This window comes from Anarhichas minor, unplaced genomic scaffold, assembly GCF_050575085.1.
Source record: "Anarhichas minor isolate MPS153535 unplaced genomic scaffold, ASM5057508v1 ptg000007l, whole genome shotgun sequence".
In the NCBI taxonomy this organism is placed as follows: domain Eukaryota; kingdom Metazoa; phylum Chordata; class Actinopteri; order Perciformes; family Anarhichadidae; genus Anarhichas; species Anarhichas minor.
In genome coordinates, this window is record NW_027466453.1 from 5425154 (window position 1) to 5497242 (window position 72089).

The 72089-nt window shown below is 41.8% G+C and overlaps 3 protein-coding genes across 3 annotated transcripts; 2 read left to right on the plus strand and 1 right to left on the minus strand.

Moving 5' to 3' along the window:
- Positions 1–7191: 7191 nt before the first annotated feature.
- LOC142945255 (beta-1,3-galactosyltransferase 5-like) lies at positions 7192–9362 on the minus strand. Its single transcript, XM_076086674.1, has 2 exons — positions 9325–9362; positions 7192–8284 (listed from the first exon to the last, which is right to left on the minus strand). The coding sequence occupies exons 1-2, from the start codon at positions 9360–9362 to the stop codon at positions 7192–7194; spliced, it is 1131 nt and encodes a 376-aa protein (XP_075942789.1).
- A 17031-nt stretch (positions 9363–26393) lies between these two features.
- On the plus strand, positions 26394–27565 carry LOC142936231 (cyclin-dependent kinase 5 activator 1-like). Its single transcript, XM_076080050.1, has 2 exons — positions 26394–26909; positions 27074–27565. The coding sequence occupies exons 1-2, from the start codon at positions 26394–26396 to the stop codon at positions 27563–27565; spliced, it is 1008 nt and encodes a 335-aa protein (XP_075936165.1).
- A 27415-nt stretch (positions 27566–54980) lies between these two features.
- Positions 54981–70914, plus strand: LOC142945256 (vesicle-fusing ATPase). The gene is made up of 19 exons (XM_076086675.1): positions 54981–55063; positions 57428–57527; positions 57616–57655; positions 58330–58496; positions 58636–58743; positions 59624–59699; positions 60172–60327; positions 61040–61239; positions 61327–61492; positions 61857–61931; positions 62777–62964; positions 63630–63725; positions 63839–63995; positions 64562–64695; positions 64847–64993; positions 65742–65876; positions 66324–66437; positions 66835–66890; positions 69601–70914. Exons 1-19 carry the CDS (start codon positions 54981–54983, stop codon positions 69620–69622), a joined length of 2220 nt encoding a protein of 739 aa, XP_075942790.1. The 3' UTR covers positions 69623–70914.
- The last annotated feature ends 1175 nt before the right edge of the window (positions 70915–72089 follow it).

The following is a 72089-nucleotide window of genomic DNA, read 5'->3' on the forward strand; positions in this document are numbered from 1 at the left end:
AGCAAGTTATATGTTGGCTGTGATGGAGGAGGTGAGGATGGACTCAATGATGGCAGTGTAGAAGTGCACCATCACTGTTTTTGGCAGGTTGAACTTCTTCAACTGCCTCAGGAAGTACATCCTCTGCTGAACCTTCTTGGTGATGGAGCTGATGCTGGAGCTGTCCTGGGTTATGGTGGATGAGGAAGAGGAAGGACTCCACAGCGGTGACCAGGGAGTCATACAGGGTGAGATTCAAGCCATCTTGAAGCAATTTCAACGATACAAATGTATTAAATCAGCCACCTGTATTAATAGCCTGGTTGGAGCCTCTGAAGCAGGCGTACACATCTCTACACAGCTGAGTCAGAGGGGTTCCCCCTCAGCAGAGCAGTGATGAAGATGTTAGCCAACGTCTCTCCGTCACGGAGAATGACAACAATGTGACCATGTCCTTCTTCAAATTGCAGCCTGATTTCGAACTGGGAAACGTAATTACATCTCACAATGTTTATTTATTCATCAAGAGTAGAGAAATCGTTACATGGTAGTGTCAAAGGTGCATCCAGACACATTTGCCAGATTGTTCTTCTGTTTTCAATGCCAGACTCTCCAGCACGCTCTCACGGACTGATCTACTGTTGCCGACCCTGCCTGCCCCTGTTCTACCCGCCTTGCCTGACTCCCGCGAAACCCAGCAGCCTTCTGATCCTGACGCTGTTTAAACTCTGCAGAACACTTTCAGTGGTGTACATTTGGGCAATCAGGTTGTTCTATAAAAGCCACATATCAGTGGAACACACTGCCTGACGATGTGAGGCACTGCAGCTCTATCAGCTACTTTCAAACCAACTTAAAAAGTATGTTATAAGTTGCTTTGGTTGACTCTCAAATGTGCTATTTGTTGCATTATGTTTACTTCTTGTAAAGAAATAACTGATTTATTTGTACATTTGCACCATAGCTAACAGGAGAAACCTATGGACAACTCATCCAGGCAGCTGGTATCCACAGAGAGCCAGGAAGTATCATTTCCTCCACCACACCGCAAAAGAGCAAGAGGCAGCACTACTAGTATCCCCAGGATGCCATTTGTGTCTTCACCAAATAAGACTGAAGCACCCAGTCCAGCAACACTTGACAGAGCAGACAGATATGTTACGAATTACTACACTTTCCAGGAACAACAGTGCCCCCCCCCCCCCCCCCTTCAGGTGTTTGTGGACTTTGTAGGCCAATACCACCGAAGGGTAAGTTAACTGAGAAACTATCTTTTGTTAGAGTTTTATTTGCTTGTATATCATGTGAAATGTTTTAGTTGCATGCAATCTGTACAGTTTCTCTGTACAATCTGCAGCCGCTTCTACTTCCGAGGCCACAGCTCCTTCATCCTCAACGACTGCAGCATTGTCCTCTGAGCCAGATTCTGGGTCGTCTCCATCTTCTTCAGATCAAGATGCATGGCCAAGTGATCCAACATGGCAAAAGTAAGTAGACTATATCACACAGTTTTTCATAGTTTCTGTGACCGTTTTGCATTTAAAGTTCATAATAATGATCATTTGTTGGTCAAATATAAAATCCAGCTGAATTTCCTTGCTTTAGAGCTCGTCTGATATTTTTACAAAGGCCTGAATATGAGCTTTAAAATACAATATGACTTTAGTAAATCAAAAGTGATTCTATCTAGTTGCTAACTAATGACACAGAAAGTGTGGCACTTCTACAGATGCAAATTAACAGCATTCCTGATCTGGTAGTTGAAGGGAGGGGGGAGGGGATATTTAGCACCTTTCTACTGTGGCCTGTAACAGGTCTAACACTATTTTCTACATTTTACAAATAACCTTCTATTTCTGGCTAACATGATCTGATTGAGTAAACTAATACGGCATGTTACAGCTCATATGCAGGCCTTCTCAGAGATACTGAGATTGTCATGTTGAAGCCAGATCTACAGGTAGAGTTGGCTGGCATTTAGTTTCTGTCCATTTTAAAGTTAAATTCAGCTGTTTAAAGGTGAACAAGGACATGTTTGGTATGTTTGAAAAGGCCTGAATCTGAGCTGTAACATGCAGTATGAGTTCACTCAAGCAGATCATGTTTGCCAGAAATAGAAGGTTATTTGTAAAATATAGAGAAAATGAGGAATTCACTTCAGAACCTCCCTCCATAATGTCCCTCTCTGGATTGGTCGATTCAACCATACAGTGTAACAATAGGGCTGATTGACTGAAACTCTGCATATATACTGGCAGCAGAATCCACTACAGGTCACTGTGTTTTGCTGACTTACACCGTTTTGCTGTTGCAGAATTTTTGGATTTTCTCATTTTTTGAGAGACCTGATTGAATTTCAGAATGCCTAACCAATCTAAGACGAGATAAGATTTGTTTGTGTCATTGATGTTCCCTTTAGTAAATCTTTCTGCATTTTTACTGAAGAATTCCATTTATTCAATGTGGTTAATTTATATCTCTTTGTCATTATCTTGAAGATCTCTTGCTCACAACATGGTGCACTGCCTGAAGTGCAACAAGGCACAGGAGTGCATCTCTGTCCATCTCAGAAGGGTGTGTATGAAGAACAACACGCCAGAAGAAAGGGACACTGAGCTGAAAAAGATGAAGTCCTCCGCCCGAATGTGGATCCGCGATTCCAGAACATGGGACTACAAAGTCATGTGTGAGATTGTGCCACACAGGCCCTGCCGTTTAGCCATGTTGAAGGAGTTCCTTAAACGGGGCTTCTTGGTGAACAACCAGCCACATGAGTCTGATACCGACTTAAGTGATGCCACATCAAGCGGATGCTCTTACCCACCATGTAGCCGTATGTTCGAGTAGTTGACCGAGTTTTATGGTTAATCTCGGTCCAAAGACACGGAGGTGGATTTTACATACTGCTGCGCACCTTCACAGGTATATACGGGGTGTGACATGACGGAGAGAGAAACATTGCAGCGATTCGAGTACATTACATCAGCCACCTCGAGGAGGGTTGGGAGGCGGCAGTCCTACTTCACGTTGGTGTGTTAATAGCCTAGTTTGAGCCGCTGAAGTGCAGTTGGAGGGGTTAAATTTCCAACCAGGTTGTTACAACCCCAGAGAAACAGACTGAACAGAGGATCATTTCAGTACGGAGCATGTTACCGTTCCTGACTTGAAGTGTACGGTGGATTAATCGGACATGAAGCGTCTGCTTTGACACACTGTATCTGTGCTGTAGTGTTGCTGTCTACGTTTGGTGGTGAATCTTGGTCTGAAGACGCCGAGGTGGATTGTGTAATACGAATGGAGCTCTTCGGTCCGGGACAATTTCAGAGAGACACCATGTCTACTGAAACACAGAACACTTGAACCTCCATTCAGAGTTTGTTGGACTTTGATCGAAATGTGATTATTAACTGTTTTATAAAGTATTGTTTGGCTGATACAAATTCTTATGTCGATGTCAAGATCTCACAATGTCGTACCGACTTTCTTTCATCATGACTGCATTAAAAACATTAAAATGACATCATACCCACAATGATGCCTCCCACATGTTTGTGTATCGTGAAATATTAGTGATCGATTATTAATGAATGTCTTTATCAAGCAGAATAAAAACACTGGCAACGGTGTCTCTTTGTAGTCATGTTGTGTCTTTTTGTAGTCATGTTGTGTCTCTTTGTAGTCATGTTGTGTCTCCTTGTTGTCATGTTGTGTCTCTTTGTTGTCATTTTGTGTCTCTTTGTTGTCATTTTGTGTCTCTTTGTTGTCATGTTGTGTCTCTTTGTTGTCATTTTGTGTCTCTTTGTTGTCATGTTGTGTCTCCTTGTAGTCATGTTGTGTCTCTTTGTTGTCATGTTGTGTCTCTTTGTAGTCACTTTCCGTCTCGTTGTTACTTTGTGTCTCTTTGAGGTTCTTTTGGTGTGTTTGTGGTGGTTGTATTTTTTCTCTGTGGTCATTTTGATTCTTCCTTTGAGTGACATTTCCTAGCTGAAGGCCGGGGGGGGGGGCCTGTTCAGTAATCCATCTACTCGGTGAATGATGTCAGTGGTACTAGTGTATTGGATGAGACACAATGTGCACAGTAGAACCAGGTGTGTCCCACTAACCTCCGTCACTGATTAACCTCCAAACTGCAGCCCTGGACACGCCCAGCCGGGGAACGTTACTATGAAATGCAGCAATTCAACTGCAACAAGAATACAAAGCGTAGCCTACACTGTGATTCAAACATGGTGACGACACAAGGACAACACGAGACACAAGGACCTTGAATGCAACTTGATATGCTGTCCTTAAATGTCACAAACAACAGAGGTGAAACCACACTCCATCATGAACGTATAGATGTACGCCTGATGAAGAAGTAATGGTAAAACATATGAGCAGTGCTAAAGAAGGATTTTCCTAAATGCATAAACATACCTCACATATATGACATCAAAGAACTTAAGAATCCAATAAAGATTCAAAAAGTTGAATTTGTTTCTCCACTTCAAATACGTTTGTAAGCAGCTTGTCCCAACTTAACAAACTTAAGTACATACAAATAAACACATGAACGAAACATTGAACCAAATAATGTCACTATTTAATAAATGCTGTTTTAAAAAGTAAAGAATGAATGTATGCAGTGTTGGTATCAGACGTTTTGTTCTGGATGTGCAGTAAACATGAGTGAACACTTTTACACTTTTACACTTTGCACACTCAGATTGAGAGGTGCGTCCATAGATAAAACAACCATAGTTCACACGTAGCGGCTGATAAAAAGCTCATCCTGTCTTTAAACAAAGACAAGTAAGACTAGCAGTCATCTCCTGCCCTCTGGCCCACATTAAATACACTCACTTATCTAACTTAACAAAGCTTTGACGTGTCTGGGAGGAAACACATCGTGTGATCTTCTGTTTTATAACCAGTCCAGTTTGAGTCGTGCACTAGTGAAGCTAAAGTAAAAGTGAGTTCTCCTTGTTTCCTTTCATGACATTAAACCTTCACTGCCCCATTCAAGACAACAGAAGACGTCCTGAGCATGATCAACGTCCACGTTAAGTGTTCCATGAGAGGCCTTGTTGTTTTCCTTTCTGTCCGGTGTAGAAATATCTTTCAAGTGCTTGTTCTTCATCAGCGGATGGCCACTTTACAATAAACACTATCTCTACAAAGATCATGAACCTCTGGTTTCAGCGCTTATCTTAAGTGACATCTAGCTGCTCTCATCTTGCTGCCTCCCTTCATCAACCAGCTGAAATAACTTGCTTCTTTGTACACGTCGGCTCGTTCACTACAGCTGTATGAACCCAAAATAAACAGACTTTACTGTACGTTAATTGCAATAAACTGAAAAAAGGAGGCTGAAATAACTACATAATGATGCAGATTTGTAAAAAGTCAGAATTCATTCTTTATTGTTTGTACCATAGCCAGTCTGTGATGAGGTACAGCTCCTACAGCTTTTCTTCTTCTGTTTCTTTCTCGACTTATAACGACTGGAAGGCTACTCGAACCATATGATGATGCTTCAAATTTCCCGAACCACGTATTAATGGCGACACATCAACGGAGATTTATTTTGGATTTTGGATTGCGGCGTTGCGTCCGGCTCTGGAGAGGCCTAGAAGGAAGCATGTCCAGCTGGAGATTTATCCCAATAATTAACAATCCTGAATGTTGGGTCTTGGTTTCCGACAAAGGGATCATGAAGATTAAATGAAATTGGGATTATCAAATAATAATCTCATAAAAAACAGCCCCCCTTCTTTCTCCTGTGTGTCACAACCGAAATAGAATTCCGTAAGTTAGAGAAGTACTGGTCTATGAGATGTGAGCTGGAAAACATATTAGACAGAGACTGAGATATGGATCCAATGTGTGTTGCATGATCTTCTTTCTGTAACTGCTAGAAGGAACACACTGTCTCAGTGGATACATGTTGAGGGCCCTTCTGGTAAAGGAACAGTGTGTAACATTTAGGAGGATTTATTGGCAGATATTGAATAAAATACTCATAACTATGTTTGAATCAGTGTACAATCACCTGAAACTAAGAATCTTTATGTTTTATTTAGCTTAGAAAAAGATATTCATATCTACGTATGGGTCGTCTTACATGGAGTCGGCCATCTTGCACCGCCGTGTTTCTACGGCAGCCCAGAACGGACAAACTGAACACTGGCTCTAGAGAGACTTTCACATTTTACGTTATCAGAAGGTAGAGATGCGTTCAGGAACCCGGTATTAAACGGCCCCGGTGGAGTATTGATTAATTAGTACTTTAATGGTTTGATGTCATTTAATATCCCAATGCAGCAGTGAGCTTCTCCAACTACACACACACGCACACAGACACACAGACACAAACACACACATATACACACATGCATCATTACTGCTCTCTGTGGTTAGCACTAACGTGTATCCAGGGTAGGCAGCGTTCACGTTCTGCCTTTGCAACCCTGCAGCAGTACTACCGACATACAGACAAAACAAAAACACCAGTGTTGTGGCAATGTATCATGTCGTTCTTTTAGTTATAACTTGTATCACCTGAAGATATGCAGACGAGGCCAACCGGACTCAATTAAAACCTAATAATACATGTTATCATATCGAAGGTATTTTAGCATTTCTGGCTGGCTGTAGTGTCATCCTGATCTCACCACTTAACGCTCTTCCCACGAAAATACAATACCAAGGCTGGAACCTGGTCTTGGTGGATGCATCCGCAGACAGAGGAGGAGGAGGACATCTCCGAAGGGAGGACAGACGAGATAATGTGCATATATACTCTGTTAAACAATTCCTTGTTGTTAGACCTCCGAACCATCTGTGGGGAAAGAGCTCTATCCATTCAGCTGGATTATTATGAGTGGCTGTTTCTCATCTCGGTTATTTCTCACAGGGAGGTTAAAAAGATTATTTTCCACCACAACCAGCAGTGGTTCAAAAGCTCCTCAGGGCACCTTTAATTCCACTCGTGCACATTTCCACGGACACACATTCCCTTCATTATCATTTTTATTTTGTTTGCAACCCAACAAACGGAGTTTTAAATACACACAAGTTCCAAAAAAACAAGTCTTCTCTTGACCATTTCTATAGTGCAGTTGTTCTGAGTCCACGGTGACCTGAACCCTGAGGATGGCGTGAGAATCACAAACCAGTACAGTAGAACTCTGTGCTAACCTTCTCAGTGCATCTGTAGCAGTCATTGTCCTAACAAGGTGGTCCTGGCTTCTTCAAGTCTCTCCAGTATTCCACCAACTCCTGTGACGACCCGAGGATGTAGGTGATGATCTTGGAGTACTCACAGCGATCATATCTGTGGTTATAGGCCTTGAACTGGGAGGGATTTGGCGGAGACGTCAGTGCAAGTCCCAGCTTCTTCATGCACATTCCAATATAAGCGTCCTCTATGTTAAAGGGTTTGATTGATTTTGAGACCTCCACAAATTTCTCTGGCAGGTCGTTGGAGAAGACGTACCCCATGCCCAGAGTGTAGGTGGGGTATTGGGGTTCCGGGTACATCTCCTTCGGGACGTACCACTTGGAGTCCTTTGAACGGACGACTGGCCTGTTCCACATGAGCATCCCTGTCAGGTAGTCCACCTTGGGGATGCCCGGCTTCTGCAGCATGACCACCAAGTTGTCGACGTTCAGGAACATGTCCGAGTCGACCTTCATGGCGTATGCGGCCGACCGGCAGTGAGTGGCCAGCCAGTCCATGATCACCATGGTTTTGATGGTCAGATTGAGATACGTGTCCATGAAGTCGCTCTGGATCAAGTCACGGCGCTGGAGATTCTCCTGTCGGAGCTTCTCCTGCACATCAGCTCCTCCAGAGAGGCCCAGCATGAACAGAGTGAGCACCACCTGGCCCTGAACCACGCTGTCTTTGCCCCACGTCTGCCGGATTGCGTCCCGAGCCGCCACGTTTTTCGGTGCCACCGGAACCATCAGGACCAGGAAAGGAGTCTCGGTCTCGCATACCTCTTGGTTGTCCATGATGAAGTGGTAGTTGTGTGGGTAGGCCTGATGGAACCGAGCACCTGTAGGGGCCACGGTCGGCGGTACGGTAGGGCGTTCTGTGATTTCATACATTCCCGTTGGTTTGACTCTGTGTTTGGGATGGACACGATAAGGAGGAGGTAGATTAACCCGACTGGTTTGGTTGAGAAACCTGTGGTAGTACTGGAGGGGATGGCTGTCCCACTGCGACAGAGAGTTGCTGGACAGGACGTAACACGAGACCAGGAGCACCAGAACGAGCAGGAACAGGAACCAGGAGAGCAACAAAGGCTTCTTCAGACTAAAAAAGACAAGAAAGGTCAAAGTTTAAAACTGGTGGGAAACAGGAAGTAGAGTCTCATGGATGTACAGACAAACATCACTGTGATACTGAAGAAAACTTAAAAACATGACGATTCTTGTGACGAATCATCCGGAGGCTGTATTCACTGTATCTAGTAAGCCACATGTCGTCTGGTTTACTGCATCACGCAGGGGCGTTTCTAGGATACAAAGAAAGGGGGGGCTAAGCCCCAAGGGGAGTGGCACGTGTGCGTGCAAAGCACGCGGCAATTTTTTTCGGGGCCCATTTGGGGCCGCGGATATCCATTGTTTCAGACAGTTCATAGATTGGTTTAATCAGAAAGAGTGTGATTTGGCTCTATAGTTTTACTTGCATTCAGTATATGATAACACAAGAGACAGAATTTCAGGGTCATAGTGAAATTTGACAACACAAATATGAACTTTTCTCAAATAAAGAGAGAGAAATTATTTTCCTACTTGTAAAGGAAAGACGGATAAACTAGCTTTCATATCCGCGTCACTCCCAAATCCTAATTCTTAAAGGGACCGCACACAATGGATGGAGAATGGACCTGACAGCGTCAACTTTATATCGTTCAGTATGATGATAGGCTGTTGGATTGTAATTTGAAGGGGGAGAAAACATACAAACCAGAACGCACGCACATATGTAGCATGTTAGAGTTATAAATAGCTTGTCCATGTGATAAACAATAGTTTAATTTAATGACATCACCAAAAAAAATAATTATTTTTTAATGTTAATGCAATAATGCCAAATTATTTGGGGGGGCTGAAGAACATTTTAGGGGGGCTTCAGCTGGCATCACGTATGAACCCAAAATATACAGATTTTGATGTGATTTAACTGCAATAAACGGATACAAATGATGCCGTAATAATTGCATCCTGATGCAGATTTGTAAAAAATCTAAATTCATGTTTTGTTAGTTCTCTACTCAAGACGACGAGCAAATACTTGTTTATTGCCTAAAAGTCATTTTTGAGACGTGAGCGACTGCTCCTGAACGTGACTTTGGACACAACAGCTTCAGCTCATCCTTCAGAGCCATGTGGAGATCAACCGAGGAGCCGAGGTAACTTATTTTGTCTTTATGATTATTGAACTGTTAACATCTCAGATAAAAGTTCAGAACATTGTGTTTCTAAAGTTTTTATTTTGTGTGTTTTACAGTCACTCGTCATCAGAGATTGAGGAAACCAGCCAGACGCTGCAGTCAAGTCCTCTTTAAGGTGTTCTCTCTCCTTATTGTTTCATTCATGTGTGAGTTTATGCAGTTCAAATTAACTATAAATGTGTACAAGACTTGTTTACAAGCTAGACTGTGAAGCAGTTCTATTACACTGTTCTTGATACTATTTTAACTCAGCGTTTCACTCTTAATGCTATTTTAATTCAGTGTCTGAGGGAGTGACGCCAAGATCGAAAAGTGGCCGATGGTTTAACACTGTTCAGCGGTGTGTACCTATCCCTAGAGTGGTATGCTGCTGTTGTTCAGTGGGAGGTACCAATACCTGGACAGTAGCATACCACTCCAGGGATCGGTACCTACCACTGAACAACGGCAGCATACCACTCCAGGGATTGGTACCTGCCACTGAACAACAGCCAGCAGCATACCACTCCAGGGATCGGTACCACTGAACAGCAGCAGAATACCATCGGCCACTTTTGGATCTCGGCGCTACTAGTCTGAGGTTATCCTCATGAGCTCAGTTAAGCTGGTCATTCAAGATTTTATGGTTTTATTTGTTTTCTTCTTAACATGCAGTACATTGTGAGTTTTGTGATGTAATACAAATGTCCCTTTATTATTTGTCTTGAGACCTTGTAATAAACTGTCTCCGTGCGTAAAATACGCACCGGATGAAAGGTGTTTTTTTAATAATTCTCCCCGTTGTGATGAGCGGAACCCTGTTTTATTTTATTTTATTTTCTTCACTGTTGAAGCTGAACTACAGCTCGAGTCCCTCCTTTCTAATAACGACTCCGCTGATGAACAGAAGAGATCCGTAGAAACAACGTGAATTACAACGTTCTCCTGGAGCTCGTTACCACAGGTCTGCTGAAGGATTTTAAAGTTCTTACTTTTTCAGCTGGTTCCCACCTGAGCCCCACCCTCGGCTTGTCACGATACCAAAATTATGACTTCGATACGATACCTGCCATAAGTATCACGATACCCGATACTTACGATACGATACCAGAATTCGATACAATACCACAAATACGATACGATACTGGTATATTTATCTACAATAGTAATAAATAAAACATCTGTACGGTTCCCTTTTTTACCAGCTTGTTCCTGCCCAGCTTTTTGAACACTTAACAAATGGCATTAATATTAGTATTAGCCTACAGCAAGATATTAATGAAAACTACATGGTGCCATGATTGCTGCTGACTCTGCTGGCATCTGTCTGACTGTCTGTGGGAGTGGGTGGATAAACGATGCTTAATTTACTTGCATAGTGAGTTTGATATTTTCACTTCATATTTTATCTTAATTCATGGAATAATTATTTTTCCTTAACTAAAAATAAAAAGAATTAGCTCAAGATCCACCCTCAGTCTCCACCAGCATGTAGCCATTTTGCATCAATTGTTTCATTTAGTACACTTTTGTGAGCATTGTGACCTCATGATCATATAGGCTTGTCCTCAAACTAGGCTAAGGCTACTCGTGTTAGCTGTCTATGGGTGAGCTTGGGGGTGTTCATGTTTATAATCACATTTGCTGACCTGTCGTTCTTTGAACTCTTTAAAAAGTTCGGGGTGTCTGTCTGAAAGGTGCTTTGCCATGTTAGATGTATTGCCTCCCTTTGTCTGTGTGGCTTTGAAACACTTTTTGCAAACGGGTCTCTGTAGGTCAGTGGGCTTTCCTTCACTGTCTGCAATATAGCCAAAGTACTTCCAGATGATACTTCTGGCATCTTGTTTTTCAACAAGCCGAGGACGGTCGGCAAAAGCTCCTGCCATGTCTCCCCTGTGATCACTCGCTGTGAGTGCTCGCTGCCTGTTGCTGTGTGAGCGCTGGGCAGCCCCGCCCCCTTGCAGTCAATAGGCTCGTTCGAGTTGAACTGCGCCTCGCCTGGAAAGCAGACAAGAGCAGGCGGACGTAGAAAGGGGCGTTGACAAAAAACTGCGTTCAAGTCGGACCGTTTTCAGCCGCCTGCTTCTTCTTCTTCTTCTTCTTCTTTCTTTTGCTTTTTTTGGCGGTTGGCAAACAGCTGTCGGGTGCATTACCGCCTCCCACTAATCTGGAGTGTGGACTAAGGACTCTAATACGACAACCAAACGAAAATAAATACATATACATATACACATACATATACATATGTGTGTAAATAAATAAAGATATGCATATATATATATATATAGATATATATATATATACATATAGAAAAAATGTAGTAATAAAATAGAAAAAATAAATAATAATACGTTTCTTTCTCAAATTCTATTCATTAGTGTTGTTGACTCTAAATATTCCAGAAAAAGTTTCCAACATTTGTCACTAAAGCTTTCCTCTCCAATCTCTCTTAGACCTTTTTTCAAAACTTCTCTCGCTGACTCGTACCTCTGACAGGACAATAAAACATGGTCCACGGTTTCTTCTTCTCCACAAAATGTACACTTTCCATTATTATGCTTTCTAATAACATAGAGGGAACTGTTCAGACCAGTATGGCCATTCCTTAGTCTTGTCATAATCATCTCCTCTTTTCTAGTTCGTCCACTAGATCCTGCCCTCCCAACCAATGGTTTATTTTAAACAGATATCTTCCTTTACTCCCTTTACATTCGTTCTGACATCTTTTTGATTTGTCCCTTAATCACCACTTTAGCTTCTGACTTACTTATATTTACATTAACGTTATTTCTCCCACTCTTCAAAGCCCTTTTTGCTGCTTTATCCGCCTTCTCATTGCCATCGACTCCAACATGGACCCACACTAAATGAACCGCTATCCGCATTTGATGGATTCTTAAAAATGATTGTAGTATTTCATACAGTAAATCCTCTCTGCTTCTGGAGTGGCAAAATGTCAAACTCGTTAGCACTGCACATGAGTCTGATGTAATCAGCACTCTCTCTGGCCTGACGTCCTCTACCCACTGTAACGCAATAACTATATGGCCATCATCTCACATGCAAACACAGATAAATCATCACTGAGTCTCTTCCCACACTCCAAATGGAATTCTGGGATTACTGCTGCTGCTGCTGTTCTACCAGTTTTAGGGTCTTTAGATCCATAAATCTGTATTTAATTAATTAATACATTTTAGTTCTTGGATGTCATATTTATTTAAACATTTATATAAATAAATATATGTAAAGATAGCGTCATTTCTAAATCATACAACCGTAAATTTAAGAAATTTAAAAACTGAACCAACTGTCCAAACATCACAGCTACATAAACAGGCTACACACGGAGGAGAAGCAACACTGCAAGTTTCCATCAGTGACAATTGTGCTTTTCTTTTAATACGTTTTGTGATGCTTCACAATCATTAATCGATGGACACATTCCAGTGCTCTGACTGAAAAAATGTTGACATCAAGTAGGACGTAGGCTTTCTCAATAAATATCTTTATTTACAGATGCTAAATAAATAACCTTATATATTATTATTGTTATTGCACAAAATGAGACTAATAGCCAACAATCTAGTGTTAAGTATTACAATTAGACAGAAAATTAGGATTTCAATTTTTTTATACTATATTTATCCTGTTAATTAAGGATAAATTTGTCTCTGCATTTGACCCATCCCTATATATGGGGAGCAGTGGGGTGTCTTTGACATGCGACACGTCAAAGGCCATGGTTCGAACAACCAACCTTGTGGTCACCAGACAACCCTCTTAACCCAGTGAGCCACAGTCGCCCACCTTTTCCACTAAAGAAAATCTAAGAGCCAATCAGCTCTTTGATCCGAAGACAGCAAGAAGTTTCCCATCATGCCCTGGGGTCACGCAGTCAGTGGAGAGCAACTCCAGCGCCTGGCTCTAAAATCTGCGGCCACCCCGCTCTCGTGAGGTTATCGTTGCCCACGTGATCGTGACGTCAGCGCAAGTCCCATCATGCCCTGGGGACATGCAGTCGGTGGAGAGCAAATCTGCATCGCCTGGCTCTAAAATCTGCGGCCGCCTCGCTTATTTGAGATCATCGTTACGCACGTTTTCATGATGTCAGAGCAAGTCGGACGCAAATCTACCCAGCATGCATTGTGCGCCAATCGCCGATGATCGATTCTGTGCACGCCTGGCTCAAGTCGAACGAGCCTAATGCCTGCCTGCAGGCAGCATGACAGGGAGCGGAGCAGCGAGTGCGCTCTGATCGCGCGCTATTTTAACAAAGTATCGATACTGAAAATATGCAAAATCATATCGTTTTTAACGTATAGGTACCGCGGTACCTTTTTAGTATCGATACACCGTGCAACCCTAGACTGTGTGTGTGAGTGTGTGACTGTGTGTGTGTGAGTGACAGTTATCCAGTAATATTGTGTAATTTCAGATCAAAGGTCTTTAAAACTACAACCCTACTACACTTGACACTTTAATAACATTGTTGTTTTAAACTTAATACTCTTAATTAGTTTGTTTGTTTATCATATTTCATATCATAGTTTATATGAATAAAGCAAAGGACAGAGCTTTGTCACCAGCTCATGTTCACCTTCTGTGTGAAAGTACTCATGACTAGAACAAGAGTTGGTGTGAAGACCTTTAGTCTGGATCCACACATCCTGGTTCTGGTTCAGGAGGAACTGGATCCACACATCCTGGTTCTGGTTCAGGAGGAACTGGATCCAGCGTCCGTTCCTTTGTAAGATGCTCAGTGGCTCACGAAGCACTAAAAGTTTGACTTCCGAGTGTAAAACTCAGATATTCAAAATGTGAAGTTACAAACGTGACGACCAGAACCAGTCCAGTGGACAGCAGAGGAGCGCTGTTCAACAGAGTCATTGTGGAACTGAATAATAAAGCCATCTATGTATCTTTCATGTGATTAATGCTTCACACCAGCTCTGTGCTAACAGGTGGAGTTACATTACATCAACCCGACTATGGTCACAACTATCTTTAAAGAAACAGGAACATAATTAACACATCACAGTACAGGCACCTTAATTATCACTAGGTTTTAACCATGGATGGCAACCTCCGTGTCTGAAAAGTGAAGCCAATGCTGAAGTACGTAGCTCAACACTCTCGTGTCATTTCTAGTTGCAAAAGAAACAAGATGGCGTTGGCCAAACGCCAAACTGGAGGTTTCAGAACCATCTAGAAACGAATGGGTGACGTCACAGTGACTATGTCCATTTCTTACAGTCTCTTATTGTAACTCGGGGCCCCTCTGAGTGCTGAGGGAAGAAATAAACCTTCAAGAAATTAACAGTTGTGAGTTTAACACATATTTCAGACAAGCTGGCACAATTATAGTTCCATTGTGATGATGTAGATCAGCGGTTCCCAAACTTTTTAGGCCACGCACCCCCTTCTACATCCTGACCGGGTTCACGCACCCCCAATCCCCCACACCTTAAAAAAAAAGAAGCAACAGAGCCTATTTATAGCTGCATAGAAATCGGACCAATGAGAGAACAGTTTGCCCGCATGGCGTTTGTTTACAATATTCCACTGTTAAATGTTGCAGTGTGAACACAAACCGAACAAAGGGGCAACTGCAACATTGTATCATATTAATCCCTGAATCAGAACAAAGCAAACGAACTGAAGGTGTGAAAACGCCCTGAAACACTGCAACAAAGTTTCAATAAATTTCAGTTACACAAGGCCTCACTTTTAAAGAGCAATAAGGATGGCGAGGACACACGCACAGGCTCAGAGGCAGATTGCATCACATTTCATTTACAATTAACCATACATAGCATGAGACTGCAGTTGTTTTGTGCTGTTTTGTAACTCCTCCAATTTCGATATAAAAAATGTAAGGGGCTTTTGACTTGCACTGGCATGCTTGGTGTTCAGGTGGCGATGTAAATAAGAGGGCTTCAGACAGCTGTTAGCCAGAACCTCACTGCACACCACTCACTGTGGCTTTGGGCAATCTGCATTGCCAATCCAAGTGAAGCCCAGACCCAGATCATTTTCATCATATTTCCTGACAGTTTCCCCGATTTCAGCCAGTTTAGCATATTTGCATGAATGTTGCTGAATGAATGAAGTTAGCTGTTAGCTGACGTTAGCTGCACAAGCTAGGCTAGCTAGTGTGTACGTAAAAGACAGTCTGGCGGCAGGAGCAGAAGTGCATTTATTTATTAAATTGTACGTTTTTAATTTTAAATTAAAATCTTACAAAGGGAATTTTTTTAATTCATGTAACCGAGCGTCATGGGTTCGTGTATAAGGGCACTTATCATACAGTAATAACGAGTCGGGAGATTAGACATCTTGTATCAGCCCACGGCTACTCTCTTTATTATTGTTTTCTCCTTTGGCCAGAGGCGGGGGTTGCGCCTTCGCTACGGCAACCCTCAAGGGACATATCATCGTCAACACCAGAACGACAAACATGAGACAGTCTGTTACATTCATGTCCTACCAAAATGGGTCACACCCGGGATAGGCAAAATCGCAGAAGCGCTGGACCCTTCAGCGCTTCGTCCCTCTCCCGTTCCACACTTACATCGGGATAGGCAGAGTTGCAGAAGCAGAGAGAGACCAGACGTCAATTTATGTGTGTTGTACTGTTTTCTGCAGGTATATATTTTCCTTTGTTTAGTGTTGTAATTTTTGCAGGTTTCTGTTAGTCATTCCACCTCATGCACCTATTTATTTCTTCCACTTGATGTCACTGTTTGTACCGTTTTCTCCAGACAATGGAGTTTTACATTGCTGAGGGGAGCAGACGTGAAGAGACAGTTCCAGACGTCAATTTATCTGTGTGTTGTACTGTTTTTTGCAGCAAATAAATGCTGGAAAAGCATCCCCTGAGTTGTCTCCTTCAATGTCCATTCCAAGTCGGTTACACAAGTGTCCGAAACATTTTTTGTGGCTTGAGGTCTTGGTCCTGATGGACCGCAGCTTCCATCCAGGGAAGGGACTCAAACTATTTGTGTCCAGGGTGAAAGGGATCAGAAACAATCCTTCTTGCCCGCTTCAGGCTCCTGGAGGCGAACAAGTCATGGAGGGACGGTAGATTGCAGCCAATCACACTCTCAGCAGAGCAAGTTATATGTTGGCTGTGATGGAGGAGGTGAGGATGGACTCAATGATGGCAGTGTAGAAGTGCACCATCACTGTTTTTGGCAGGTTGAACTTCTTCAACTGCCTCAGGAAGTACATCCTCTGCTGAACCTTCTTGGTGATGGAGCTGATGTTCAGCTCCCACTTGAGGTCCTGGGTTATGGTGGATGAGGAAGAGGAAGGACTCCACAGCGGTGACCAGGGAGTCACACAGGGTGAGATTCAAGCCATCTTGAAGCAATTTCAACCATACAAATATATTAAATCAGCCACCTGTATTAATAGCCTGGTTGGAGCCTCTGAAGCAGGCGTACACATCTCTACACAGCTGAGTCAGAGGGGTTCCCCCTCAGCAGAGCAGTGATGAAGATGTTAGCCAACGTCTCTCTGTCACGGAGAATGACAACAACATGACCATGTCCTTCTTCAAATTGCAGCCTGATTTCGAACCGAGAAACGTAATTACAAAGACACCGCAGTGTGCTCTGCAGTAATGCAACAATATCTCTCATCACTTTATTTATTGATGAAAGTATGCTTACTCGCTGGATGAATCGTCGCGAGTTCCAAAGTATGTAATCTTTCAAATGTTTTCAGGATCCCGCTGTAGCTCCACCAAATATACAGATAATCTAACTGCTGCACTCAATTTATTGTGCAGATATTGTGCAGATTGTATGAATGTTATAAATATGATAATGAATATAAGGTATGAGTGAAAAGTTAATTACAATTCCTTCTCGGGATTGAGGAGGTTGTTTTATGGCATTTTGCTGGTAACACTCGTTGTCTTCTTGCTTCTTTACGGGATGTTTTGCTGCTACGCCCTCTGGCGTGAGAATACTGCAACGAACAGCACGTTGAACGTAAAGATCTTTGTGCGTGCTCGTAGCGCTATTATGCCACGCGCAAGTATAAACAAAGCTTAAGGAGTCTCAAAGCCTGAAGAAAGAAACTTCTCTGAAGTCTGGTGGTAGGGCAGCTGATGCTTCTGCATCTCTTGCCAGATGGCAGCAGGGTAAACAGGCTGTGGCTGGTTTGGGTATTGTCTTTTGATCACTTTTGGGCCCTTCGCAGGCACCTCTTGTCACCAATATCACTGATGCTCGGTAGATGGCTACCAATGAGCCCTCCTGTCCTGGGCCATGCACATCCCATGTCAGTTTGTAATGTTTCCAGTCAGGATGCTTTCTATTGCTCCTCTGTAAAAGTCAACAAGAACGTGGCACAGGAATTATGCCTTCTTAAGTTTCCTTAAGAAATACAGCCGTTTATGATTTTTTTTCTTCTTACCTAGATGGAGATGTATGATGATCATGGCAGGTTGTTTGTGATGCTGACTCCCAGGAACTTCAGCTCCATCTATGTAGACAGTGGTGTTGGGATCTGACTCTGGTCTCATGGCTGGCTAAGACCCTCACATGTGTTTTTCAAACAAAGAAGCATCCATGGTCCTTCCTTTCTACAAAGGCCTGATCTGGGGTCTGATAGAGCCAAGCTCCAAGAAGGATGACCACACCTCCCAGCTCCAGCTGAAACTTGATGCCCCACTGGTTTTGTTACCTGGTTTATAAGCCAGCGCGAAGCTCAAATCTTCCTCTTCCGTCTGGCTCGCCCTGGTGAAAGGAGGTTCACAAGGAAGCGCTTGCCTCATCAAATCCTATCAGGTCACACGTTACATTCGCTGGTCGAACAACAGACTGTGTTTTTATATTTTTGTTTTTGGATCTTGTAGTGCGAGAACCGATAACTTCTACGACCCGTTCTCCCACCTTTAGTGTACACAGTGCCGGCAAAAGGACGACTAATTCCCTTTTTCTCTCAGCCGAAGATTGCCGGCAACGGACGAGCCATTCCTGTTTTTCTCTCCGCCGAAGTTCTCCCTCCTCTCTGCAGCGAGTGAGGTTGAGTCCGCGCCATGCTTGAAGCAGCGCCACCGAGTGTTTCCCACCACTGGAAACCAATCCGATCGAAAAAAAGAATCTTCTCACAGTAAGAGTATCTTGGTATCTGGGCTTATTATTAGTTTATTTAATTATTATTCCTTTATCTTGTTTTGTTAAGTTACTGTAGCGTTTAGAACGTGTTATTGCAAGCATCGCGGACCGCGGAGTCCCGTTATATTGTGTATTTCCTGCTGTAACTGTGTTTGCATTAGATCCGTCACTGCTAGTGGATGTGTAGTTTGTGATTTTATTACTTTAAAAACTAAAACCACGGTGGCCGACCCTGTCTCGCCGACTGAGTTTCGGGGTGAGAGGGAAGCAATACTCTTATTTCACCGCAGTGATAAAGATCTGTTTTGTTTTGGGGATTCTTTTATTTTGTTTCGGTTTTATTCTCTCTTCTTTAAACCGGCTCTGTGAGTGAGATTTAGAACCGTAACTATCACCGTATAAGCGTGACTGGTCGGTTCAGAACCCAACCGCAGAGTTTTGCGTGACAGATCAGCTGTTCTCACATCTTACTGCGGCACCGAGCACCACGCTCAGAGCTCGGTTTTCTTTCTCTCACTCTCTCTCTCTCCCTACTAACCCGCACACACACATGGTTAGATTCACTGATTTTTGTTGACCATCTCAGACTCGTGGTTAGTAATCTATTGTCCCAACCCACATTGTGCGCCATTTTGTCGTAGTTTTCTAGACTCCGCCATCTTGGCTTGTAGGTCCACACACCCCGTTTGAGATTACCCCCACCAATGTCTGAGTGGTTCCCTCCTCTTCCACACACACACACACACACACACACACACACACAAACACACACACACACACATGTATACATGTACATATATATATACATATCCTCACCCCACGTTTGTTCATGTGACTTTAGGTATTAGACATACAATTGTATGATAGTGTTTGTTGGTTTTGATATTATCTGATTTGATCATTTATTATTAGGATTTAATAAACTCTGTTATATTTTAAAGAGCAGTCTTCTGTGATTACTTGTGCATATGTGTGTAATAATAACTGGATGTAGTGGCCTGTGCTCGAACTTAAACCTTCACTTTCACTCCGAATGTGTAGTAGTATTCAGACTGTTGACATTGTGAGTGAACACTAATTATGAGACTTAGTTTATAGTTTGGTTATTGGTCCCTGTCCGCAGGGTGGTGCCCCGTTCTTATTAGTAACTACTAATTAACTTATTGATGTTAATAACTCCATTGATGTTGATAGTTTGGTTTCATATTTGCTGATAACCAAACACGCTCCTTTACGTTCCCAACAGTGGTGTGTGTCTTCGCCTTTCTGTTCATGTTGGGGGTTGCAGTTGTGGGTGTACAGTGTGATATTCGAATTTGCTCCTTAGTTTTTACTTTTTGTTCCAATAAATCATTTACATTATTTGGCATTTTGTGTATGTTACTGACATTCACTTAATATGTGTAGCAATATTATTATCAGACATTTATTTTCCGTTTGTATTACCCTTTCCTTGTGATGATGATGAGTTTGGATCTCTCTGTAGGATTGTTGTTTTAGCTCAAACAGAAAAGTGAGCGACGTGATTATTACACTTGGTTGAAATAAGAGGTTGGAACTCCCCCTGAGTACAGGCGGTGTCAAAGCGAAGCGATGATCTGAGCATTGGTGACTCAACACGCAATTAAAACCCGTGCAACAATACTCGCACACTGGGAGCCTAAAAAGTGTTTGACCCTGTCTTGGGGAACAGTTCTGGAATTTAGAGCGGATTCGATCAGCGTCACTTGTATAAAACAACACAATCTTACAGTCCAAAGTCTGTTCAAATTTTGGGATATCTTTAAAGGTCACCGCCAGCTGATCAGTCTTATTCTGAATCTTTTTGGCAGCTTCCCCTTCAGTGAAATTGGGAAAATGCAGCAGATGAGCACAACGGATGGGGAAACACAGTTAATTATCAGTGTTTGGTAAAGCACTGGAAAGCACTTCTTCTTATTAATGATTCTACTGTTTGAAATTGTTTCCAACATTCTTTTACCGCCATCTCGATCACCTATGGATCACCTGCACACCCAATACTATAGTACTAATTATCATCACAGACATGTTGGACTGTACATCTTGGTCCAGGAGAGCCTGAAAACCAGGCTGATCCATGTCAGCCTTTCCTTTTAAGAGAACTGAGTCGTTACTACAGAGAGCCTCGCCTCTCAATTCCAGCTGTATCACATCTTGGCAGCCGCCATGTCAGAAGGCCATTTCTGACATGTCATGTTCACGTCCCACCACACCCTTGTAAAATAACCCATAATCGAGAACGCTTTCAGGAGGAATAAGAGCTAAACTCAAAAATTATTTTCTTTTTTCGATGTTGTTAGATCCACTTCAGGTCCAGTCCCTCTCTCCAGCCTCTGATTACCTCACTCCTTGCACCTGAGTCTCCCCCCCCCCCCCCAATACCCACCTGCATCCCATTGCCTCATTAGTCCCTCTGTGTGTTCATACCGGTTCAGTTGCACTCACTCTCTGCCAGCTTTCCAGCATTCGTTTCTGTATTCTTGCCTGCATGTTCCTGACCTTTTAACTGTCTTTGGGATTCCCTTTGCGTTTGTTGCATTTGCTACGTGGACTGTTTATCTGGTTTGACCCCTTTCTTACCTTTGATTCTGAACTTTGAAGCAAACCACTTCTACCTGAACTTGAGCTTTGTTTGTTGTTGTGCTTTTGGGTTGAAGTCTGCCTCCAATTGTCACAAATGCTTACTGGCATTCATTGAATATGATTATGTTGCAATATTAATATTATTAGACTTTTATTTTCTGTTTGTCCTTTTCTAAACTAAACAACCTGCTTCTGCATGTTCCACCCTAACCTCTTCACCTCTCATGCTCACACAGCACTTTAAAGAGTAAAGTTTTGTCATTTCTTTATTTAAAAACTCTGAAGACTCAAAGCAGCCAAAGTGGAAAATCTGGAGGTTTAACGAGGTTATTGGAATTACACTTCATTCTGTTAGGATCATTTTATGAGTACTGGGAATGACCAACTCATAGTTGACCATAGAGAATACACAGTAAAATACTGTTTAAAGGTATATAGACTGTTTGGATATCTTGGGAGGAGAACTGACTGTAAAAAAAATGTTGAGTTCCTGCCACCTAGTGTCACATTTGGCTTTTGCAGCCATGGACAAGTCAGCCAGATCCCTCAAAGAACCTAACAGACTCAGAAGAGCATCGTCAAAAGCTCAGCTCTTAGTGAAACACCCGCCACCACGACTCACCAACCCTCCCTTCCTTATGTGAATCTGGTCAGAGCCTCTGTTCTAACCGACTAACCCTTTAATTGTGCCGAAACAAAATATTTGCTGTACTGAAAATATCCAGCTTGAGCACCCTATCAAATGCTTTTTCTCTATAAATTCTTAACAAAGGCAAATCTCATTTTTTTTGTTTCGACAATGATCAATTATATTTGACGTCCATCTTTTATCAGCTTAGTACCTGTTAGAAACAAACCCACACTGGTCCTTATTTATATTATAAATATATATTATATCATATATTTTAAACTCTGCTATTATTTTTTTTATCTGTGCTGAAAAAAGATATTGATTAACACAGAGTTAAATCCCTGCTTTCTTTAGGAATGACTGATTACGTATAAGTTCCATGTTGGTGCTCAGGCTCCCAAATCTAATGCAAAATGACAGACTTTATGTTGTCCTGAACTCTTAGTAAAATGTATTATTATATCCATCATCTATCATATTGCATCTATTAATGTGGTTTCTTTTAGGTACGTTCTGATGAGAAGAGACTTGTTTTGGTTTTAGATGCATTTCTGTTTTTGTTGTGTCCCTTGTTCCCGACTATCGTTGTTTATATATTCTCATGAAATTATACAAGTAAAACCTGGAGGTACTTATGGACCTCTATGAGAGAAGATGCATACCTGACTTCATGAATTGTTTTAGTGGAAGAACCCTTTATTGTTTAGTGTTTTACCTGCTCACCTGATGGCTCATCGTAAAGTGACCTATTAAGTCTGCTGTTATGTTACAAACAGATTTTAGGTCTGGTTGCTCTGCAGCTATTTTTCAGCAGGAAAGTGGAACAGCTCATTGGAAGGATGAAGGGAAATAACAAGTTATACTGTGGCGCTGGCCTTTTTAACATGGCAGCTAGAAGCAGTGACAACTAACCTGCTACAGGTACTAGATAGAGTACGGCAAATTATTCAACTCACACTGGACATTGTATGTAATGAGTACTAAAGTACTCAGTAGTAAAACAATCGTACATTACTTGTGTACTTTTACTTGCGCACATATCAACTTTTTAAACACATGTATCATTGTGATTTAATTTATGTTTCTTCCAATCCTCACAGGTTCAAGAACGGCCGTCAGTTTCCCTACAGTTTAGATCTGGGACGTCCCATCAAGCAGAAGCTGTGGGATGTTGACAGGATCAGTCACTGAAGACGGGCTGGTGCACGTGGACGTCTCATTCAGGGGTGGAGTCTATCCTCCCCTTTATGATGTGGATACTTCTGGTGAACCTTCCGGTGAAATAAGATCAACTCTCCAAATAATACTGTAGTTTAAGTTAAATTAAATTGAAGCAGATTAAGTTAAGTTAAGTATCGTTTTTTAAGTTTAAGTAGCTCTAAGTTTTAGTATTTCTTACACCCTCTGTTGCTCTGCTGCAGATCCATCCTCTGCTTCGAGCCTACAGCCATCTGCTGCCTCCACCCTCTTCCAGCAGCTTTTACCTCCCAACTGCTGCCTCATGCTCCACCTGCAGATTCTGGAAGGCGTCTCCACCTAAAGCCTCCTGAAGTGTCCTGCTCCATCCTTTCAGCAATAGCCTCTCACAGCCACCTTAAGATTTAAGATATAACGCCTTCATAGTGCAGTAGCAGTCTACTGCAAAACCCTCCACCTGCAGGCAGCTGCAGACAAATGCCCCAAATACAACCTCCACCAGCAACATTCCACCGGCTCCACCACCTGCAGCCTCTTCCAGCTACCTGCACCGCTGCCCCCCAAACCCTGTTGCCTTGTGAAGACCTAAGTGGAACAGCAGGGACCAGAGTTACACTTTATGAATATCACCTTTCCGATAACGTGCAAAAACATAGCTGTGTAATAAAAGCATTACTGGGCTGATAAATCGAAGCTGCCTTCCTGTTTGCATTCTGTTTCCCACATCTTCCATACTCTGACTAACTGGTATGCTGAACTTCATAATATCCCGGAAACAGGTGGAAACAGAATCAGTAGAATCAGGGTCATTAAAATAAAACGAATGTCTTGCAATATTATTATTAGACGTATTTTCTGTTTGCATTTCGCCTTTCTATATTCAATTAAAAGAGCTTCATCAAATCAAACAGGATTCACAGTTTTTGTTTTGTTGCAGTGCACGCGCGCCCGCTTCTCCCCGCTCATTTAGCACCCACGGTGTCACTGGGGCTCGCGGCCCACTCAAAGTGATTCATAAAAATGCGCCGCGTGTTCATCTCCGGCAGCCAGACCGGCCTTCTCCCTACCACGGCAGCTTCAGCACCGCGGACAGCGAACCCACTCCGATAGGCTGGAGGCCGTCGGCGGCCAATGGCTTCTGCTGCGTTGCTGTGACAGCGACGAAGACCAGCAGCCTCAGCAGCAGCATCCGGGCAGCAGCCAATGAGAAGGCACCGTTTCTCTCAACCCCCGAATAACTGCAGATGCCCGCATCAAAGCAACGGGTCTCTCTCTCTCTCTCTCTCTCTCTCTCTCGCTCTCTCTCTCCCTGGCAGGTTTATATAGCTGAGGGTATAAGCTGCTGTCTATTTTTGGAATACATAGTGGCCATTTTCTTCTTCTTCTTCTCTGCTCGCTCTCTTGGTGTTGCGCGCCTTTATGTCGATGAGGAGCGATATGCGCTGTTTTTATTTACGCCTGATGGAGGTTTGTCCAAGCTGCGAGCATCCTAGCGGGACATTAATAGCCGTGACGGTCGGCCTATAGATTTTTCCGTTTCTCGATGGAAGACATCTTCCTGCTGGCTGCGAGCGAAGGCGTCAAGTGCGTTTCGCATTCGCTCCGCATCTGTATTCCCATCGACGAGCCGAAGGGCTTTCTATAAAAGCAGCCCACCGGGGAGACAAACCTGTCCGGTCCAGTAACGTCGGGGCTTTTTTTTTATAATAATCAGGGACCGAACCGTTTTCACGCCCCGGACAACTTGTGTTGGCGGTGTGGGAACCGAGCAGAACGGATGGAAAGCATTTTTTCCACGTTTTGACCGCATTTGCCCGGCAGCAAGGGGGGGGAGGGTCAAGGTGTGATACATGGATCTCACAAGACGAGTCGAGTAATTCGAAGGTAGGAATATCAAGGATTGTTTTGCTGCACATAGCAACACCATTTTTTCCCCCAGCTTTGCAAATGATAAAACATAAAACAACCACACGAGAAGCCACAACATAGACTCCATTATTCCTATTCAGATCATTCATGTTGCTCAGAAATGGATCATACAGACATTAAAGGCCACAGCATCATGTTTCTTGTGTTGAGGTTGTGGGTGTGTGAGAGCACAGGCCTATAAGCTGATGTTGATGAAGCTGCCTTGTGTTGTTGGGCTGTTTTCAAGGCTTCCATTTTGAAGCTAAGATGGATGCTTGCGCACATTTCTTTCTCATGCCTCTGTGGCCTTATCTTGGTTCTTATATAATACTGACGGACACTGAAGCGGCTGCAGGCCCCAGCGATGTAAGGTATACGAGCCCCAGTGCACACTATTATGATGGGGGCCCTATAGTTACTTACTGCCACATAGAGACTTGACATTGGACAACATCAACACACATAATACCCAGCAATCATCATTGCATACCTGTAGAAAAACAGATAATTTATTTGAATATACTTTTTATAGTTTATGTAGAGCATAAGTATATAATTCAATTAATTAATTCATTAATCCCCCCCAAAATAAGGAGAACCATGACAGAGATGGGTTTGCCTTTTCAAGGGAATATCACACTGTATTGTGGGTACTTACTCCCTTGTCAGGCCCGTATACGCTGACGTGACCAGTGATGTATATAGAGAAATATCAGCAACTATATTTAATCACAGACTCTAAGGCTCAATTGGAAATTAAAGTCAAGGTTGCACAGCCAAGGCATGATTCTCTTTGACAGACTCCTTTATGTGACTGCTGGACATTTATCACACTGGTGCTGTGATCTGTGCTTACTATGAAGGAATGCCATCAAATTATGCCATAGAATTGATTGTACATTTTGTCAGTCAAGTTGAGAGATCATAAAACATAATAAAGCAATGTTCTATTAATTCATGTTTAATCATAGGTAAATGGTATTATTTTGTAAAATTACATTACCTGAAAGGTTTCTCTGACTCCCTTTCTAAAAGAACTGTGGTTTAAAAACTTAACTCAAAGTCCACGTGTTAGCTTTTTGCGAGCTTTAAACCTATTTCGTGATCTTTTCTTCTGAGGAAGACCGTGAGACGCATTCGAAAGCTCTGGAAAAAGCTCCCGTAATGAGTGTAGCTATCTCCATGACAATTGATTGAACTCCTGAAAAAGACAATGGGATGCACTTAACATTTCAGGAAAGGCTAGTAAGTGGAACTTGAGTGTTTTCTTTCTTTAACTTAACTTTAATCATCTTGGTCATTAATGAACTGTTTGTTGTTTTTACTAGACGTAATGTAACTAATGGAGAATATTTCCACACCTTTTTGTTTTTGGGTCCCAGGTTTGACTTCCTCCAGAAGTGAGACACTTTGGTCCTCTCAAAGCTCTTTGTCTGGACCAGTCAAGGAGCTTTCCCCCCACTGCTTCCCACTCCACCCTTTCTCCGTCCCACTGCTAACCCTTGTGCAGACATCATGGGTACGGTGCTGTCTCTGTCTCCCAGCTACCGTAAGGCAGGGCTGTTTGAGGACGGCCCTGCCACGGTAGGCCACTATACGGCAGTCCAGAACAGCAAGAACGCCAAGGATGCCGCCGCAGCAGCTGGAAAATCCCTCAAACGCCCCTCCATCATCAGTGTGTTGCCATGGAAACGCATTGTGGCTGTATCGGCGAAGAGGAAGGGCTCCAAGAAGTTGCAGGCAGACGGCGGGGACGGCGGAAAAGGGAGCTCTCCGGATGGCCATGCCTTGGCCACAACCAACTCAGCCTCCAACAGCCTGAAGCTGAAGAAGTCTCAGTCCTGCGCTAACCTTTCATCTTACTCCTCTAGCCAAGACCCCTCGGCCACTACCACCACTACCTCCTCCCACCTGCCAATCTCCAAGACCTTGGCTAACGTAGCTACTGTTGCTGCCAAAAAGAATGCCCTCACAGGTTCCGGGGTCCAGCCGTCGACTGCAACCGGCACACCAAAACGTGTCATTGTCCAGGTAATCCTGCGGTTTCTTATTTGGTCTTATTTCGTAAACAAAAGTTGTTGCTAAATGATTATTTAGAAAGCATTCTATCATCTTTAGCTAGTTATTGCTGCCTCATTTCACCAATCCTTTCCGCATTCCTCTTTCTTACCTTTCCTTCTTTCTTTGCAACCCAGGCTTCCACCAGCGAACTGATGCGCAGCCTGGGTGAGTTCCTGTGCCGTCGGTGTTACAGACTGAAGCGTCTATCCCCAACAGATCCGGTGCTGTGGCTGCGCAGCGTCGACCGCTCCCTCCTTCTGCAGGGCTGGCAGGATCAGGGCTTCATCACTCCGGCCAATGTGGTCTTCCTCTACATGCTGTGCCGCGATGTGGTCTCATCCGAGCTGGCTTCAGAGCGTGAGCTGCAGGCCTCACTTCTCACCTGCCTCTACCTGTCCTACTCCTACATGGGCAACGAGATCTCCTACCCGCTGAAGCCCTTCCTGGTCGAGGCGGAGAAGGAAGCCTTCTGGGACCGCTGCCTTGAGATCATCAACCGCATGAGCGGCAAGATGCTCCAGATCAACACCGACCCACACTTCTTTACCCAGGTGTTTGCCGACCTGAAGAACGAGAGCAAGAAAGAGGAGGAGAAGACCAAACTCCTCATAGGCCTTGACCGATAAGAGGGAACAGGAGGGGAAATGGAAGGATGGATGGATAGAAAAATGTATGGAGTTAGTAGGTTGAGGACTGGTAGACTAATGTAATGCAGCGTAGCGACACATTGGAGCAGTACTGTTGTCTGGCGTCTCTACTAGTTTATCATTCACCAAATTCCCTGTTTTGTAACCCAGAACAAAGAGCTTCTGGGATTCAACACAGCATTTGATTAATTTGAGTTTGGTAAGGATCCAAACAGAGGCAAACATGAGGCAGCAAATGGCCTACGGGGCCCTGTTACCACAACAAGGCAAATTAAATCAGGGTTGCTGTGCGGTGTAGCCACACCATCATCAACCACATTATTGTTCATGATTGGATCTGATTAGATTCTCAAGGCTGTCAGGCTACTTGTTGATATCCAAACACCTGGTACAATTGGCTCAGGCCGTGACAACAACAAGCTTTAAGGCAGAGATATCATTTGACAGACGTTTCATCAAAGGCCTGGCCAGCAGGGTTGGTAATGCGACATTACCAGGCTGTGAGAAAGAGATATCTGTAATTTTCATCTCTTGCCTTAGGCTCAGAGACATGGATCGGTCTGACCTGTACCTTGTTTCAGTGAGATGACAAATGCAATCTGATACTCCCATTGAAGTATTTTTCTGTCTTTTGATAACAATGAATGGGTTTAGAAACGCCAGACAACACCGCTTTACTAATTAAGGGTGAATATTTTAAATACACAGATACAGTGTATTGATACGGTGATATTCTGTGATAGCATCCAGGCATTTCCGCTATAGAGAGATGTCACGGAGATGAAAACCAAGAACCACCTTGCATGAGGTCACTTCATATGTCCTTGCACATGACCACCTGCTTATTGCCAACTCCACTTTACCTTATTCCTATTGTCCTGCCCAAGCTTATTGCACTCACCAACACTGGCTGCCAGCTCCACTGTTGAACCTTAAAGAGCATCCAATGATACCACAACATGGATGAGCTAGAATCAAACACAACACAACTAGTCTGCAAACCTGTCGGACTGTGAAATTTAAGTCACTGTTCGGCGTAATTGTACTGTAGTGGATCAATTCATCCACATCTTACGTAAAGCACTGCGCCTTCAAGGGAACATTTGGGTTCATCCAGTCAAATCTGCTATGAATTGGGAGATCAGTTATATATTTTTAAGAGTATGAAAATGCTAACACACTGGGCACAGATTATTAATCGTTAAACAAGCCCTTCCGTAAGATGTTTACAATTACAAAAACATGGGAAAATGCAATACTGACCCCTCCATGGCATATTTAACACAGAGAATTATTTCGTTCATTCCTGTTCGTCCCCTGCACTTTCTCCTGTAGTCCACATTGGTGCTGTCCTGAGGTGACCAGAGGGAAATGTTTTACAGAAAGAAAGAAAGAAAGACAGACAGACAGACAGACAGACAGAAAGAACAAATAAAGATAGAACCCCGCGCTCATCTTGTATGCTTCATACTGTATGAATGATTGGTGCTGCTGGGTCGTGGAGGTCGTGGAGGACGTATTCATAAAGTAGATCGTGTGATCTGTCTCAACCAATGGCCACACACATCAGAATCAAAGAAGATGTGACTATATTCCATGTGTGTGTGGGCAGACGCCACAAGTGTAGATGTGACTTTTTATTTCCAAAACAACGCTTTGATGTTGCTGCGGCCACTCAGCTCGAGGGACCTCCTCTGCTGTTTGAAGTGTCGCCCTCCCCCTCCTCTCTCCTCTGTCCTCTCTCCTCCGCTCATTACTCTTCAAACAAACTAAAACAACACCGATTATCTCTTTCTTTCCACCTGCTCCAGTCCGGTCTGAACTGGTCCTGTCCAGTCTGGTGTGGTCCAGTCCAGTCCAATCCAGGTGTCCCATATTTAGAGACTCTCTGGTCTGTTGACCAGATCGCTTAGTTATTCACAGAGTTGTTTGACATGCATGAGTGCTTCTATAGGTTTCCTAGCATGCTGCTTTGTGTTGGGCACACCGCACCTGATGTTACAGAAGAGACTGAGCGGTCGCCTCGCTGAACTGCTGAAAGCTAGACTCAGTGATGTGACGTCCAGGCAACTCGGCACAAGAAAATGTGTGAAAGGCTGGTTGTGTCCTATGCAGGACTTCTTCTGTTCTTGGTTCCATGGTGCATAGGGGTCTTAAAGACACCCTCCCAGATTCAATGGTTCTCCCTTTCAGAAACCAGTAATAGCCTTCAAAACTCCCACACCCATGCAAGTGTCAGTCAGTTTGAGTGGATATTTAAGAGTTGCAGTTCAATAAAGTTGGAGGCTTCACAGGAGACAATGTTTTAAAAGAATGATCAAAACTGAAGCCCCAGGTGCCAAGATATCCTGACTTTTAATCACTATTATAGGTAAAGCTCCAACAATGGTGGATCCTACATTTCCCATAATACAAACCCCACACCTCCAGTTTGTAACAATGACTTTCAGATAACATGTTTTAAGTCTCAAGCCCAAGCAGAGATGACCCTGGTGACATCATCAGGATTTATTTTTTCAAACTTTGGAAAGCTCAAGACAGTATACAACTGTACTTCATGTAAAAAAAGAACGAAAATCAACCGAGTACCTCAAGAGATTACCCGCCTTGATGACGTCACGTCACTGAGTCTAACTGAAAGCCAATAAAACTGTCTTCAAGTTTAAAAAAGCTCTGCCTTCTCAAACAGGGCAGAGATGTTGTGCCATATCATTCTAAAGACTAATTATTTCATACAACAAAACCTAAAAAACACACAAAGAAACATGAGCCAACTCCAAGTGTCCAACTGGTGAACTAGAAAAGACTATCGCGGAATCATGAATAAGCTTTTTTTTTCACAATGTTTTCAGATGTTGGACGAGAAAAAAAAGGAACGTTTTTTCGATGGAAAGGACGCAGAATTGAAATGGAAATCTTGTGATTTTAACACACGGTGAAGTTTTATGTGTCATTTTGTAAAAATTTAAGCCTAAATTGTTAGTACATTTATAATTTATGGTAAAGAGATTTGGCCTGCTCTCTGATAAGATCAACACTGAAATAATGGGGGAATTTTAAAAGGTTGTCAACAGAACAAAATGTGGTGTCTGTTTCCAGACAGGGTGTGTCCACGATGCAGGTGATGTTTTAAACTCCAGCTGCACTTTGTGTGCAGATGAAAACCGTCTGGGCTGGAGTAGGTACCATGCTGTCAAAGATAATGTAGCCTTGATGTAGAGTCAGACCTCATGAGACAAATATGCACAGGAAGAATGAATCCATGGCAAAAAGCTTATTTACATGTCCTTCCTCCGAGCTGTTTCTGATGGGTTGAACAGTACACAAGTAGCATTCCTATGATGACTGTTGAATAATCATTTTATTTCTTAATTTGTTGTATTTAAAGATTCCAAACTGCAGGTTGTTGGTTGAGCGGAGATATATCACATCAAGAGATTTGGTAAACTGACAGAAGTCACAGTGACGAACATCAACTTGTGTTTTTCTGCAAGACAACGGTTTGACTATCGCCCAGATTTAATAGAGGAGTGATGAATATTGAAATCAAGAACTGTCACCTGGATTCTTTGTGGTAAAACTTAAGGCTCGATTGACCGTTCACTAAGCCCTGCCACCGCTGGTTACTGTAGCTAGATGTATTTGTCAGCTGTCAATGTTTGACGACGACTGTCGCTGGCAGACTTCATCAGCTGCAGCTAGCTAACTAAGCTAACGTTAGCGCAACGAGTTGGTTAGCAATTACATCTGAGGCTCACTTTCTTATTGTTTCCTGCTGACTCATTTTAAAATGATGTAAAAGGGCTGTTAAATCTACACTTGATGGCCACTTATATGATAAAGAGTTAGTCCTGATGAAGAAACACTTTTTATTGTCATATACACATACACAAAATTTGACCTCTGCATTTGACCCATCCCTGTATATAGGGAGCAGTGGGCTGCCAATGACAGGCACCCGGGGGTTCAGTGTCTCGCTCAGGGACACTTCGACACGTGGCACGTCCCAGTCGAGGATCGAACCGTTGACCCTGCCGTTGCCAGACAACCCTCTTAAGCCAGTGAGCCAAGCACATTGTAATTATAAGAAGGAAAAAGTAGGATTTGACTGGTTTTGTTTCACAAGGTCACAAGACCAAAGTGTTTGACAAAACTAACATTATCTTCAGTAAAATTGCCTTGGTTTTGCTGGAGTATAAATTGCCCCTACTCCAGTAAAGAGCAGGACAAAGCCTCTAATGTTATAACCTAAGTAGAGCTAGGTTACTACTGTCATAGATGAATAAGCCAGCAGCTCTTGTGAGTTTTTCTTTTAAAGAATAAAAGGACACAACCTTTTAAACTCTTGAAAAGGGGTTCAGCGAACGGTCAATTGTACCATTTCTATTAAATTCAAATTTGACACCCTAGGTACACAACACACAGCCCCACTCACCCCAGGAGTATTACGTTTTGACTATCCAATACCATGTGACAGCTTTCGGCAGACAAGAGGAGAGATGAAGTATTTTTGCTGTGAACTGATGAGCAAAAAAAAAAGATTTTTCACTATTTTTGCTTCGCAGTGTTCCGGGTCCTTCCAGCTGTGCAGGGACAATTAAAAAAGAGACAAGGATGCAAGGACAGGAGGCGAGGAAAGGAAAAATGTCCTCTGAATGAACCTTTTTCTTGAAGTATAGAGGGAAGTACGGGTTGACTACACCCCCTCCTATACATGCTCTCATCATTGATCAACTCATAACTATGTGCCATATTTTATCTTGCAACACGTACAAGACAAAAACTTTGGTGTAACATAATGAAGCTTATGATAATGATGACGAAGTTATTATGTTTTTTCCTTCCTTTTCATTTGTGAATCACGTTGACAAGAATCTTTGTTGAACAAAAGTCAAAGGCTACTAGTGTCACTAGTGCTGATGCTGCAGTCTGTTACTATGTGGATGTATGAATATGTATGTGAGAAATAAGAATCATTTGATCAACTGTTACAGGTACTTTATATAAAAAACATTTACAAGCATGGCGTTCCTTTTTTTTGTATTTTCAGGTCATGTGATTTTATAGATCGATAGAGACAGTTCTTAGTCTGACCACAGTAAGGCAGCACTGAGTTATTGAAGTGAGCCACAGCGAGCTGCAGGTGAGGCTGCTGGGGAGTGTGTTTGATTCAGGGATGAAGTGGTATTTGGGGAGTTTTTGAGAGCTCCTATCCGGGAAGAAGCCCCATAAAGCACTTATTGCTTGCTGACTCTCGAGCACCTAAGCGGGCGTAGGGTTGATTGATGTTGTGACACACCGAGAGAGTCGTCAAGGGTGGATATAATTCTAGCTGGGAGTGCTGAAATTATATTAACAAGTGCTGCAAGGCGATGGCGGCACGCTCCAGGAAAAGTTCAACACACACTGTAACCAATTGCTGTTAATTTACAGCCAATTTCTAACATTAATCTACTGTATTAATGTAATACGGTTTTGTACTGTAGTCTGCAATGCATTGTGGGCTGGCCCATTTGAAGCAACTGCACAGAGGCCCTAAACAGTATCCTAATGTTTTAAATTACAGTACACTACAGTATTTTTTGGAAATCTGCAGTTTTTCCAGAGGAGGACTGACTTCAGAGGACATGTGCTACACATCAACAAGACGTCCTGCTTCATCTGCATCAATCCAGTTGTGTCTCTACAAATTAGACGGTAATTAAAAACAATATTATTTTCCTCTCAGTATGTTATTCAAACAGGTAACGTAGCATTACCGAAAATAAGGTTTGAAATCAAACTGATGCTCTGCAAGCTGTCTAGCCAGTCTATGATTCTAAAATGTCACTTATCAATGAGGTTGAGATTTGAATAGCTCAAACATTTATATTCACATGCATTTTAGAGTCACCGTTTTTAATCAAATGCTAACTGTTTATCATCTTAATTTCTTAAGACTGGTAGCAGTTGTTGCTAGCTAGCTAGCTGATAGCCTTTGCTCCTTGTTAATAGCTTCAAATGCCACAAAGAAAATAAGGTTTGAAATTAAACTGATGCTCTACAAGCTGTCTAGCTAGCCAGTCTATGATTCTAAAATGTCACTTATCAATGAGGTTGAGATTTGAATAGCTCAAACATTTGTATTCACATGCATTTTAGAGTCACCGTTTAATCAAATGCTAACCGTTTCATTTCTTAAGACTGGTAGCAGTTGTTGATAGCTAGCTCGTTGATAGCCTTTTGTCCCTTGTTAATAGCTTCAAATTCCACAAAGAAACAAAGAAACTTGAAGGTGGGAATGGTTAGGGGATCATTTAAAGTAGAAAGGTGGTTTATTTTCCTCCTTAAAAACCATATGGTATTCATAATATGGATGTATTTGTCTGTTCCCTACAGGTGTCTGCCACCACAGCTGATGTTGAGACAACCCTCACTCTACCTGCAAGTCCACGCCTGATACTGCCTGGTATGCATGTCATTGGTAGACATATTACACATTAGATTGGCCATTGTTTTTTGAATTTACAGATGTTTACTCAAGGTGAGAGGCATTCTGATGTTGCTATTACTTGAAGTTTCAGGTGGAACAGGGCAAGTCACTACTGGACGCTGGATGATCACCCTTGAGGGCCGTGTTATAGCTGAGGGCATCACACCAACTTTCTTGACGGGACTTGCTGCTGTGTTTGCGATTTACTATATATTCAACCTTCAATACCAAGAAGAGGCGGCCTGTACTCTAGAATTCATTCAGAGGTAAGACTCATTTAATTTCCTTGTCGTCATTATAGTATTTTTTTGGACAATTACTATTCTTGAAACCTTAATAACCACAAATCATTACTTTGCACAGTTAAAAGGATAGTTTGGATTCTTTAGCAGAAGATGGTATTAGTTACTTACCGGTATTTAGACAGACATTAACTCAGCAGAAGATTGGTCAGGTAACAAAAACATTTCAAGCCACAACACACACAAAAAAAATATATTAAGATAATTCTGCTGCTTGATGCTCCTGTCCGATCTCTCTGTATCTTAAAAATATTTTCTTTGTGAATTACGTCAGATTATTACTATGCAGTGGAGCCAATTCTCATATCACGCTGCCTATGAACTTTATTAGAGGCGTAATATGTGAACTGGCTCCAGTGCGAAGTAATACTGCCAGTCACTGGCAATTTTCAACAAATAATATAGTTCCAAGATATAGAAAGGTCTGATAGGAAAATCCAGCACCGGAATTACACAAAATACCTCATGACATCAGAACTGGTTAGTAACTCATATCACCTTATGTTAGAAAATTGAAACTACTCCTTTAAGACTATAAAGTGTTCCTAATAGTTTTTCATTCAGTCTCTGATTTTACACTATTGTGATTTTAGGCGCTTCATTGGTATTAATCCAGAGAGAGGAACAAAGGCCATACGGGGCAAGGTTGTCTCCAAGAAGACGGGTGTGATTGTCCAGAAGAAGTCTACCACCGTCAACACACACGTCTCCTCACTACTGAAGAACCTCCTGGACTTTGAATGGGACTTCATATAGGTCAGTGAACTCTCTCTCGTCTCTCACTCTCTCACTCCATATGTTGTTTTGACATACTGACGTTGCCACATTAAGCGACAAGACACTTTGGTATTATCAGCTACATAAGCGTTGATTGGACGTTGTTATTGTACATTCTGACTCTAGAGTTATTTTGATTAATTATTTTGTTTGTTGTTGTTTTACAGTGGCAACACTGGAATGTATCTATGGAGACGAACAACCACCAGCAAGGTGATGGCCATTTCTACCTGACCCAGAAGATTCCTCTATAAATAAGGACTGTCCACAACCACCCAGACTTTTCCTCATGCACCTATCTCACAGGACTCTTAAGAGGTAAAGCACAAGCCTACCTTCACTTTATTTTTTTCAAGATGTTGATATTGATGTATATTTTCTAAATAGTCTTAATGCTAATTTTCAAAATGTCCTTACTGATTAACTTTTAAAATGTTGTTCATAGTATAGTTAGTATAGTTTACAAATGTTGCTGATTATGCATATCTTCGAAATGTTCTTACTGATGTATATTTTACAGACAGTAGAGAATGCATTGCAGTACATTTAGATATTGTCACTATTCAAAACTACTTTTTGAGAGAACATCAACGTATCTCAAATTATTCTTTATAGGTTATTTCTTTTGTATTAGTTACCTTGGTATTCAGCCCAACTATTTAATTTAAAACTTATGTCTCAATTGTTTTCAAGTCGTTGACATGCAATTTAGGAATTCAAATGTATTGCCATTGTTTCATGCAGACATGGCAGTTTTTAATTTGCTACTAAAAAATCTCTTTGGCTTGTTTCGCTGCCAAACAAGCTGGGTCGTCCAAGTGTTTTATTTTGGTTATTATTATTTTGTACACTAGCGATATTTATGTTGACACTGTCCTGTTAAATAAACGTTTGTTTGATTTATATCCTTTCTAAGTCGTTTATTGCTTATGTTGCATAATTTACATGATAATGCAGATGTCTGTTGCCCACAGACAAATAAAGTTGTAATGTTAATTGCATTGCAGATTGATATTTTAGATATTCTAAGCTGTTAAATTGAGTTATTGTATTATCAATGTTGCCCGTATACAGTAAACACTGAGAATTTAAAGTAATATAACTCCTTAATCAGAATGTTACTTCAAATAATCACTGAAAAATACTGCATTCATTTTTACTGTAATAGACTGTGAAATATTTCAACAGTATGACTACTGTAGAATTACAGTATGTTGCTGGCGTCTCTGCTGCCAGCATTTTACTGTAAATTGAAAAAAATACAGAAACACACTGTATTATAATTTTACAGTAATAGGCCGTTAAGTATTTCACGGTATGAATACTGTAGAATTACAGTACATTGCTGGCGTCTCTGCTGCCAGTATTATACTGTAGATTGAAAAAATACAGAAATATACTGTATTCTACTTTTACAGTACTATGCTGTTGTGCCATTTCACGGTATGCGTACTGTAGAATAACAGTAAAGAGCTGGCGTCTCTGCTGCCAGCACTTTACTGTTATTTAACAGAGAAATTTGTTACAGTGCACCTATACATACGCTGAAATGTTTATCATACATACTGTACTGATCATTTTACATTGTACAGTATATATATGTATCTGCCAGTTAAAGCCTAGATTTACTGTGTCTTATAAATCCTACTATATGTAATGATGACATCATGGCTGCTACAGCTGAAATAATCTTAGAGACACTAGATCTCAGATTCTAACGGCAATTCTCACTGCTACAACTAGGATATAATAACAAAATCAACAAGTAGTTACAAAATCCAAACGTTAAGGCTATAGTTTAAAATAACTATTATCAGATATCAGAAATCAGAATAAGAAATATGTAATTGATCAACAGGGTGGAATTGGTTCCTTTATAAGTATAAAGGAACATAAGAAAAATACAAAATAAAGGATTATGTAAACATAGTGTGCATAATGCTACAATATATAACACAATATCTGAGGAAAATATAAGTAATGAAAAACAAAATATGGAGTGAGAAATTAAATAAATATTCAAATATGTATATCACAGACATACAACAAACCACAGTATAACCACAGTGTCAATAAGCAAGTAAAAACATGATGAGACGAATAGAAAGACAAAAAGGCAGAAATACAACAAACTGGATGTTTTCTCTTCACTGCGTTGCTGTCCATGGTGCTGAATTGGTCAGCCACCAGTGGGCGGCGCTGCAATCTAATTGTTCTTATTGTGTTCAGCTGTCTATTTATATTCCCCTGTACATGGTGTTTCTTACTGTTCCACTCCCTACTTCATAGTCCATATAGAAGCATGTAGACTATACTGTTATTCCTTGTCCCAGCAGGATCATGTTACTGTTATGCGACAGCAGAGCCTCTCAGATAGGGAGACAGTCTGTGCGGTGGGGGGCGCTGTCCGTGGTGCTGAAGCAGAGAACGAGGTGATATTTACCAAAATAAAAGATCGTGTTTTTTGCGAAAACCATAGGGATAAAATAGCAGGTAAAGATGATAAGTGACAGGAAATGAACACATGTTAATTCGAAGAAACATGTCGTGGTTTCAGTTATAAAATTCAAGTCGGCTTGGATTTATTAACATTTAGTCTGCAGTGGGCTTTAATCATCAATGAAAATAGGAGGGTAGTCCAGTCAAATGCGCGCGCACGTGCCAATGTGCATCACGACGATATTTTAGGCTCATATACTGTAATACTGTAACAGTGAGCCCCATGTCTAATGTGTTTTCCCCACTTGACTCATGTCAATCTGCCACGTGAGGGTTTTTTGCACGGCAGAGGATCACGGAGAGACGCGTAGACGGGTGAACCCCCCCCCTCCCTACCCCTTTCCTCCCCTCACTGTCGCACGCGAGCTAATCGGAGAGCTTCCGCCCCGAGTCAGCCAATCAGAGTGAGGTGCGCTGCAGCTTATAAACCCATCTGCTGCCGAGCCTGTCCCGTCCACCGTCCCCTCAGCCGTCCTGTGCATCATTGACCCCAGCTGCATCCCTGAACTACTGCAACCGTGAAGATGGCGGCCCGGGTAAGATAGACATATATTTATACAGTACATGCTTTATTTATTCAACCAAAGATAATAATATCCTCGTGTTTCTGTCCGGTAAATGAGAGGGGGAAATGGCGTAAAACGTCGGCCGAGCGTTGTCCCCCCCCCCCCCTTCAATTACCAGTATTGGTACCTGCAGGCGCTCTGGATGTCAACGCCACAGCAGAACATGGTGTTTATTTATTGTGATGTCGCAGCCCCGTAGCCCTGACGTGTGCCAGGAAGAATCATTTCCGCCCCCCTCGTGCCGCTAACCGCTGCCTTCTCTCTGGGAGTATCGCTGGCTAAATCCCGGGCTCCCGCTTGCCCTTGAGCCGACGCGGCTGCGTGCAATCTAAAAACAGCAGAGTGGACGTTTTGTGGGACATCGTGTACAAACCAGCCCGTGTCATGCAATCATGCGTTTGATGACATTTGGTCAAACTGAGTTTATGATGTGGAGCGTCAGAGCTGTGTGCGTATTTGTTCCACTGGTGGTTATGCACTCGGAGTTTGACGTATACAGGGGGGGGGGGGGGGGGGGGGGTAATGTCAGGTAACCGGTGTCCAGCAATCGCCTTCATCTGGTCACAGAGATGCCTCTTAAAAAGTGCCATCCGCTGATTAAATGCAGCAAAACATGTAATGACGGACGGTAGGGTGAGCCAATAAGTGCGTTTGCTGCATCGTGGTGTTTGTATTCCAGGTGGAAGCTGGATTGCAGTGCATTTAGAAAGCTGATCACAAGTGGGGATGTCTGGCTCTTTCAAAGCAGTGATTCTTTCCTTCTATCATGTTTATAAATAAATTATTTATTAGGAATAACCTCTTGAGATGTACCATCTCGCCTTCAGGGGAGGGGGGGGGGGGGGGGGGGGGTCCTCAAATCATCAAATGTATCATCTGAACTTCAAAGGTTGCATTTTGATTCTGATTTTAAATATAAATATATATATATATATATATATATATATATATATATATATATATATATATATATATATATATATATATATATATATATATATCATTATCATTATTCTAGACAATGTTCTCCAACTGTTTTTCCTATAAAACTCTTTTGTAACACATTTTGGGAAATATGCCGTCTTTGCGACAGATAGTTCTCAGGGATTTTCAGAAACTTACATTTGAATTTACATTTGAGGAGGTAAAAACCCCCACCTGTGTTCTAATTTAGACCGCATCATTTCATTCTCGAAAATGGTGTCATGTAGCTTTAAATCCAGGGCTGGGCTTCTTAGTATATATCTTGTCCATCTCTCATTTTGTATTATTTGAGGTTTTGGTAAGAAACCGGACCCTTGGCGACATTGAAGTGCCGGCATCATGCAGAGTCATGATGCAAGGTGTTCGTAGCTGTAGCATTACACAGCAATATTGTGAGAGAGAGAGTGAACATAAATCATGTACCTTTATGCACAAGGGTGTACCTTTTATGCTGGTGGATTCAGTATATTTCAGCAGGGGGTTCATTCATTACCTCTCAGAGCAGGCGTGCAGATCTTAATAACCTCATTCACAAGTTTAACCCCTTCACTGTGTGTGCCATTAGGTGGGTGCTTTTATCCAAAGAGCCTTGAGCTGCTTGCGCATAGAGTTTTCTCAGTGGAAATGTGACTGCAAAGGGAACACTTACTCTGTCAGCCAAACTCTCGACTAATAGCTCCAACTGTCTTTTTACTGTAACAGTTGTGTTGACAAAAGAAGCAGAAATACGTACGAAGCTGGAGGGAGGCGCTGATCCATTTTTACTGCAGAGGCCAGACAGGCTACAACGGCAGCATTTTGTTTTACATTCATTCTGACTGCTGACTGATTTGTGGATGCAAGAGTCGCAACACCCGTGGGAGCCCGGTCAATACGGTTTCGTGCATTACTTCTTTAAGCAATTGCATGCGGTGAAACTAGAAAGGTGGACTCAGTAGAGTGCAGGTGACCACTGCTGTATCGTGTGATCCAACGTATAACCTAACAGCTGGCTAACCCCAATGTGTGGACGTTGTAAAACACACTTCATTCAAACTCAAAAAACAAGCGGAGACATATGCAGGAAATTGGCCTGTTTGTGTAAACATTTCACATAATTTTGCCAGAAACGAAATCAAACTCGTCGAGCTGTCTGCCCGCGTAGCAGCGGCTGAGTGGCGGCGATGTACTCAGCAGCGTGTGTACCGCGAGTACCGTTAGCTGTTAGCCGAACACACGATCCAAAACAATACAGGCGAGCAACCAAATTTCCGGGATAGGGTGAGAAAAATCCCATCCTGATATGGCCTCATCGTCAATATTAAGTAACAACTATAGAGCAGAATCAATTAATAATCACGTTCAAAACATGGTGAATAACTTTGATTAGCAGAACGTTTGCGAAGCCCCAGCCCCCTTAGTTATTCCATGCTATTCCATGTCACTGGCACAGTTGATCAGCTGTAGCTGGCTAGCATTGTAGCTCTAGCTCCATGAGTTAAATGAAAACTGTCTCTAATGGACTTTTTAGCTTCCAGCTGACTTGTTTTTGAATAATCACGAGTTATCCGCTGGTCACATATATGTTGTTTAAATTTCTTTCCTTGAAATCATTCACTTGGACAACATCATTTTTAAAAAAGACACAACACGATGGTATTGTCAAATCATCGATACATGATAAGTACATTGTACTGTATACATAAAACTCGATACATTGCGGTACAGTCTTTACTTTGTGTCTTTTTTTGGGGGGGGGGGGGGGTAGTGTGTGTTACATGTCAACCTGTTCTAACGTCAAAGCAGCTAGGTCGGTTCCCCCTCTGGGTCTGATAGCGAAGCAACGAGGCACCGTTTAGCGCCTGTATGAGAAAAGGCTGCATAAATAATCAGAATTTGATCAAAATCGCAATATTTCCCAGACTGCAATTTTCAAATCACAGGAGGCGAATATTTGTTAAAGAAGAAATGTATGTTAAAATACCATTTTGATGCTACAGAGGTGTCCTAAACATCATATTCTACAGACGGAAAACTTTTTTTTGGTACAGATCCCATATGCTGTATTCTTATTACATTTGTGGTGTTTTCCACTGTGTCCTCCGTTTGGGCATGATGGACGCACAGTGAACATTTCCTGCAAATAAATCCAAAACCTACAACCTTCTCCTCCACCCTTGTTTAGTGGTCATGCACGATGAGGCGCGTCCAGATGCAATCAATGTTATATAAAGGAACAATGCGATGCACTTGTTTTACAGATGTAAAGGTGCATTAGATAGGAAGTAATGGATCTGTTTGTCAAGTCTGCCATGTTAAGGTCAGACTGGTGTGTGTGTGTGTGTGTGTGTGTGTGTGTGTGTGTGTGTGTGTGTGTGTGTGTGTGTGTGTGCGCATGTGTGTGTGTGTGTGTGTACATGGAAAAAAGAAGAGATGCGATTGTAGATTCCTCCTCCATCCAGCATGAGTCAAAAGTGTCCACCGGGGTGTTGTTCGACTCTCCCGGCTGATGACACACACACGCATGCACAAACACACACACTCACACACACACACCCTTCACCCTCACTTACCCAGCAGACCACATAGACCCACTGTTGCTGGGCATACTGCAGCCTGTCCACAGAGTGACACCATGATGGGCTCGACAGTTTCAAAAGACGGAATTTGGAAAATGAAGGATTTAACTGTTAACATGATGTTGGGTGCCGGTTGACAAATCTCCGTCATCTCGCTGTTTAATCAGCAATTTGACCCATGGTGTTGGGAGGGGAAGTGCTCTCCCAATTCTCACTTCCAAAGCAGGTGATGGCTTTTCAACTAGTCCGCCTATTTTTAAAATGTATTCATTAATTATACATTGCTTCAATGAATATACCGCAGGGAAAAGCTTTCAGTGCGAAAAAGAAGACGATGTGGGTAGTCTGCATGTTGACAAGTCTCTGGCACTGACTTCCTGTATCTGATCCTATGTGCTGATTCCCCTGTAGAGGGGGAGGGCGATAAAAGAGGATTCATCGCTGTTGGGAAAATGATTTTCCTGTTCTGATGCTGATCCCATGCTGGGCTGTTTCCAGCTGCCAGTCACTGATCGTCCACCAGCGGACGTTCAGATGCTTGCATGTGATTGAGCTTCTGATCAGAAACGTATACGTGTACATGCACGCTGATATTACGAATATGAAAATATTCAGAATTTGATATGGGTCATGTAAACAACACATTCCGATTCATGCCTTATTCAAAATGTAGCTTTTTTTCCAATCAAGACATGTGGGATATGTCAATGTTATCATGGTTTTATGAGCATTCTGTAGACGCGTATACAGCACATTCAGAACCTGCGTCTGTCTCAATTGTTTGTTTTTCTTACAGCAGTTTGCGACACTCTGCTCTGTGCGTTGTACAAAAAGAGTGCCATGGCCTGTGCTCACGCTTAGCCGTAAAAACAATAGCTTGAAGAGCACAGTTTTGCAAAACTTGCAGAGCGGTGACAATGAGAGTAGGCTACACCACAGGAGCAACATGACTGCAGTTGGAAATTGGAATATTGAAAGAATGGCGTTTAATGGAAGTATGCGCGGCTGCATATAAACGGGATTATTAGTGGAATGTTCATTTTTTCATTAGCCATGTAAACAATTTAGTAGGAATGTTTTGTTTTTGCGTATATTATTTTGTTTGTGTTTACAATGAACTGATTTAGCTTTTTAAGGACAAATCATTGGTTGTTTTGGGTTAGGGTGTCCCCATTAATTTGCTCTTTCTGTTTCTGTTTTAAGAAAGTAAACTGGTAATTCCTTTGGCATTTCGCAGATTAAATGATAAATCAATCGGCCGTAGGATAACCGCGCTTGTTTTGGTTGGCCACTGGAAAAGGCTACAAAACAGATACCACCCGGCCAGGAGTTGTTTTGTATCGGTGGGATGCAGTTTAAAAGTCTACAGTAGATCCCCTTGGAAGTCCAACCATGACAGATTAGAGAGAGAGTGGTCAGAGTGAAACATCTGTCCAATATGTAATAAAAACACATATATTGAATTACACAAAATATAATCATTCACCATATATAAGTCAACCATACAGCAACCTTTCTATCAATAACTCAACGGTGAATTAACAGCTTTTGCTATCTGGATACCCTCCAAACTCTTTAAACGGTCAGTTATAAATTGAGATGCTTCTGGGTGACCCGTCCGTCCATCTTTAAACAGGGGCTTGTGCAGTTCGTGAGACGTTAATTCATTATTGATTGGTAATTAGACCTCAGGATCTCAGGATTTTCTGTCTTTGCCTTTTGCTCTTAAGTAAACACAGACAATATTCAACCACCACCAAACACAGAGTCGGCTTAAGGTCAGAGAGGGTCAGTAAGACACTTGGCTGTGGTGGAGATGACTGACGACATTCTGTCCACCAGGCAGTCTCACCAGCCATCTGGCCATCATCAAGCAGCTGAATGAAGCACGCAACTCTAGACTGAAGCATATAAACTTTATTAATTTAGCATTTTGTAGATTAAATGATCAATCTGCCGTAGGATAAACATGCTGATTTTGCTATCCCCAAACCAATGGGCAACATCATGGCAAAGACGTTAGCTTGTTATATACAGTCTATGCTTCAACCTACGAGATATAGGTTCAGGTATTTATTTTTTTATTTTCTTCATCAACATATATTTAGTCTCCCACCAGTGCTGATCAGGTGTTTGTTGAGCTTCAAAGACAGCCTCATCGATCTGATATTGTGTGAGAATCAATAAACAGAGCTGGAGTGCGTTTGATTCTACAGTCGGAGCAGGAAAAAAAAGAAACAGACGCCTACATGCGTGATGGAGCAAGTGAGGGGGCTGCAAAAGATGGAAGCTCTGCCGTTGTGCGTGTCTTCCTCTCCTCTAATGAAGTGAGGAGGTTTATTTCTCTCGTTATGTCCCTGTAGTTCAGACATCTTTTGCTCAGCAGCTATTCGTCAAGTATTCCGTTTCTGTTTTAGCACCCACACCCAATTTTGGAGGTAGCAGACTGCATCGTCGAGGTCGGAGACTGCCTCTGTTTTATTCTACATTGACAAACTCCCATCCCTCCCTCCAAACAGTGGAAAAGCTATCCACTGTTTTTTTTACAATCCTGATAAATCTGCCTTATCCTACTGCACCGTCTGCAGCAGACGCACCAACATTTTCTCTGCCTCTCAATCTTTCTGTCATGTCTGTCTTTTAAATAAATTAACCATCTTGCTAAATGAATAAGATTTTTTCCTTTTCCAATACAAATCAAACCAAGAATAAGTCCATTCGTTAATTTGAACTCTTACAACGGCAGGCGTTAACAACAATGTAACTATTCTCCAACTATTTGTACACAAAACTAGAGCTGTGCTTGCAAATGTTACCATTCATCATAGATTTAAATCATTAATATGATTTAAAACCCACTTTATTAGCTAATGTGAATATCAAACCCCAGTCTGAACAAACACCCTTGGAACTCACATGAAAAGGATTTTGTATCCTCAAAATGTGTTTTTGGCAGACAGCAACCAGGCTAAATACCACTCCAGCCTAGCTGCTACAGCTGACTCAGCTTCAGGGGAGAAAACGTTAGCTAACGTTAGCTAACGTTAGCTAGCTAACGTTTTCTAAGATAACTGGGCGATAACGTTAGCTAGCTAACTTCTCCATACCTCCCGAGAAGCCCATTTAAAAAGGCAAGTTTGTGATCAGCGCTGACCTTCACTGAGACTGTTATTTTACCATAACTAGCCTATATTTGTTAACGTAATCCTCGAGTATCCCGACAAACTATCAATCCATGGACATAATGTGACTCTCCAGCTCTTTTACTGTTAAAACCCCAAGCCCTGCTTAATTCCATTGTTTTTCCTTGTTTTACTAGCCCACAGTGTCACCTATTACCTTTTTGTGCGTATCGAGCAGTTTTTTCTTATCGAGTGGTTGTGTGTAGGAATGTTTGTGTGTGAGTGTACGTGTGCTTGAGAGGGAGAGTAATGGTTAATCCCCGGCTGTCTCAACGCAGGGCCTTCCTCTGTGAGCTCTGAGCTGCAGCTATATTTAGAGAGCCACTCTGCTGTGGGGCAGTCACCACAACACATCGGCAAACACACTGATACACACTCGCTGTACACACACTGTGTTTTTTGGAGTGAGTGTGTGTGTGTGTGTGTGAGAGTGCACTGACAGACAGGAGCAACCTTCAGAGTGGGTGTTGGCTGTTTGCTCTGTCACTCTGATGTTATCACTATAATTATTATTAGCATTATTAGCATTATTATATAACAGCTGTATTCTACTAACCCTGTATGTATGCATGTGTCAGTGTAAACCGTTTTTTGGATCCCATTTGGATTCTGTGATTCAAAGTTGTGGAAACAATGTGTGTTTGCCGGTCACTGTTGAGTTCCTCACGTAGGCCTATGGCGTTTTGTTTTCTTGCAGCGAATGGTGCGTCTCTACATTACAACTTTGCTTTACATGTCACGTCTTTTTTTTATGCTTTGCAACGCTTACGATGGCATAAAAAAGAATGTGTTTTAATCAAATTATCTTTGATGAAGTGCCCTCGAATATCAGACACTTAACTATAACAAATTAAATCTGGCAGGGAAGCACCATCACCGCCTTTTGCAAAAAATGACAGCACGGTGTGCCCTGAAACCTTCTTCATTTATTACCGGCTCCAACAGAAGACTGCCAAGGAATTACTTAGCCTGATTTATTTGAATCAGAAAGTAAATTTCCTCTCATAGGCGGCTAATTAATTTCATATTGTGCAGGTATTGAACGTGTGTCTCTGCCGAGCAGGAATGAATCTTGATTTGTGGTGTTTCCTACCGTTGATCGGAACTTGTTTTTTTATGATCTAATTAATGTTTTGACATTGATTTTTCTGATATCCTGTGGCGAGATCACTAAGCCAAACTGAGCCGAGATGTTGAGAGGCTTCAGCTCAGCTACTCTCAACCACTGGGCCCACTGCTGGTCCATCATGGGCCTCGGAGGTACTGCCAAATGGTTTGTAATGGTTGGCAATTTGAAAAGCTACTTATTTTTATATATAAATGTGCTCAAGAATTCAAACAGAGCATATTTTCAAAGACCAGTTATGTTTGAATATCACCACGTATAGTGTACGAAATACCCGGTGGCACCAGGAGAGACAATATCCTGCTTAAATCCAGGTTCTCACGAAAGGCACTGGACCAAATGTGTCCAAAGGGGGTTCGTTTAGGTCCACAAACAGATGTGACTCGATGAGACTGGCTTCGCACTACCTGTTGAGGCTCTGTCTGGCTTCATCAGGCGTAAAATCGCCTCCTGCACTCACTATTCATATCTGTGAATAATTGCTTTGCAGTTTCAATAATGAATACTGGGCATTAGTAAGCTTTTAAAATACATTTTAGTGACAATTGCACTCACTGTCTAATCAACATTTTGACCGTCTGATGCAGTCAAATACGCAGAAGGCGCACTCTGAAGCGATAGCGACGACACCGAGGTGCGCATGTGTCCCAAGCATGTTTTTTTTTTTTTAAGGTGCTACGTCTGGGCTGCCAAAATAAAAATAGTTCAACTTTTGGAACACTGCAGCCAGCAGCGCATGTCATGTGACCAGGAACAACCAATCCCAGCCGGCAGATATCTGTTGTTTCTTTGGTATCAGTCTGCGGTAAATACACGGAGGAGGAGTTGATCATTTTAGTACATTTGTGAGTCAGACCTTGAGGAGGGGCAGATGGCGGTTGCAAGTGATGCACGAGTCATGGTGCTTTCAGCGGCATCTAACCATTATTAGTGAATTTGCCCGTCGGTCATGATCCATTGTTTATTCGAAAATATGAATTAGTGCAGCTTTATCTCAGACATCAGGCCATTCAAATGTTTTCCAATGGTAGAGAAGGTTAGAAATGTGATATAATCACCAACTCCCATTCAGAGATTGCTCTGTGCCTACAAAATAAGATACTGGTGAAAGGTATGACTCATCACAGGTTCCGCTAACACAATATTACTGTATATTTTCGAGCGCTGGATACATGGACCATTTCATAATAGCAGAAAATACTAACTGAGAACCGTCTGCAGGATTCATTATGTAGTCCAGCTCAAGAGGGGATGACAGATCTGTTGTGTCGCCGTGATGCAGCAGAGTCTCGTTACCCGTCGATTGCCAGTGCAGCATCTGACTGGCTACACCCCCTCACCCCCCCACCCCCGCCCCGAGGCACAGCAGGATGAATAATTCAATGGCATGCTTAGAATATTTAGAGCGAGTGAGGGGAGGCGCGGGGAGTTACCGTTTCTTTATCCGGACACTCCCTGCTCCTGCAGATTTACACAGACTGCACTCACAAAACACCTTTTGGAATAATTTATTGCAAAAATAGGAGATCATACCACAGATGTGTCACAGGCTCAAGGGAGGGAGAACGATTAGTAATAAGAAAAAAGTCATGCTCTTTTCATTTCTCTCGCCATTAAAAAGTCAATAGATTCATTTATTTCAGGGTTTTAAAATTATTTATTCAAAATCTACACTTCTAAAAAGCCGTGTTCGCTTGCAAAATGTTCGCTTGCAAAATGTCCTGCTGGTTGTCTGTCATTTTTGGGAAATACGCTCATTCGCTTTTTTGCTGAGAGTTAGATGAGTTGATTGATACCACTTCCATGACGGTTCTGTTATTACGTAGCTGGAACCAGCAGCGCGTTAGCTTAGCTTAGCATAAAGGCTGTAAAATGGGGAAAACAGCAATAGCTTTGAGTCTGTCCACGGGGTAGCAAAATCCACCTACCTCCACCTCTAAATTAACATGTTATGTTAATGTTTGTTTACAGGACTCCGAGTAAAAAAACTGTGAAGTGTAAACTTGGCAAGTTGCCAGGAAACCAGTGGAAACACCAGGAAGCTGCTGGTCCAGAGATATAACACGATCATTTGTGAGCTTTTAGAGATGCTGGCAGGCAGATTTGGTGACCTTTGGACAGAGCCAAGCTAGTCGTCTAGACTAGACATCTTTATGCTAAGCTAAGCTAATCAGTTGGTCGCTCTAGCTACAAATTCACCGCACAGACATAAGAGTGGTTTCAATCATCTCATCTAACTCTCTGCGAGAAAACGAATAAGGGGATTTCCCAAAATGTCTTGCTATTCATTGAACATATGAGTCATACTATGCTTTCATAACCTATTTTACGAATTACATAAGCGGTGGGGTTTTTGTAGATGGATACTTTCCTTGAATTCTCTGTTTCTCAGGACTTTAATTAAAGAGCTGTCCGAGGTAGCTCAGAGCTTCCTTGAGGCAAAGGTAGACGCACCTCCACTCGGGAAATGGAGCAGGAATTCAAACAAGGAATTCATGCAGGACAACTGATGTTTACATGACTATATGTTAAAAACTTTTTTTCAAATGTATTTGCTTCTGACACTGTTCCACTTCCTGTGATTTCTTGTTTGTTTGAGCATGCAGGCTAATACTAACTGATCCTGTCCTAAGCGTCCTAACAATACAACAGCAGACAAAACACAAAGCAATAACAGGACTACCACTGGTCTTCCCACACCATGAAGGGATTCAATCACAAATTACGGATTTTCAAACGTAATCATCCCTGATTGATTTATTGAATGATTGAAATATGGAGACAAATTACCATAAAGGCATATCACCGACATTTCCCCTCTCAATCATTAACAGTTCACCCATCGGAGAACTGAATCGGCTGATTCCTTTCTCTATCATCCATGTCTGTCACCACAATACGACAGCTGTCACTCTGTCTCTAATGTGGGGAAGAGATACAACCTTATGCTAAACATAACAGCGTATCTTTGGCATGGCACTCTGCACACGGCTCGCATCATCCGACCGCTACAAGATTTGGGGTGTCATTTTGTAACTGTACAATTTGTAAATTTGGCTTTCGGCAAAGAAAAGGCAGAAACAAAAATGTGTTTTCTGGTTGAAAAAAAAATCCAAACAAACCCCAACTCTGGTCTGCATGCGCTTGACAACATCCCAGGTGATCTCATGATGTGACTGTGGCTTGCATGAAAAAACTCATACATGTGAATGAAACTGTCTTCATTCACCACTGCTCTGCTCCTCAGCCACAGCCTGCTGCTCTAAAGTCCCCCCCCCCCCCCCCCGTCTCAAATACTGTCTTCTGTCCTTCCTCTCTGCTTGCCCATGCTGGTGCCCACAAGGTCGTAATATTTTTCAAGGTATGTATGGATACACACCAGTTCAATTTTTTTTTAAAACAAGCTGCCATCTTCCTCGTCATGTGGAATACATTTGCGTGTTTCTGGCTCTCTGACTGGAGATGGATATGTAGTGGTCGTTGCTGCTCCCCCCCCCCCTGAACCCCCCACCACCCCACCCCCGAACCCCACTACAGGCTGGATAGCTGGCTAGCATCTCAGGAGACATCCATAGGCAACCATGCCCATAGCAACAACCCTGGGAGGTCTGGCACTATTGCAATCCAGTGAGCTGCAATGTCAAGCTGATGTCATGTGCTGACTGAATGGAAATGCTAAGTCATTAGCATTTCCATCAATCAACTCCCCTGTTGCGCCACATCTCTGAACGCTTAGTCTCTGGAGCCCAGAACAAAATGGATTTGTTCCGTTAACGAGCTCAGGAGGCCGGTAGTCTGAATACTGAATACCCAGGGAGGCAGATTGGGGTTATAGCACATTAGCTGTGTTTTGCTAACATCTAAGATCTGAGATATGGTAATAATGCCGTGGAAATAACAAAGTGGTTGACAAGAAGTTATCCCTTACCTTACTTCCTGTCTGCGTAGCTGTCTGTAAAACTGTGCCCTGTTGCAAAAACAGAAACTGCATTGAGGACATCACGACAGTTACCATGGACTCCAGTGATGACAAGTTTAAATGGCGAAAAAAACCGACCCGTTCTCACTCCCAACTCGTCAAATACAGCAGCTTGGTCGCCCTACCATTAAAACTATGAAGCTCCACAAAGCAGGAGGTTGGGGTGGATGGACGGGTTTGACTTTCACCCATCAGACTGTTGTTTGTGCCTCGTGTGAGGTCAACGTTGACTTATTCTGAATTACGTAACTTACAACTTAACTTGCATCGCATAAGATACTAAACTCACGTAACGTACAACTCACGTAACGTACTTAAGTTACATACAAACATACTTATCTTAACCCAAACTATGATCTTTTCCTAAATCATACCAAGTAGCAACGTAACATACTTTAGTGACCTCACGTACGTAACGTACATAACATAACATAAAGTCTATCGGACTACCCTACACTTTGAAAAGTGACGCCAACAGATTCTGTCAACATTGGCACTCCTTATCTCACAACTATCATAACTCAGTCAAATCTGAACACACAGACATGATTTCAGTGTATATCATTATCTCTGATGTCCATCGCAAAAAAAATAAACACTGCTTAAAATAAATTGCCTTGGGTTTTTTCCAGGTAACTGCTTTCTAGGGTAACCTAGATGGGATGCAGTTTGCAGATAACCGGGGCAATCGTGTATTTATATTCCAAGTATTTCATTATACTTTTGCTTTCAACCGCCCTCCCTGTCATCCATATTGATTTTTGTGGCACCTTGCTTTCCCCGCTGAAAGCAATATGTCACATGACCACAAAATGTTTTCCATTTTGTTTCACATTTATATTGTGCTCCACAGGGGAATTGTTTTTCATTCCCCAATGTATGGCTTCTCCATTTTAACAGAAAATGGGTTTGCTTGATTGTCTATGATAATATTTGAGATATTTGCAAATCAATTTCAATGGATCATACTAAAAACGCAAATGAAAAAGACGTTTTATTTGTTTGTTTGTTCATTTTTATGGGACTGATGTGAACAGCAGCAATGTAAATGTGTCAGGATTAGCGCGACAGCTAATGAGGACCGGTAGTCCCGAGACAACCGACACGTTCACCACAACAACTTTATGAGGTGATGTTTGTCAATGTTGTGTTTACAGCTTATTCCTGCCACAACAAAAAAAAAAAAAAAAATATTTGTTAAGACTAATAGATACCTTTGATCAATTATTATGTCGGAGTAGTTTTTTTATATTATGGTGGACATTAAATTCACATCTCAAAACTCAGTCAAAACAAATTGAGGTATATTTTTTTAGAATCCTCTTTGGATTAAAAAAATCCAGAAAGAAATAACATTTATTATTAGTGAAAGGCCCCTTTAAGGCTTATGACACGCTGGTCTTGCTCTGTCTCACCTCTGTCTGGCCAGACTACGGGGAGCAGGTGATGTGGGCACGACGCCAGCATTGCAGTGTTTCCTACCAGTTTGTCTCTCCGTCTCTGTTCTCTCTGTTCCTCTATATCTGCTGTCTTCTCGTTTAGTTATGTATAAATAGTTAGTGTACAAAATACTATGTATATATATATATATCACACAGAATACCTCAGGATGCAGTGATCAGCTTGATCTTTATCTCCATTTACCTACCAAGTCGCCAGGAAATTCTTTTGGCATTGTACGTTACTGTAAGCCACGAATATGTTGCACGTGAACGTTTTCTTTTTTAATTTGGACGTTTTTGCATTCGAGCCGAGCAAGCGACGTTGTATACGGAGCGTTCGTATTGAAAGTGACGCGGTATAATAAGGAGTATAAAGTGCGAGACAGTCCACTGAGGGTGGATGGGATGTGTGTACGGGGCGAACAAACACAGGACTTTCACCCAGGACACTGCTGTTTGTGTCCTGTGTGAAAGCCATTAACGTTTGTTACTTAAGAAAGTTCAATTCAACGTACCTCGTAGTTTGCAGAAACGTACAATGCCAACATTTCTTCTGCCGACTGGGTTGCATTTACATGTTGTTGATTAACGATGACAACGTGTCGGTCATCAACAGGTGGTCTACAAGTAATGATGGAGAAATGAGAAGCTGCTTCAGATCTAGTTTGCCACTTTGTCTCATTTTATACACCAGGTGCCTGTAAAAAGGATAGAGAACAGCCTGAGCACATTGTTACCAGTGTTATAGTCAAAAGTATGGCTATTATTTGTCTATCTGTACTTCTGGCAAAGAATCCTCAGAGATTATGAATGGATTTGGCAGACATTTACGAGGGAGAATTTGGCAAATAATTGGTTGGTAACCAGATTTTGCCTGTAATCTGGATCTGGAATTTCTCCCATGAAACAGTTTTTGTTGTCTATCCATGGCTTCACTCCTAATGAGGAGGCCTCGCAATCAAGCTGCTAAAAAGCATTTATATGATATTTTGGTGCAGAGGCTGCAGCTTCAGAAAACTCTGACTAAGATGGATATGTATGATATTGTTTACATGCAGCTTTATGGATTAACACAAACCGTACGAACTCAAAGAAAGATATGGAAATTTGGTATCTTCACAGCTATAGGTTATGTGACTCTAATCAATATGTTTGTAATACCAATGTATCAAATGACAATGTAAAAAACAACGTGACAATGCATAGTGATGAACCTACAAAGAATTATCACATTAATCTACAGCTCTCCCTCGGCTTTACGGAGAGTTTCAGCTCATTGTTTATGTGTGCGGCCCGAGATTTTACTGTTTTGTTTCACTCTCCCCTTTCAAGCTGTTTTCAGTGAAAAAGCTACTGTATGCTACCGGTTCAGTAAACAGCAGACAGACGCAGTTAAATGCAAAAGAAACCAATATTTTACCTCAGGAGGTGGTGGAGACCAAAAACAGGGCCAAAAGTGGGAATATTGAATTTACAACCTCAAAGGAAAGCTGAATAGTAAACACCTTGACTTTCTATCAATCCATCATTCAAAGAAAAATGATTTAAGTCATTTGGTATTTTGAAAGCTAATGCCAAATCCTTTGTAGTGAAGCTACCTTTTTTTACACTCTTAAATTAACAAAATTACGTTATTTTTTGCCACATCCAAAGCACCTAAAACAGCAACAGACCTCTGGACACAGAAACTCACTCTTAAAGTCGCTGCGTTTATTAGATCATTGTTAATAATCGTTATTTTCCTTTCTGTGTCTGGGTTCAAATGCAATTTTTTTTTTCGTTCGTGAAAAAACATTGTGTTATGTTGCTCTCCAAGGGAAGAGGTTTCACCGGTGTATGTCGTCAAACTGCTGCATCGTCTTAGCTTTTAACGAAACAGTTGAAGCGATGCGCAGATCAAACACGGAGGAGGAACCCGTGTCCACAGTGAGAGCAGGTCTGCTGTGTTTTAGCTGCGAAGCCTCGCTGGAGCAAATGACTTAAAACAATTTGTGGCAGAGTAACCTTTGTGCCTCGGAGCGACTGTGCTATTCATAAACCGGCCAGCAGTGAAGCCCGATTTATGGTCTGAGGCTCTGTGTGATTGCCTAATGCGGTTACCATGGTTACCACTTGCAGTGATGTGCATTGGAATGCCGAACCTTGCGGCAGATTTTTCTGTATACTTTTCTTCCAAGCTGCAGAGACGGTTGTTCTGCCAAGGCCTTTTAATTCATGTCGAAATGAGAGCATGGCAGCGTGTCCTTATATTCACACCTGTCTTACCATACGTGTAGAGTAGAGACTCCTGAAAGATCAGGAGTACAGGCTCAAATTAAAGATCAGGGTAAAAGGCACATCAATTGGTGGCTGTGATAGGTTTTATTACGTGACCTGGTTCCCCTGGTACTCCAGCCCGATGGCGATGGCGATGTCACCGCCCCTGATTCTTCTCACATTTCTAATTATAGGATGGAGGTGTAACCTTCATCACCGCTCCTGCAGTACTCTTTGATGCATCCCTCTTGCTTAACTATGTCCTCTACAGTGGTAGAAGAACTATTCGGATAATTTATGGCAAAATAGTAATGCGTTCATCTTAAATCACTCTACTACAAGTAAAACTACTTGATGCAAAGTCCTACTACAGTAAAACTACACTATGATCAGTGAAATGTAATTAAGAGTATCTAAAAGTCGTTCCACAGAAATATCCCTCCTGTGACTGGCAGGTGGATGTGTAAATAAGCAACTGTTTGCAAGCACATTCATCATATCAAATTAAAAGGTGTTCGCTGATATGTCCATGTTGTGTTCACAACTTGTTTCTGCTGCCCCCAAGTGGGCAAAGATATAGTTGTGTAGGTTTTGTTGAATATATATACTGTATATATATTTTTTTTCTAAGTGATTGGAAATAGCCTTGTATGTTGTCTTTGCTCTGACTTTGGTACAAGAATACACAGTTTTAATTTTGACATGTCAAAAGAAGGGCTGACAGTTCAATTCATCTTATTTTTGTACGTGTATTGAACTCATTTGAACAGATTCTTCAGCCTAAGTTCAGTGAACTCACTTTTTTTATGGCAGCAGAGGTTGAACCACCTTGGTGTACAACGGTGTACGATTGAATAGTAAAAGATGATGGATGGATGTAAAAAACAATATTTTAAAGACTTAAACCCATATTTAGTCATATTTATAATTAGTTGGAATACCAATAGATGCTTCCAATTCAGCTGCAACTTTACATCTGCATCATTAATCTCAGGCTGTACATAACCTGCTCATAACACAGACTGCACAACAACACACAGAACGATTGTATTTTATACAACTCTCAGCCCAGGGATGACTCTCAAACGTTCAAATAACATTTCACTGAAGATGAAACAAAGTAGAACTACTGATCTTTATGCGAGTTGTACAACAGGTTTTGTAAAAGTGTGTTTTTTACCAATATCTTTGAAACATTTTTTGCTCTTCCTCTCCTCCTCCTCCTCCTCCTCCTCTTTATCTTCACAGACCATGCAAGCGGCGCGATGCCCGACAGATGAGCTGTCGCTGTCTAATTGTGCCGTGGTGAGCGAGAAGGATCTGCAGTCAGGACAGTGAGTAATCGTTATCGCATATTCATCCATGCGTTTGTCAATACAGACCCACACACGCAGGCATCTCCCCGAGCGTCTACTCATCCATCCACATACCTTATCCCCTTATCCTTCGTCCAGAAGGTCACAGTCAATAATCTGACATGAGGCTGCAGGATTTACAGCTTGTGATCAACAGGATTATTCTGCTGGATATCGTAATAATGATAACTAGAGGTGCAAGAATTAAATGTAAAAAGACACCATATTTTCAACCTGATGATTAAAAAAATTGAATAAATAAAAATTTTATAAATCGCAAACGTTAATGCCAACAGTCCCTTGAAGCTAACAGACACAAATCAAGCATTTTCTGATCTGATTCCTCATCAGTGAGATCAAATTATAAAGAGTTATTGCTAAAGCACATGAACGCATCATTTCCTGTGCATCTCTTGTGGGGGAGTAGGTCATTTGAATCCAGCGCCGGAATGGCGGACTCCGCCAGCAACAATAAAAAACTGTATGTAGAGACGCAATTACAGAATATAAATACATGAAATCTCTGTTGCAGAAACATGCATACCATCACTGTCGTAGTTCAAATAAAAACTTTAAAAAGCATGATAGTATGGTTATTGCCATTGTCTGTAATTATGTACGGTACTTAAACAGTTACCATTCGCTGCTATTTGGGGTTACCAACATGAGAAATACCTCCGTGCAGCTTTCATGATAATCTCAGTTTTTCAAATAGGAAGTTATTTTATTGTCCTTTCTGCATTGCCACCATCACAGTTGGCCCTCTAAATGAAGGGGCTCACAGTTGCTCACACACCCTTTTTAACTTTTTCTAGTGTCTGCATTATTTTGTCCCTTTCAGGCCATTTTGTGCAACTGTGAGACAAAACTTTGGTTTTGCATTACAAACACTTCGGATGTCATCGTGTTTCTGCTGCACTTTATCTCTTTGTGTGTTGAAGCAAATAAGGTCGCAAATAAAAGATAATGGGATTGAGCTGCTGACAAACAACAGAAGGGATGACACAGGCTCATTGCTGCAGCCAGAAGTAGTGTTACATGAGAATATAACAATAAAAAAACACATTTAAAAGATCGTCATAGATACTATTGGTTAATATTCATTTGCACACATTAGTTTCCGTACGTGTTATCATTTTAAGAATTAGCAAACTTGATTTCCAGTGGGAGCCTCTTGGCAGATCTCAAAATGAATGTGTTATCTGTGTCCTACATTCGTACTGCCATGGCAACTGCTGCCTTGTCTTTACTATCCGTTGTCACTGTGCATGATGTTTTAAGATTAGAATAACTATGTATATATCTCAGGTTTAACACTGTTGTCATTATTGTAAATATCTGGTAATGAGTATTTGCAGATATTCAAAGTCGGCTGGCGAAATATTAAAGACGTTTCTCTCGTAGCCTAGCAACAAGGTAACGCTATAAAATGAAGGTGTTAAATACCCGCTGCAGTGATGTGATGTAATGCATTCCTTCAGTAGGCATCAACATTGAAAGGTGGTTTTACTCAAACTCTGACTCTTATCAAACTGTCTCGATGAGTCTCGCGAGGGCGCCTTGTGTGAGAGGAAAGCAGTGGTATCCTAGCAACCATCGCAGATAAACCAATGGCAACGTGTGAATAATGCCTCTGTGAAGTTAGCTCGTTAAGTAGTGGTGCATGGTCTCCACACACACTGATATGTTGGTGTTTTTCTTTCCTCACCTCCAGAGATGTCACCTAGAGCGCTGTAAAAAGATCAGTATTGTGTTTGAATAAATGAATTAAAGCTGCACTGACCAATGTTTTTAATCACCATGTAACATGTAATGTGAAAGGAGCTGTCTATATTGACAAACTCCCAGAATGTTGTCATCCCAGTGTATGCGATCCCTTCTCTATTTTGGATGTTTGCCTTGGTTTTTTGGGGCATGAAGCTACCTGCTCAGCACCAGACAGACAATGTTAGCAATTAGCTTCTGAATATAGTGGAGCATTTAGCAGCTAGAGAGGCACATATTCCCCTCAAGAGTTTGTGCAGACCAAACCAGAGCAAGAGAGAAGACTGGATAGTGGACTCATATTTGTCAAGTAGCCAGAAACAAAACTCTAAATGCAGGCTAATGTAGCTTCATGTCTGCTGGATGTATAAAAAGCAATTGTTTGCGAAGACGTAAACTATGTCATGCCCCCCCCCCCCCAAAAGAACATATGAGATAGTGAAAGGTCAAATAAGACAAATTGAGGGATGAGGGAGCAGTGTTGCATTGCATATAGTAGTTAATAACAGTCCTGCAAGCCAAAATAATTCACCATGACACATGTAATAACCAGCGTCTGTCTGCCTCCTATCTCTGCAGACATGTGTCGGTGAAGACCACACCCAACCACAAGTTTGTGTTCACAGTGAAGACCCACCACACTGTGGCACCTGGAAGCATCGCCTTCAGCCTGCCACAGGTACACACACACACACATACACACACATTGTTAATTGGCCTACTGTTTGTCGTCTTTCCTTATGTCCCTGTCTTTATCTCTCTTGTAGAGGAAGTGGGCCGGTCTCTCCATTGGCCAGGAAGTGGAAGGTATAACATTTTCTATTTGATTGCGCTGCAAAATGCTACGAACAGAACACAATAGCTCTTTTGCTGTAGTTGACATTAGCTATGACATCAGCGACCTCCATAGTTACTCATTTCTGAAACAATGGGTCACTCATTTCTAACTGACAGTTAGTTTGTCCAGTTAGTCCAGTTCGCCGCCTGAAATGACAACTGTCACTGAATTATTTTATCAACTGTAGCTAGCTAGCTAATTAAGCTAATGTTAGCTCCATGAGATGGTTGCAAACATAAAACTAGTGTCTGGCAGCCTTTTTGTTGTTTCTGGCTTACTTGTATTAAAACAAGAACCCCGTAAAGGGCTATTAAATATGCACTTGCGGCTAAATATACGTCCAATGAAGAGCAGGACTTTGATAGCATTGCCTTCCACACAGTTGGGGAAATATTGCCGCAAGTTGTGATTAGCGATATGCTAAACCCTGTCTTTTAATAAAGCAAAATGCTAGGTAGCTACTGTGGGCAGTAAGCGAGGTAGCTGGATATGCTAACATTTGCATTACATTAGTGCACTATTTAATCCATTCCTTACACACTTTTAGTTTTGAAAAGGCAAAAAAGACTCATTTAATCCAATGTGTGGTGGTCTTTACAAAATGTTGTATTCATTTAAATGTTCAATTCATCTGTCCCCTCAGTGGCCAACTACAACTTTGACAAATCCATGCAGTGCATTGGCGCCATGACAATCGAAATTGACTTCCTGCAGAAGAAGAGTACTGACTCCGCCCCCTACGACTCAGACAGGATGGCCGCCGAGTTTATCCAGCAGTTCAACAACCAGAGCTTCTCTGTTACCCAGCAGGTTCATATCTACAAACCTACAAAATCTCTCTCTCACACACACACACACACACACACACACACACTTTGCTTTGTTCTTTGTTGTTCGATGTTGCTCTGCAGGTTGTTTGATCATCCTCTTGCTTTTCTCTGTCTCTCAGCTAGTATTTAGTTTCTGTGACAAGCTGTTTGGCTTGATGGTAAAAGATATCGAGGCCATGGACGCCAGCATCCTCAGAGGAGAACCAGCTTCTGGAAAGAAACAGAAGGTACCCGACCGACATTGCAGACATGGGGTTTATTTGATTTATCGTCAAAACCAGTAAAAGGAGCAGATCAAAGTGTCACCATTCACAAGCCTTTATAAAATGGGGGACACCTGATCTTAAACAAGCACATGTGTGGGGTTGCAGGGGACACGTCCCTCTCAATATTTAATACGTGTGCATTTTTTGTGCCCCCCGGCCCTCAAAATGAAAAAGTTGAAAGTAGCAGAAGATTTTTATTTTGAAGAACCGCTAAAACTCGACTCATAGACCCCAACAATGCCTCCGGTAAAGTGATGGTTGCAATCTGCCATAAACATCTGCATACAAATTCAGCAGAATCCAGGAAATTAAGTATTTGACGCTCCTGCATGTCCCCAAGTACTCATTGTAGCTCTGTTACTTGTAAACATACCCCTCAATAATTAAACTCCAGGTAATGCCTAAAGCTTGAAATTGAAATGCTTATGACGAATGAAATGGTGCGGATATCAGCTGGAGTCGACGGAATAGAAGCATTCCAGTGATTTATTGCCTTACACATTAATTAGCAATGCACATTAATATATGGCAGCCCCTAAGGACAAGAAGCAGTCACAAACAAAAGTGCACACATTCAGAGAAATTTGCTCCAGATTCAGAAATGCATCAAACTACAACAAGTGAAAACTCAAACATCAGTAAAAAAGGCATTCAGAATTGCAGAAAAACAGCTAAAACCAGAAATGCTGCAAATACCACAGTAGGTCCTGGTGGTGCTTTCGCACCTGTACATGTTATATCCGATGGGACCATTCGTATTCTACATGTATCATCATGGAGATGGTGGGAAATATTTCAGAACCATCGGAGAAAAAATTGCAGCTCCTGTTTTCTCTGATAGATCGACATCGGACTGTTTGTGGGCAACAGCCAGGTGATCTTTGAGAAGGCCAATAGTTCATCCCTCACACTAGTTGGTAAGTTCCTTCTTTTACCAAAATGTGATTCACCTTTAGGATCCGGATTACTGTCAGAGGCTGTTTTTCTTAGCATTTTCAGTCAATCGTAAGATGAAGTTTTTAATATATTTCAATGTACATGGTAAACCCAGGGTGCTGCATAAACAATATGAGGGCCGTGGAGCCATCATGCAACAGTCCCTTATCTATTTTCTCCAAAAGACGGCAGTGAGAACACTACAATATTCTCTCGCTAAGGAAAAAAGGCCAAGAACGACTTATAAGCCAAACTTGACTTTTATTTTAAGGGTTTTTAATTCTATTGAGCTACAGAAATCCCATTTTCCTTCCCATCTGACAACATCCTGAAACTGGTTTATTTTTTAGAACCTTTTAACAAATATCTTACTCTATCCTCATGGAGACACTCACTTTAAAAACATATATCTGTGAGTTGCTGGTCAAGTGGTTCCCCTATGTCTTTTAACAGGTAAGGCAAAGACCAAGGAGGCCCGACAGACGATCATCAACCCAGAGTGGAACTTTGAGAAGATGGGAATCGGCGGTCTGGACAAGGAATTCTCCGACATTTTCCGCAGGGCCTTTGCTTCCCGAGTCTTCCCTCCAGACATTGTGGAGCAGATGGGTGAGAAAGCCTCTCGATCTTCACTCCGGTTGACTTTTCATATTTTTACCGTGCACGTCCACCATCCTTCTATTGGCTTTTAGGAGAAATTTGTCACGATGTCTCTTTTCTTCTCTGTATTTATGAGGTTTTAGCTTTCTCTGCCCTCATATGACATATAGTGTAATGCAGGAACTTTCATAAGCTTATTCGATTTGACTATAAATTCTTTTTTTTTTTAACCAACAAGTGAACGTTAAGGATGGAGCTGGAGGGAGGCTGTTGATATTGCAAAACAAAAATGAAAAAAGGAATATCCAAAATTGAAGTCGTAAATTTACGAGGAATAAACGTAAAATATATTTCAATTTTTCATTTTTTTCATTTGGTTTTCATAACCAAACAGTTATTTTGTATACTGCATATTTCTAGCAGTAGCAACATCTAATATACAGTAATACAATGGAGGAAACAGGGTTTGTCAACACAGCAGCTTTTTTCCCCCTCATACACACACACACACAGAGACACACAGACAGCAACATACTATTCCTTGGTTTTATTATTCTGCTTTCTTCTCCGTCTGGCTTTTCTTACATTCATAAATCTTCATCCCCTCCTCTCCTTGCTTTTTCCTCTGGCGTCTTGTATTTCTTACATCTCTCCTTTCTGATTCTCCTTGCACTTTTCACTCCTCACCATCTCACTTTTTCTTCTTTCTCCTCCCTCCCAGGGTGTAAGCACGTGAAGGGCATCATGCTGTTCGGGCCTCCTGGCTGTGGTAAAACACTGATGGCCAGGCAGATTGGCAAGATGCTCAACGCCCGCGAGCCGAAGGTCGTCAACGGCCCCGAGATCCTCAACAAGTACGTGGGAGAGTCTGAGGCCAATATCCGCAAGCTCTTCGCTGACGCGGAGGACGAGCAGAAGAGGGTGAGGGGGAGACTCTCAATGTGCTTTTGTTTAAATGTTCAAGTAGAAAAACAAAACTGAACTAATCGTTTTTGAACTCGTCTCCAGCTGGGAGCCAACAGCGGCCTCCATATCATCATCTTTGATGAGTTGGATGCCATCTGCAAGCAGAGAGGCACGGGCGCCAGCAGCACGGGCGTGCACGACACCGTGGTCAACCAGCTGCTGTCCAAGATTGACGGCGTGGAGCAACTCAACAACATCCTGGTCATCGGTCAGTGGCATCAGCGGGAATATGACAATATAAAGGCTGTCAGTAGTCATCTTTAAAGAACCCAATCAGACCGTATTCCTCTCACTACTACTTCCTCTTAAGTTTTGCAGTTATTTGTTTTACTTAGATTTCAGTTACAAGTACCTTTAAGTTTTGATTTTAACCTAAGAATGAGTCACATGCAAATGGATGCGTGTGAAATGATATCAACATAAACATGTTACATGTTTATTTGCGCCATAAAAGATCGGTTTCTCCTGTTACTGTATGCTTCTGCAATGAATTGCATACGGTAAATGTCAGACAGCATGGCTCACGTACGTCTGCCTTCCCTCAATCTCTGCCGTTTTCTCTTTCCCTCCAGGTATGACCAACAGGCCCGACCTGATAGACGACGCCCTGATGAGGCCTGGCAGGTTTGAGGTCAAGATGGAAATCAGTGAGTGTTCCGGGACCCCTTCCTCTTTCGTTCGGCCCTGTTTCTTATACAAACTACTCAGCTTGGCATTCTGGTTTAAGCTAGTGTCCCCTTATCCCTATTCAGGACCTCAAAATGATGGCCATTTTCCTCAGCACATTTCTAGTTTGCTTAATGCGGATGTGATCATTTTAGGGCGTGTCCATATGCATGCAGAGCAGTGATTGGTCGAGGGGATTGTTTGCGCGTGTAGCGTAGATTGAGCCACAGAAAGGAGACGGCACACTTAAGATTCATTTACTGTGTCTATGTCATGCAGGTTTTGCCAGTGCCTTTAGGACTCAGGTCTAGAGTCTATTGCCTCCAATGATAGAAGTGGACATGAACACAGATTATGAGCGATTCTTTCGCCCTGGTTCATCGAGGAGCACAGCTGACAAGAGTATTTTTTTGATATATTCAGTGATACTTTAGATTTTTCTGATAGCCTTTTAAAATAATCTTCAGTTTAGCGGCTCCATAATAGTCATACCAGTGTGGTTCTAACTACCAAGGTCGGCCTACAAAAATATGTCATCCCCGCAGCACTCTATATGTTTTTTTAATCACATCATGCCAGCATGGAGTTGAAATTAAGTGAATAGAGACATTTTACTAATTTTACCTTTTACTTTTATTCATTCATTGCCTCCTCTGCCCATTCCCATCCTTCCTCCCTTCCTTTCCTCACATCTTCCATTCTGTCACATCAACTCTACCGTATCCCTCTCTTCCAATGACCTCTCGACTCTTCTTTCCTTTCCATTCCCGTGTCCATCTTGTCCTCACGCCCCTCCTCCTCCTCCTCCTCATCCTCTCACCTCCAGGTCTGCCCGATGAGAAGGGGCGTGTCCAGATCCTGACCATCCACACCAACAAGATGCGAGGCTACAAGCTGCTCGCCCCCGATGTCGACATCAAGGAGCTGGCAGCCGACACCAAGAACTACAGCGGTGCCGAGCTGGAGGGGCTGGTCAGGGCCGCTCAGTCCACGGCCATGAACCGACACATCAAGGTCACTCTGCACTTTCCAAGACTCAAAGCTTGCATTAGGGTTTGGTTGGGATGCCGCCGCATTGAGAAGTCAAGATTGAAACGCGAATTAAAACGTATAAAATCATGTTGAAAGTCAAAGTAAGTGTGGTGTTAAAGATGATAATGTAATAACAGCTGGCACAGCCAAATAGTGGCTAGCAGAACGTAAACATGTTAGCTGGCAGAGCAGTATGCTAGCAGATTATCTTGCTAGTTTTTGTGACCCTCGCCTGTGTAGCCCACAGCAAAATGACTGCATCTTGGGCAACATTATACTAACTGTTTACGTCATGCAAAGCATGATGGGAGCTGGACTGGTAAATACTTGAAAACATATTAATCCCATTCCAATAAGCAAAACAACAGGAGTGACAAAAGTCATGAAAATTAGCTTTTTGTTTGCGTGAAAGTTGATTCTTGACTTTGGGAATAGTCATTTGTCAAATCAAGGACTACTTATTCGCTTTTTCTGGAGCTTTCACCTACATCGTACAAGTGGAATTAGTTCAGTAGAATTGTTTCAGTTTTTATAACTTGCAACTTAAAAGTTCCTTTTATTCACCCCCTGGCTCCGAGTGACAAGTGAGCTGAACTTCATATGTAAAACCTGAGGAGGTTTTAATGCAATTGTATGTTCTTCTCCAGGCCACAGCTACAGTGGAAGTGGACATGGAGAAGGCAGAGAAGCTGCAGGTCACCAGAAGTGACTTCATGGGATCCCTCAACAACGACATCAAACCCGTACGTACCGGGTCGTTTTACAGTTCATGCCCCTGACTGTAGAATACGGTTTAATCCTGTAATATGTAAAGGCAGAACGCAGTTCCTGACACTTCTTTATGTTTTCTACCCAGGCGTTTGGTACGAACCAGGAGGACTACTCCAACTACATCATGAACGGCATCATCAAATGGGGCGACCCGGTCACTCATGTCCTGGATGATGGAGAGCTGCTGGTGCAGCAGACCAAGAACAGTGATCGCACACCGCTGGTGGCTGTGCTACTGGAGGGTAAGAAACCAGAAACACACAGAAAAGCAGAGCAAAATGACAATAAAACACACACTTTTATGCACTATTATTCCAATTAAAGAGGTAAATCAATTTGTTTTGCCCAAATTGTGGATAATGTGCGACTTTGCACAAGATTGAATCCAATTTCCTGAGTTTCCGTGGTATTCCAGACCAGTGAGATCAATGCAAATATTTACACCATTCAAATAGAGAAAATTTGCAATCACGGTTTATTTCAAGACGCCATATTTCCGATAAACGTGGCTATAGTGACTTCCGTTTTAGAGTCGGAAATGAAATCAAACACAGAAAGCAGCCGTCTGCAGCTTGCTCTGATACAAGTTGTTTTGCGAGCACGACGTTAGCACGACCCAAAGAGTCACCATGTTTATGGGAAAAATACCCCATGTTGAAATAAACCAGTTTTAGTGGTAAAAAAAACATTATTTGCGCTAAATGACTCAAACGACACCCACGGCTTTCACGCCACTGAGCTACACATACAAACACAAATACATGCAGACAGTAAATAGCACCTCTCCTCCGCTCTCGACACACACCAGGCCCACCCCACAGCGGAAAGACGGCCTTGGCAGCTCAGATTGCAGAGGACTCGGAGTTCCCCTTCATTAAGATCTGCTCTCCAGAGAAGATGATTGGACACTCGGAGATCTCCAAGTGCCAGGCGATCAAAAAGGTAAGCGCTGCAGTGTGTTTTAACCCCCGTAGTATGTCAGCAAACAATGAGACATTTGCATTTTGACAATAGATTATGGGACTATTCTCCCTGCCTGTCTTTCCTTTGTCCCTTTCCTCACTCCTTTGTCCCTCCCTCACTACTGTTTCAGGTCTTCGATGATGCTTATAAGTCACAGCTCAGCTGCGTGGTGGTGGATGACATTGAGCGTCTGCTGGACTACGTCCCCATCGGGCCTCGTTTCTCCAACCTGGTGCTTCAGGCTCTGCTGGTGCTGCTGAAGAAAGCTCCGCCAAAGGTTAGAGTTCATCTGACACCCGTATACATATTGTTACTATTACTATATGTGCACCATACAGCAGAGGTTCTCGACCTTTTGTAGCTTCCCAATAAGAACGATATAGAATAATCACCAAATTATCACAGCATTCTTATTTGCTTTTTTTTGTAGAGAGTTACATGAGAAGATCGATACCACTCTCGTGTCTGTACGGATGATGAGAATAAAAAGGCAGAAGCCGATTAGCTTTGCTTAGCATAAAGACTGGAAACAAAGGGAAACGGCAAGCTATTTGTTCAATCTCTACAAAACAATGTAAACGTGTACAAACGACACATTGTAGTGTTGGGGAGGTTATGTGCCGAACTATTTTTTTGGCATGGCGCACTAGCCCAGTCTTTATGCTAAGCTAGGCTAAGTGGCTGCTGGCTTTAGCTTCATATTTAAAGGACAGATATGAGAGTGGATCTTTTCATGACAATAAAGCAAAAAAAAAAGCATGTTTCCCAAAATGTTGACTGTTCCTTTAAGAGGACAGCAGTATATTATATAATTGCTTTACTGCATCAACACATAATTAAATTTAGCTGGAGCCCTAGATACATGTTCTTTTTAATTAGATCAACTAAAAGCTGGAACAGTATATTTGTTTATCTCAGAATTACCCAACCATAACCCGAATAAATGCTGAAATGAAAATCTACCCCGTGCCTGTGGTTATAGCTGTCACCAAGGGACAAAACAAAGCGTTTACTCCTCCCTGCAGGGCCGGAAGCTGCTCATCATCGGCACCACCAGCAGGAAGGACGTGCTGCAGGAGATGGAGATGTTGGACGCCTTCAGCACCACCATCCACGTCCCCAACATCTCTACCGGGGAGCAACTCGTCGACGCTTTAGAGGTATGAACGAACGCACACACACACAATCACGGGCGTTCGCTTTAATGCAGTCAACACATTCGGTTGCTTGAAGGTGAAGATGCTCGTGATTGTCCGCCTAATCATGGACACAATGTTCAGTGATTGGCCGGCTCTTTTTCTCGGGATTTACTCCTGTTTGCAAAGCCAAGTTACTGGTTCCTCTTGGCTCATCTAACTGTGGTGCATTACCATCCCCCATTCTCAAGAGCACACATTCACACACATCCTTGGAAGAACCGACTGTGTCCTTTGTGTGGGGGAAAAAAATACTTTCATTTAAGGTACTGAAAAAATATAAGTGGCTTAAACATAATTAAAGGGGCTAGTTTACACCGGGCGATCCTTTTTTATTTTGCTCATCGGTTGGAGGTTTTGAAGGCAGAATTGAAGGTCTCTGCCTCTCTGATGTCTTTGTTGTCTTTGCAGCTGCTGGGGAGCTTCACAGATAAAGAGCGGGCCAGCATCTCACATCAGCTCAAAGGGAAGAGAGTGTGGATCGGCATCAAGAAGCTCCTCGTGCTCATCGAGATGTCCCTGCAGGTAAAGGACACTCACCGAAGCTGTGAAGCTGTGATGTGTGAGGGGTTGGACAATAGAAAACTAAAGACAGCACGCCCCCATTCATCAAGACTATTCTCCGTTTTTGGATTCTTTGTTCACCTTGGAGTCATGCGAGAAAAAGTTTTTTTCAACATATCAAGGTTATGCGGGGTGAGTTAGTGATATACAATTGGTCATTTTGGGGTAAAAGTATTCCACTAAGACAGAGCGAGGCTAGCCATTTCCAGCTGTTTTTTACTTTATGCTAAGCTAAGCTAAACGGCAGACTTATACCCACAGTCTACATCCGTTGAGTCAGACCAGGCTACTGTTGGTTGTTTGTATTGTCCAGACTCTTCAATCTCTCTCTCATTCTGCTTTCTTTCACTGTCTCCAGATGGCCGCGGATTACAGAGTGACCAAGTTCCTGTCTCTGCTCAGAGACGAGGGGGCGTGAGTACAACCGCTCTGCAACAATCATTGTCATTGCTTACCAACAGCTTCCATCAACTTAAACCCTCTTATTTTATTCTCATCTCCATCCATTTTTATGTTTCTCCTTGTATCACCCTGCCCGCTTGTTCTCTTTAGACTATATATATTGTTATTTCTATAAACACCATTCATAGAATGTACTTTGAACATGGCTCAGTAATGCCACACATAAGAACGCATATTAATGAAGGCAATAAATCTTGTATTTCCACACTGCACACAGAGAAGTACAAACATGGCAGAAAAGGGCTAACAATCAGTCACCAACTACTGACCTTAACAGCTTTATTTTTGCAATCACCAGGTTGAACGATGGCGATCAAATCCGAATTTAAAGCTGTTGGTCGCTCTCGCTGTGCACTGGTAAGGCCATCAGCCTTGTAGCGTGTCAGTTAGCCGTTAGATTAGCATTTACATTGTTTTGTTTTCTTTCTGCTTTAGAAATTTGATTGCAGTAGCAACTTCAGGTAACTGTTTAAATGGTGTTTGACTGGGTTGGGAGATTGGGAGTTTTGTTCGCCAAATAAATTGGCCACGTGAGACAGCCTGAATGTTTGTATTGCTCTGATCATTTTTTAACTTAAATGATGGAGTGACATAGCATGTTAACTCCGTGGTCTCATTTAAAAAGAATACAACACGTGTACATGTTTTCAATCATGTCGCAACAGTTGTTACTGTGGCCACAAGTGACATTAACATGATTATCGTAAATTCTAAGAGAGAAGAGTAAGCAAATTAACTCAGTAGTATCAGTTACAAAGCAATTAGCTTTATCAATATCAATGTAACGATATCAATATCAATGTAACGTTAGCTTACATTAGCTAGCGTTAGCCATCACAGCTACTGGTCATATATCCGACTGAGAAAAGGTTGTATCAGTGAAACCACTGGGCATATTTGGCAGAGAACCACTAGTTTTTATTTCAGTATGTTCTTCAGCTAAATAGTCTCGCTTGTCTTTAACCAGCTCCATCTTCACATCTCTTTCATTAGCAAAATGGATTCCTACCTGGAAGTTTGTACCCCCCGTGTATCTTACATAGTATATTTCCGCCCCTACAGCTGACATCACTCATAATATTTGTTGAATTTATGTAACATGACATTCCAAATGTCATGCAGGCATTGCATTTTTACTCCTCCTTCATCATTACTTTACTGTTGCTAGAAATACGCATTATAGCTCAATTGTATTCATTTCGGAACACAAGCGATTCCATTGAGTGCTTAGCATGTTGTTAGCATATTTTAGCTTTTATATTGTGAATATCATTTTTCAGTCCAGCCTCTTAAGGTCCAGGTTTCAGAAGTCGCTTGCACCAGCTCTTCATATGTTCAAACTTAGCGTACTTATAAGCTAATTAAATGTTTACTAAAAAGAGATTAACGCAGAACTAAATTGAAATGGCTTGTACCACACAAACCACATGCAAGAGCAAACGTTAATTTGTAGAGATTAGTTGTTACTACTAAATTTACTGACAAAGCTAAAGTTAGCTTGCTAGCACATGACCCTTTTAGATTTCGGAGTACATTTGAGATAATATGTAAAATGTTCAACATACAGTATATAACCTGACACTTGATCAAAATTATGTTTTTTTTGCTTGTTTTGCAAGCTAAAAATATCAAGCTAAATGTATAAATAGTATTATTTATGTTCATAAATAACGCTATTTTAAACTGCATGAATACTACTATTTCTGAAACATATTTCTCCATGTAAAGTATAAACAATATTACACAATTACAAAGGACTGGCAGTTCTATTTGATACATGTCAAAGAGCTCACATTTTCGAGCAGTTATTCTACAATTACAATGACTTCCTGTTGAGATAGCTGATTGTTTTTTATTGGATGACGCTACAAATGTTTTATAGCAACAGATTTACACGTCACTGAAGTCTTTACAAGCTGGTGCCAATTTCAAGTTATTACGAGTTTCACATTATCTCTATATATTATAAACACTAGTTTCATGTAATCTCTGAGTTATCGTAATCACAAAGTTCACGTTATCTCTCAATTATCGTAATCATAAGTTTCACGTTATTTCTGAATTATCGTAATCACGAGTTTCACTTTATCTCTGAATTATCTCACTAACTCATATTTGATTAATACAGTGTTATATTCAATGTGCAGTATTTCTGTAATCACACAACCGTCTTGAGTTGTCCTGTGAAATTAGTTGCAATTTGTTAACATAAGAATCTTTCCCATGTCTGCAATGACACAAACTTAGTAGTACTGAATTTACAAATAGCTGATGCAACCCTAACCTGGCCATATTAGAGTGAATAGCTGGAGGGAAAGCCAATGAAATCTTTCAAACAGTATTTTTGGATGGTGTGCTTGAGGATTGAGGCTCGCCATGGTATTATGGCAACCCTCCGTACACAGAATGAGGAGTGCATTAATCTCAATAGATCAGTGAGCAACGGTGTTATATTGTGGCTCTCTTCTTGTTTTATAGCCGGTTAAATCCTGCTCGTCGTATTTTATTTTGCACAAGACACCGCCCTGCATTGTGTTGGTGTTGCGTAAGTACACTGGATTTGCTGAGGGTTGCTAAAAGATGCCCTTCTAGTAAAAGAAGTAACGCAACACAACCGACAGGAAACTGAACCAACACGTCTTCTGCTTTTTCCTCTTTCTAGTGACCGCAGCTTCTACGAGTAGAGGGGCTGGAGGAGTGAAGCAAACATCTCGCCACCAACAAGCCACCCATGGGACAAGATGAGGAAGAGGAGGAGAAAGAGAAGAGATCTTCCTCTTGTCCGTCCACCCATCCGTCCATCCATCTACTTAAATACACACCTGGTCAAAGAGGGGAACACGCGAGTCCTCGTAATCTCAGCATGTTTCCGTAGGCAATATCTCTGTATCATCGACTTTACTTATTGACATATCACAGCAAACTACTGGAAGTCGTACTGTTAAAAACATGTTATCTGTAAAGAAATTGGAATCGATGATTGTAAAAAATAAAAAAGTGCTGTTTTGTGCATCGTGCGGAAAAATTACAACAAAAAAAGCCATGTATGTTTTCAGCTGTAGTATTTGTTGTATTCGTTGCATATCCCCCCCGTCCTGCTAAAGATAGTACGAGATGTATCCTGATAACACACAAGCAGAACGAACAGAGTACAACGGACACAAATCCCCAGAGGCATTTGAATATTTAAGGTTTGAATCTATGAGAGGCTTTTAGTGAATATGTAGTGGCTGTAAAAAATTTTAAAAAAAAAGGTGATTCATGTGTAAATGTAGACCCTTTAAATCTACAGTATGTAACTTGTTCATGTTCTGTACATAGTATATATAGACAAAATAATTTAAACGATATATCAGAACGTTTCTTCCTCCTTATTCTTCAAGAGATGTTGACTTTACCAGGTTACTGTAATAGTGAAAGTAAATGTGGGATTGTTGGCCCGTCTGTCTGTGTTGTGTGCAGTTCGGTTTCAGTCTAGCTATATTGTAGCTGCAACATCATCAGTGTTAAAGATTTAAAAATCAAATATTCCGCACTTATAACATAATACAAAACAAACAAAAAACCCTTTAGTACTTATCTCGGCGGTTCTTCGTGGGAACCCGAGCTTGTGTCCGCTCGTGTGCATGTGTGTGGGGAACCAAACGCTGCATGCATCCAGTGTGTCGGAGCGCGTGTGTGTGCGTGAGTGTGTGTGCGGTGGCAGAACGTGCTTTTGAATGTGCATACCTGTGTGTGTGTGTGTGTGTGTGTACATTTGATTCTAGGTTTTAGACAGTCGGTGGTTTATTTGTGGGGTTTTCTTTTTTTTTTTTCATGTCATGTATTTGGTGCTTATCGTCCAAAGTTCTTGTTTTGTTCTGACCATTGATGATGTGAGAGTGTAAGTGTGTGAGTGTGTGTGTAATTATATATCAACATGCAGATGTATTATTGCAATAAAAAGGCACAAATGCACAGGAAAAAGAAACTTACAGCCGCTCGTCTGGTCTCTTTTATTTATTTAGTGATGGATCGATGGACGGATATGTAGACAGAAGGATGGAAATGTAGTTAATTTTCAGTTTTGAAAAGTAACTTAAGTGCATTGACTTAAGTACAATTTTGAGGTACTTTACTTGAATATTTCCATTTTGTGCTATACTTTACACTATTACTAGAATACATTTTAGAGGGGAATATTGTACTTTTTACTCCACTACATTTATCCGACAGCTATAGTCACTGGTGACTTGCATATTCAGGTTTTACATCCATATAATAGGATCAGTTTATAATAGTACATTGGCTTAGATAAAACTACCCAATAGTATACCAAGTAATAGAATGTAACTGCATCCCCACCAGCTAAAACATAGCTGCTTACACAGTAAAATGTTGGTAGTAAAATTGTTTGTATATACTGTAATGTACATATATACATATTAATTATATTATATATATATTAATTATTATCATATTATTATAATATATATTCCACCAGGACTCTTACTTCTCCAAAGTCAGGAAGCAAGCAGGTAAACGTCCCTGCAGACCCTTCACTTCCTGGTCACCACCTGTTTCAGCTTCTCCCCTCTAGGGGGCGCTACAGAGCACTGTACGCCATAACAACCAGTCACGACATGAGGGAATCTTCAGCTGCGTTTATGTCTGTCTCCTTCAAAATGACTGGCGGAGCGCCCCTACCTCCATGTTGGTGTGTGATACTTAAGAACCGTGGCGGACACGATAAATAGGTCCATCTGTTTAATCTGCAGAGGCAGAATTGGGTGCTTTTGACTGGACTCCAATACATTTAAAACAGAAAACAATTGTTTGAAGTCATTAGGAACAAATTGCTAAATAATGATGATAGATAATGATAGAATAGAGCACCTGTAAGATATGACAAAAATGATATCTCTGGGGTCTGTGGGGGCCCTAGTTGGTTGGATTAAGGTTAAAGTGTAAAAGTAAACAGTGCTCTTCTCAGAGTATTGTTATATGTATTACCATGTGTATTATTGTATGTATGTATTATGATCAATATCGTTAATATTACGATTATTATATTAACATTATTATTGTTATTTGTTTTTCGGGTGCCATAATTGCTGCATTCATGTGCTGCATATGTGGAGCTAATTCTTATTAGCTACTTACTTTTTAAAA

Coding starts and splice junctions, on each gene's coding strand:
- LOC142945255 (XM_076086674.1), bottom strand. CDS start 9,362: ATGGCTCTGAAGGATGAGCTGAAGCTGTTGTGTCCAAA. Junction 8,285..9,324: donor CTGAAGCTGTTGTGTCCAAA/GTCACGTTCAGG, acceptor TGTCTTTTTTAG/TCTGAAGAAGCCTTTGTTGC.
- LOC142936231 (XM_076080050.1), top strand. CDS start 26,394: ATGGGTACGGTGCTGTCTCTGTCTCCCAGCTACCGTAAGGCAGGGCTG. Junction 26,910..27,073: donor CAAAACGTGTCATTGTCCAG/GTAATCCTGCGG, acceptor TTTGCAACCCAG/GCTTCCACCAGCGAACTGAT.
- LOC142945256 (XM_076086675.1), top strand. CDS start 54,981: ATGCAAGCGGCGCGATGCCCGACAGATGAGCTGTCGCTGTCTAATTGT. Junction 58,497..58,635: donor GCTTCTCTGTTACCCAGCAG/GTTCATATCTAC, acceptor TCTGTCTCTCAG/CTAGTATTTAGTTTCTGTGA. Junction 61,932..62,776: donor TGAGGTCAAGATGGAAATCA/GTGAGTGTTCCG, acceptor TCTCACCTCCAG/GTCTGCCCGATGAGAAGGGG.